At 33.6% G+C, this 60,948-nt stretch overlaps 1 protein-coding gene across 1 annotated transcript; it reads right to left on the bottom strand.

Annotated features, from left to right (window-relative positions):
• Nucleotides 1-22,613: 22,613 nt before the first annotated feature.
• On the bottom strand, nt 22,614-28,709 carry LOC115959499 (metal tolerance protein 4-like). Its single transcript, XM_031077917.1, has 7 exons — nt 28,378-28,709; nt 27,478-27,650; nt 26,700-26,898; nt 24,457-24,635; nt 24,208-24,358; nt 23,333-23,463; nt 22,614-22,877 (listed from the first exon to the last, which is right to left on the bottom strand). Exons 1-7 carry the CDS (start codon nt 28,580-28,582, stop codon nt 22,698-22,700), a joined length of 1,218 nt encoding a protein of 405 aa, XP_030933777.1. The 5' UTR covers nt 28,583-28,709; the 3' UTR covers nt 22,614-22,697.
• Nucleotides 28,710-60,948: the final 32,239 nt, after the last annotated feature.

Below are 60,948 nucleotides of genomic sequence, written 5' to 3'. Positions count from 1 at the left end.
TGCTAGTGGTTTGGTTAAAGGATCGACCAAGTTCCTTTCAGACCTCACAAAGTCCAATGACATAACATCATTATCAATAAGCTGCCTCAGCCTCAATTGGATATGTTGACTTTTCCCATTTCACAAAGTGTATGGTAATTATCAAACGTGTAGCAATCATGATATTCAGGTCAATTTTACGTCATCCATTACTTTTTCCTCAAATAAAATAAAAATAGACTATAATTACATATCTAGTTATCTACTCATCCACATCCTATGTAATGATCATGATTTTTTTTTTATATATAAAACATATTTATTTAAGTTTAAACTCCAAATTACATCCTCCAACTTTAACTATTTTCAAATTAGTCATTTAAGTTTCATACTTTTTTTTTTTCAATCTTTAACTTAAATATGTTACCAATTAAGTCATTCCATCAATACTGTCCATTCTTGCTTAGTTTAATATTATCCAATATGGATTGGATGGAAGGAATACAATGAAAACAAATGAAAGTTAAAGGAATGAAATGAAAAATAGTGAAACTTAAAGTACCGAATTAAAAACAAGTCAAAGTTAGAGGTGTAATTTGTAATTTAGCCTTCATTTAATTAGTATTAATTAAGGAAAAGTCAAGTAGAGACCTTTTAGAGTAGAAAATACCTATTAATTAAAATTTGTTTAAGGAAATTTAATCAAACCTAAAATAAAATTATTTAATGTTAGGTTGCCTTATTTGAAAAGATAGTATATTCTAATTAGGTATAACTATCAATGGAGACATCAAGGATTCCAATCTTCCATTCTCCATTATAACTATCGACATAAAATAAAAATAAAAAAACAAAAAACTTCAAAATGTGTGTTACTATTAGAAGACTTTAATGCTAATAATGTTGCAATGGGTCTTTGGTTAGTGTTCTTGAAATAAATTTAGACTTGTAAAGTAATGGCCACATGGTCCCACTATCGACGAGTGTGACTTTTGAACTATATAATTGTATAATCATATATAACTACTCTTTTCAAGTCATTAATTCTTTAAATTCATTAAACTTGAAAACCTATGTTACTGGGGAATATACTTTAAAACTTGTGCCAAGATTTTCGAAGCTCAATTAGTTGACACCTCCTAGTAGGGGTGGGAATTTGTGTTTGCAGGTCGAGTTTGTTTCATGTCGAGTCATGAATATTCAGCTATATGAGTTGACCTGAACCCGTCCTATTTAATAAATATGTCAGGAATCTTCAACCCGAACACAATATGTTTATTAAAAAGGTTGACCTAACATGACACGTTTAACTCGTTTAATTAATAAGTCATATAAAGTCAATATAAATGACTTGTTTAATAATCTATTTGATTAATAGGTCATACCTAACCTATATAATTTTTATCAATTCCCATATATCTAAAATTAAAATACAATTACAACTATAAATATAGTAATAAACATATAAAAACAACCATAAATTAAGCATAATATCAAAATAACTAATAATTTTATAAGTTAAACGAGTCAAACAAATCAGACGAGTTTGCATGTTGAACATGAACACGACCCATTTATTAAACAGGTTAGCCATGTCAACCCGAATATGACCCAAACCTGTTTAGCCTCAACCCATGACCTGTTACCTCTTTTTGTGTGTGTGTGTGTGTGCGCGCGCGCGCCTTGGACGTTCCCTTTCTTTCTTTTTTCTTTTCTTTTCTTTTTCTTTTTTTGATTTCCTAGGCTGTGTGGGCATGTTGCCTCTTTTTTTTTTCTTTTCTTTCTTGGACGTTCCTTTTTTTGTCTTTTTTATATTTTCCAGGTTGTGGGTGTGATAGTTTTTTTTTTTTTTCTTCCTTTTTTTTGCTTAACTGGACATGAATTTTTTTGGGGACATGATTTTTATTTTTAATAAATTGGGTGATTGCTTTTTTTTTTTTTGGTTGTTTGTCACTTTTTTGTTTTAATTGGCCATCATTTTTTAACAAGGGTGTATGAGTAAATTTATACAAAGTCACTTTTTTCATCCCTCCACTTTTCCACTCCCAACCAAACAAAAAAAAAAAAAAGAGAAATTAAAATATTTTCTATCCTCCCACTTTTTCATCCTCCCACCATTTTCTATCTTCAAACTTTTCCATCCCTCCAACCAAACGGACCCTAAATTTTTATTGATCAGATGAAGAGTTAGTGGCTCATTATTGTGTATGGTTATTTTGTACTTAATAAAATATAAAATACTCATTAGTTGTTCATTTTTGGTAAATGTATTTTAGTCATAAAAATATTTAGCTGCCAGTCCAATGGTTTGTTGGATATGGATATGCCTAATAAATTAATTTACTCCATTGTTCAGTTTGGCGAATCAAGTGATATTTTTAAGAGGAAATAGTAACACTAAACGTACAACTTTCATATGGGTCTTAAATTGTAAATTCCACTTTAGAAAAAGAAAATAACTTTTTAAACTTTAAGGAAGAAAAACAAACTCTGTGCAAAATTGAAGGATGAAAAAAATATTTAGCTTTCAATATTTCTTGCAAAACTTTAAGATAAATTATACTAGAATGAAATTGCAAAACTAATCCGTTTGGTTGGGGTGGAGGATGGAAAATAAAGGAAAGAAAACTGGAATGAAAGAGCACTACTCTTTCTATATACCCCAAATTCATTCAACCATGAAAGCTCATGCTAGTTAATAGACAAAGATCCCAAAGACTTGGTGAAATGCACGCAGGTTGAATGAAAGATATCTGTCATCAATTTGTATGCTGGAAAACAAAATAATACTATTCTTCCTATAAGGCAAGAAAAGTTTAATTAGTAACTTTATCTCTTAAAATTTTGTGTGGGAGAAAATAATCGAGACTCTTTTTAAGTCATTGAAATGCCAGATACCTTTAATCATGAAAACAAGTGGCACCATTAGAAGTCTTTAATCTTGTTAACATCTCATTGAGTCTTTGGTTGTTGTTCAAAACTTCCAAAGTCTTTTGGTTATTGTTTGAAACTTTCAAAAACTTGGAGGGTTATAATCTTAAAATGTTGGACCATATAATAATTGTTTGATGCAGATTGCATAATTGCAGACTATGGCAATTATCAAATGTGTAGCAATCATGATATCTAGGTTTGTTTTATGTCATTCATTACTTTTTCCGCAAATAAAATAAAAATAAAAATGGGCTATAATTACATATCTAGTTATCTACTCATCAATATCCCATGTAATGATCAAGAAATTTTATTTGAGTTTAAACTCCAAATTACATCCTCCAACTTGAACTTATTTTCAATTTAGTCATTTAAGTTTCATTCGTTTTTTCAATCTTAAACTTAAATATGTTTTTAGTTTAGTGATTCCATCAATGTTGTCCAATTTTGCTATTAGCTTAATATTGTCCAATGTGGATTGGATGGAAGGAATACAATGAAAACAAATGAAAGTTAAGGGACTGAAATGAAAAAGAGTGAAACCTAAAAAATTGAATTAAAAACAAGTCAAAGTTAGTGGTGTAATTTGTAATTTAACATTCGTTTAATAAGTATTAATAAATAAATAGTCAATTACAGAACTTTTAGAGTAGAATATACTTATTAATTAAAATTTGTTCATGGAAATTTAATCAAACCTAAATAAAAAATTATTTATTGTTAGGTTGCTTTATTTGAAAGGATACTATATTCTAATTAGATATAACTATCAATGGAGACATCAAGGATTCCAAAATACTTTGTTATAACTATCAAATTATCCAAAATACTTCAAAACATGTGGTTTTGTTAAAAGACTTTAATCCTAATTACATTAAATGAGTCTTTGGTTAGTGTTTAGAAATTCAATTTAGACTTGGAAAGTAATGGCATCATGGTCCAGCTATTAACTTGCATGACTTTTGGACTATATAATTGTTTGCCAAAGTTCAGGGGTGTTTTGGCCAGTGATTAAAAGTTCAGGGGGTGTATGGGCATTTTTCCCTACTTTTTCTTTTGAACCCATTAAGTGGCAACTCAAATGAATTTTTAATCAGATTACATATTTAATAATCATGTGATTTGTTTAAATGATTTAATGAGTATATGATTTAATACCCGTAGATGATTTTTAAAACAGTCATGTAATGAGATAAAAGAAATTCCTACAACCAAAGAAACTTTATCTTACTCCTCCAAAAAAAAAGGGAAATCTTGAATCTTATCATTTTCTCCCATTTGTTTCCCTAATTTTTTTTTTTTTAGTTATAACTAGTTAAAGTCTCATATATGTTGTTCGGTTTTGTTCATGAAGTTATAAAATATATAATTTATTTGAGAAACAAAACACAAAGCTCTACGCGTAGCATGCGCAGCTACTATTTGTTATTTTTCTTACTATTATTATTATTAATTTTTTGAGAAGAATCTTACGTACTAATATTTTGAATATATATAACCATTTTTGAATCTAGAATTAGGATGTTTTCCCTCACTATTATTATAGTAAAGCATAACAGTATGATTATATATAAAATTAGTCTATATGGTAAAAAAGTATACCATATTATCATAGTACAGGTAAAGAAATTAAAATATTGCCTCCACAATGTAAGATGACATAATTAACTCTTTGTAATCCATCATGTTTAGCGTTAGAAGGCCTAAAAATTAGTTCAAAAGGCACAACCCATGAATTCTTGAAATATATATTATGCATAAAGAACAAATAGATAATACAAATAATAGGGTATAATCGTGATGAAGCTCCTACTTTAAAGCAATATAAACTCCTATAAACTTATGGTGTGCAACGAATACTTTCTTAGGTGATTCCAATACAAAGATAATACTTCCTCAATTCTATTGAAAACCCATGTAAAACTTCTTCCTCTGTATTTTTCATAAAAACAGATGATGAGTGTCTTTAATCTCATTCAAGGATTTTTTTTGTGCTCTCCAAATTACACTATGTAACCTAAAAAAAAAAAGTGTATTGGAAATACAAAAACAGAAAGGGCAATTTAAGGGGAAAAAAAAAAATATATGTATATATATATATATTTTTTTTTTTTATTCTTCATTTTTTTGCATAGTCCCTACTATGTGTAATGGGTTTTACATGTTATGATTAGGGTTTTTTTTTTGGCTAAATGTGAGTAGTTTTATGTTTCTCCTTTGTAGTTAAGTTTTTTTATTTTTTTTTTAGAAACTCAATAAATTTTTATTCAGTGTGTATTTTTGAAAATTTCAAGATTGAATTATATTTTTTTCTACCTTTCGTGTCTATAAAATTTTATGATGATCATATAAAAATGTCTCATCTATAACATGTTCAACTTTTTAAAATTATGCATAAAAGATGAGTTTATAAAAAAAAAAGTAAATAAATAAATAAATAAATAACATATGATTAACACAAAATTTGATACACAAGAATGAAAACGTATAATTAATCTATAGGTTGAGTTTTTAAAATATTAATTAAATGAAAAAAATTTTGAGTTTTGTAACTTGATCCTTGTACATACACAATAGATTGAGTTGACAAACAAACGATTGATCCAAAACATCACTTTTTTCACAATCAAATAGGCATTCCCATTGACACTAATCACAGCATGCATGCACCTCAGCAAGTCGAGAAAAAAAAAAGTGAAATGTTATGTAAAAGTGTAAAAGACAAACAAAACAAATTCTCACGTTTTCCTAAATAGCAATGAGTGAAGTTTCTTCTATTGTATGTACGTTTCTGTGCAATGCACAAATTATATACATACATGCATACACCATTTTCTTTTTGTTCTTTCCCTGCATTTTGTTGATAAACCAAACACAGAGAGAGAGAGAGAGAGAGAGACCTTTGGTTAAGCCGGAGATTGTGGAATGAACAAGGCTGAAGGTTTCAGACTCAGGGTCGAGATCACCAGAGCGAAGCTTATCAGGCAACCTTAACACGAACTCTTTCTTCAATGACTTCACCGAGTACGACCTCCGACTCAGCCTCCCACCTCCTCTACCGTTTTGACTCGCCCCCAGAATCGGCGTTTTCAGATCCGTATCCTCCATCTTTCTCTCTCTGTCTCTGTCTCTGTGTCTCTCTATCTCTCTCTATCTATGTCAGTGTCTCTGTGTCTCTCTGTTCTAATTTTTGCTGTTTCTGTGTCTCTTTGTTCATGTATCTTCTAAGTTCTATCTCTCACTCCCATGTCTTACCATATATACACAAAACAAATATAATAAGTATCTAAGCTGGACAACAGTTCTAGAAAGTGAGTAAAGAGGCCTAAACTATAAACAGATTTTGTACGACTATATATATATATATATATATATATATATGGGGTTATGTTAACGGGCACCATAAGGTGCCCGTTAACAATACAATTTTTGACAGCTTTTCAGATTTTTGGGCAGCTTTTGGCAATTCTTTTTTCTTTTGGCAATTGATGAGATCCTTAAGAATCTGACAAGAATTAGCTGATTTCAAGGACAGCCAACCTCCAAGAATGGTGGAAAGTAGAGAAGGAACGAGAAAGAGAGAAAGCAGAGAAACAGAGCAATAAAGGAATAAGGGAAAACAGACTGTGTGTTATTTCTTATGCCTCATCAATACAATCCCACCTCTTATGTACAGAATTCCAATGTAACTAATCAACTCCCTAATCCATGATTACATCACATTAATCAATGCCTAAACAGTAAGTGAGTAACTAACTAACTAACTAACTACCCATAACTCCCTGCTCTAATTGCCTAACTAACTGACTATTCCTGAAGTAGCCCACGCACCACACAGCAGCAACACACGCACCCCAGTGCACACCTCAATGCACACAGCTGTACATCACACAACACACCAGCTGCCTTAACAGGTGCCTCAGTATTTTAGCCTTGTATCAATACTTCCCTCCTCAAAGCACCTTGCCCACAAGGTGAGGAAACTTCTGTTGGAGCTCACTTAAATCTTCCCAGGTAGCATCATCAGAAGTACACCTCTTGAACTTCCAACCACTGGTCAAAACACCCTCTGAACTTTTATTTTGGCCAATTTACTCCATAAATTATACACATTTGCCAAATCAATACATCTGTTAGTTTGGTGTCAAAAAACTAACAGAATATGTGAGATGCACTTGTTCCTTAAAAACTAACTAAACCACATATAGACCTAACCCAAAAATTAAACTAAACCAAGTATTTCTACTGGATAAATTCACATATGGAAATTTAAAAAATAATAATAATAATAAAAAGGTTCTTTATGGATCTAAATAGCAATTTGCTTTCAAGTGGACCCTATAATCCCTTAACCCAAATCCGCCCATATATCGATCCTAGCTATACCATCAATGGCACTAAAATTACTCCAAGTCCAGGAGAATAAGTTAAGCTTTTTACAACCATTAGTATTTGTTTATTGCAATCATCCTCGTACTACTGCATCACTGGCAAGTGTTGCTTCCAAAACACAGCTTAATAATTAAAGCCTCGAACACAGTTTCTTGACGTTATTATAGTAGTGAAATGATAGCTTTAACAACTGTTCTTAAAAGCGGCCAGGATATGAGGATCAGTACGTACTACGTACCACACAGTCTGAGCAGAGAGAAACGATAACTACGTAAGAAAGTGGGAAAAAATACCAGGTGGGGGGCTGGTGAACAGCACGGCAGAACCACCAAGGCACCGCCGGTACTAGGCCGGCGAGATAATGGAGAGACGCTCTGCGGTGGCTCTGGTTCTACCACCTCTCTCTCTCTCTCTCTTCTCTGCCGGTCAGACCTCTAGTCTCTCCCCTCTCTCTTCTTTCTACCGTGTGTGGTTTTCTTTCTATCTTTGTGTTTTAGTTAGTTTTTAAGGAACACAGTCATCTCATCTATTCTCTTAGTTTTTTTAACACCAAACTAACAGATTTTTTTTTTTTTTTAAGGAAAACAAACAGATGTATTGATTTGGCAAATGTGTATAGTTTATGGAATAAATTGACCAAAATAAAAGTTCAGGCGTGTTTTGGCCGGTGGTTAAAAGTTCAAGGGATGTATGAGTATTTTTCCCTACTTTTTCTTTTGAACCCATTAAGTGGCAACTCAAATGAATTTTTAATCAGATTACATATTTAATAATCATGTGATTTGTTTAAATGATTTAATGAGTATATGATTTAATACACGTAGATGATTTTAAAAACTCTCATCTAATGAGATAAAGGAGATTCCTACAACCAAAGAAGTTTTATTTTACTCCTCCAAAAAAAAAAAAAAAAAAAAAAAAAAACAAAGGAAATCTTGAATCTTATCATTTTCTCCCATTTGTTTCCCTAAATTTTTTTTTTTCTTTGTTATAACTAGTTAAATTCTCATATATATGTTGTACCGTTTTGTTCATGAAGTTATAAAATATATAATTTATTTGAGAAACAAAACACAAAGCTCTACACGTAGCATATGCTATAGCCGCGTTTAAAAAAAGTATGGCCATAAACCCCTCAAGCCTATAGTCACGGGGTTTAGGCCACTTTTGTAAACGCAGCCTAAAAAAACGCGACTATAGGCCAAATCATCCTATAGCCATGTTTTTCTAAGCTATAGCCACATTTTAAAAACGTGGCCATAAAACGTTTTTTTTGTAGTGCATGTGCAGCTACTATTTGTTATTTTCCTTACTATTATTATTATTAATTTTTTAGAAGAATCTTACATACTATTATTTTGAATATATATAACCATTTTTGAATCTAGAATTAGGCTAGGGGTAATTATTTCTTACTATTATTTTGAATTGGATGTTTTCCCTCGCTATTATTAAAGTAAAGCATAACAATATGATTAAATATAAAATTAGTCTACATAGTAAAAAAAGTATACCATATTATCGTTATACAGGTAAAGAAATTTAAATATTGCCTCCACAATGTTAGATGACATAATTAACTCTTTGTAAATAATCCATCATGTTTAGCGTTAGAAGGCCTAAAAATTAATTCAAAAGGCACAATCCATGAATTCTTGAAACATATATTATACATAAAGTGCAAATAGATAATACAAATAATAGGGTATAATCGTGATGAAGCTCCAATTTTAAAGCAATATAAAGTATAAACTCCTATAACCTTATGGTGTGCAAGGAATACTTTCTTAGGTGATTCCAATACACAGATAATACTTCCTCCAATTCTATTGAAAACCCATGTAAAACTTCTTCCTCAGCATCTATATCTATATATATAATAGCAGAAGCTGAGAGAAAGTGGAATCCTAGAATTAAGGATGTGCTGACAAGTAGGAAAAGTGACCCTCTAAAATTCAGACACGTTTAAATTAAAAAGCGAGACATTATATTGTTTGGCAATCCTACACACCGTTTAAAAAGCCTCTTATTATAAATATCAAAAAATTAACCAGTTAAAATTGTGCACCAAGATAGAAATAGAGAGGAGCAATGAGGGCATGGAGAGTAACAGAGGAAGAGAGAGGCGATGAAATCAAAAAGCTTCAAAAAACGATTTTGCAGACCCAAAACATGAGGTAATGTGCAAAATAGTTGTGCAAAAGAATTGTATATAGTTAGTTAGACAACGTTTGAAACAATAAAGGAAACTAGCATCTCGAGTTTTAGAAACTCGAGATCCATATTAGAAATCGAGTCCAAAAAATGTCCACATAGTTCTCGAGTCTTTAAGACTCGAGTTTTATGCAAAAAAATTTCACCTATAGTGGCGTTTTTAAGCCTTACAGTGACGTTTTAAAGCCCTATAGCGGCGTTTTCCTAAAAAAATTTTAAGTACAGGTTTAGGGAGTCCTATAGTGGCGTTTTTAAGCCCTATAGTGACGTTTTATAGCCCTATAGTGGCGTTTTTATTCAATTTATGGAAATCGAGTCTTTAAAACTCGATTTTTAACTCGATTTTTCCACTTAAAACTAATCCATTTACAAATCGAGACTTAAAAACTCGAGTTTTATCTTGAAACTCAAGTTTTAGGCCTTGTTTGGTTTTAAAAAAATGGTCACTCATCACTCATCACTCAGTTTTCATCACTTACCACTAATCACTCCTCACTCATCATTATCACTCAAAAATATCCCAATTTCTGATGACTCTATTTGTGGCTTGTTTGGGTGAAATATCTGAGTAAGTTTTGAAACTCCATCACTCATCTTTATGTCAACTAACTGGGTCCCACAAATATTAATTAAAAATCTCTCTACAGAACGGTCATAACTCTTACCCACAAATAGTTTTTTTCTCCCAGCTGCCCCCTTCCCAAATTATTTTCTCTTCCTCCAGAGCCGTCGCCCTCCCCAAATATTTTTATTATATTTCCTCTTCCCCAGCGCCATCCTCCCTCTACAGATCTTCGAGTTCCGCTACCGCATCATGATGCACACTCTCCTCCAGACCGATCTCCGCTTCGGCGTCATTTTATCCGACTCCGTCACCGGCGCCGCTGAGAGAGCAGCAAGCTTTGCCTGAGCTCAAAGACACGGCATTTGACGCGCCGCCGAGAGAGCGTGGTCCTGGGAGACGAACTGGATGAAAGCGACTCCGCGGCTTTGGCGGGTGACGCAGTCTTTGAGGACGGTGACGCGAGCGATTTTGCCGAAGGTGGAGAAGAGAGTGTGGAGGTCGGAGTTGGTGAGGGTGTAGTCTAGGTTTGATTGGTAGAGCGTTGATTTTGATGGGGCTAGCCCTTTAGACCCACCTTTGGTTTTGGCGGCTCTGTTATCGTTGGTGTTGGGGTTTTGTTGGGGTTTTGAGGTTGTGGTAGATGCTGGGTTTGAAGAAGAGGAAGAAGGGTAGCGATAATAGAAGGTGTCGTCTTCATCTTCGCTACTATCGGTTTGGTTCTTCCGATATAATAAATGGAGAGGGAGAGAGATTTATTGCACCTGGGAGATAATATCGCACCTGGGAAAGGGAGAGTAACAGGGAAGCAAGCTCCAACGGTCAGATAAATGGGACAAGTCACTGGTTGAATGGGCCCCACCGAGACAGCTTATTACAAAACTGACACTGAGTCATGGGTGATGAGTCTTGAAAACAAGGAAATTGTGTTTTCATTTTTGCTCTTCATCACTCAGTTTTTTGAGTGATTGGATGACCAAAACCGGGTGACCAAATATGAGTGATGGTATCCAAACAAAAAATTTTCTGTGGGTCCCACAAATTTTGGATGATGAGTGATGAAAACAAAATCATATCACTCAAAACTCACTCATCCAAAGAACACCTTAGACACTCGAGATGCTAGTTTTCATCTTTCTCTTCAAATATAACAATTAACTAAAATTTTTAATATTTATTATTATTTAGGGTGCGTTTGAATTGACTTCAAACTGATTCCGGAAATGGTTTTCCGGAAAATTCGGTGTTTGGTTGTTACTTCAAATTCGGTCAAACTGAAAAGCATTTTCAGTTGACCGAAAATGAGAGCCAAAACAACGGAAAATCATTTCCGTTTTCATTTTCACTTCAAATGATTTCCGCCCTTGGAAAATAGAAGAGAGAGAGAGAGAGAAAGAGCAAGAAGATCACCGACGTCGGAGCAAGAAGATCACATCGGAGCAAGACGATCGCACTGCTCCGATCGTTCAAACCCACCCTCGTCGAACCCAGTCACCGATCATCGAGATCGTCTCACCATTTCCGGACCACGCGCAAAGAGAGAGACAGAGAGAGTAGAGAGATCGTCGCACCGCGAACCCACTCGCACCGACGAACCCCGACGAACCCACTCGCACCGACGAACCCCGACGAACCCACTCGCACCGCGAACCCACTCGCACCGATGAACTCCGACGAACCCACTCGCACCGACGAACCCACTCGCACCGATTCGTTCTCGTTCTCGTTTGAAATTTTTGTGATTTTGATTTTTTACTTTCTCTCTTTGATCTCTGATTTTGTTGTTGTTGTTGTGGTGGCGTGGGTGTTGGTGTTTTGGTGGTTTTACTGTTGTGTGGTGGTGGGTTTTGTGGGGGTGATGGTGGAAAATAGCATTTTCAGAGTGTTACCAAACACATGAAATTATTTTCTAGAAAATTTTCATAACACAACCAAACACACGAAAATATTTTCCTTTCTAGAAAATAGCATTTCCGGAAAATAAATATTTTCCGGAAAATATTTTACATCTTCCCAAACACAGCCTTAGAAAAAAAATTCCCCAAAACATCGTTTACCGCAAAACAAAACCCAATTCTCTTCTAAAAACTGAAATTAAAACCAATAACTCCTCTGTCTTCTCAGAAAGATTGCTACATGGAGAAAGGAGAAAGAGAGATCGACAAAAAAGAGAGACAGAGAAATAGAGAGGCAGGGATAGAGAGAAGGGCGCCGCTCAGATCTCCTGCCATCACTGTAAGGGCGCCTTCCGTTTTTCCTACTATACAGAGATGAGAAGGAGACAAACATTGAGAGAACTACCACTGGTAAGCTTTTCGTCTTTTTCATTCTTTCTTAATCTGGGTATGGGTATGAAATATGAATTAGTTTTGAGAAATTTGGTTGGATTGATTTTTATTTGGGTATTGGGTAACATTAGGTTTTGATTTGATTTTTTGAAATTTGGGTTTTATATGATTTAGGTTAAAAACGGTTAAAATTAAATATGAACGAAAGGTCAATTGAGGAATTGAGAGATATGGAGATAGAGAGAGACAGATACAGATACAGAGAAATAGAGAGACAGAGATAGAGAGAGAAATAGATACAGTTCGGTAAAGGTTTTTTATTTTTTTTCTTCTTTTTCTTAGATCTGGGTAGAAGACAATATTTCAATTCCCTTTTGTTATTTCACGTGACATACCCCCTGACCAACATAATTATTCATGCAATTGCATTTTTTAAACTTTAAAGTTTGATCAACTATATTAAGGGTTTGCACTAAACACCATTTAAAGGAATAAGAGAGATTTGTTTTCTTATTAAGTTCTTGCTTTAAAATTGGTTTTGATCAACGGTCACAATCATAACTAGAGAAGAAGAAGAGAAAGGCGGTGGAGCAAACGCAGGCAAAGAAAGGAAAATATTTTTTTATTTTTTCAAATCCACAATTCTTATAATATTGCCAACAGGTATAACCCCAAAAAATTGAAAAACAAAATTGTTGGATATTGTTGTGTTTTGCTATATAAAATTATGAATGAAATAATTAATTTGTAAATGTCAGTTTTAAAATATTTTTATGTATTTCTCTTTTATTTAATAAAACTCAATTACTGGATATGTAAATTCAAGTGCTATTTGGGAAGATAGGAAGTAGTTTGTTTCTCTTAATATTTCCCAAGTTTTTTCTTTCTTAATTTTTGAAATTTAAATATGCTTGATTAATTTTTTTTCCTCCTATAATTGATGCTTTGATTTTAGTATTTTTTCTGTTTATTTCGTATTAATTTTTCAATCTACCTAGAGAGGTTTAATTAATTTTTGGTTGGTTAGAGTGCTTGGTAGACCCCATAGCATATGCTGCTAAACATGTTGAAATTCTTCTTCTCCTTTATTATATGAGACATTTGGTAATTTTTCCTATTTGTTTGTACGACTGATTTTTCTATCTGTGTATAGAACAGAAAGTAGAAAAGGTGAAGAGAGAATCAAAAGCATGTCCAACAAAGGATGTAATTTCACCATGATTGGTTGGAGATTTGGAATTGACGGAATACCCCTTCACTTTCTTTAAAACAATCTATCACTAACACAGGTTGTATTTCTTCTTCACCTTTCTTATATGAGACACTTTGTACTTCTTTCTATTTGTTTTTAGGACTTCCATTGCTTCTGTTAAATACCTCTTCACACTGATCTTATTTTAAAATAATTTTTTATGCCATTTTGTAGTGTATATTGCCATGAACAACATGAAGATTAGTTTTCTGGTGCTTATTAATTATATGTTACTGAATCACACTAATACAGAATACTTCTTTGGTCTTTAAATAGTGACATGCATTGATCTCACAACTGATATGGTTTATGTATATTTTTTATCTTAAATTTTTTTTACAAAGATTGTTTTATCTTAATTGATTGCACCTTGAATTTTACATATGATGTGATTGTTAGATTACCAAAATCTTCAATTTTTTTCATTTTTTTCTCTTGGAATATTTGGATTCATTTTTTTAGGGTACTCCAGACTTATAATTCAAAGGTTATGATATTTAGATTGTTTTAATAGTTGGACTTCTAATTAATCTCTTATCCTATTGTCTTCAATTAGGTTTGTTGTCAATTTAGGGATTTCATTGAAATAAGGGAAACAACCTAGAAGATCAAATTCTAATTGAATTGTTATTAGGAATTTTCAGTTTTGGGGTTTTGTTCCTTTGCTTTCATGAATTTCAGTTTCATATTTTGTTTTGTTCCTGTTTTTTTGGCTTGCTATCTGGGTCATTAGAGAAGAAGACGGGTTATTAGATAAGAAGAGAAAGGTAGTGGAACAAACACAGGCCAAGAAGGGAAACGGTTTTTATGGTGATTGTTGGACGTGCCCAACAACATGGTTTTTATGGTATAACGTGGACTGATTTTTTAACAACTTAAACCGTTTCACGCCACTTAATAAAACCCCTGAATTGCCACACCCTTAATCAAAGCAAAGGTACCAATTTCTTTTCCTAATATTCTCTTTGTTTATGATTTGCTATCAATTTAGGAATTTGGATTCATATCCCTTTTCCTCTCTATTTGTTAAAATCAGGGAAAACCATACATGAGTTTAATGTTCTCTTACCTATTCTAGGTTTTTTTTTTTTTTTGGTGTGTGTGTTGTTTTGTAAGAGGGTGTGAAATTGTGGGATTTTGAAATCTGATAGTATAACTTTCTTTATACTAAGTTTATTACTTTGTAGATTTTAGTTGATATTTTGAAAAAGACTTTTAAGACTTTATTTTGTTGTTTTTGATGTTGGGTTTTAATGGGTTTAGGTTGTGAAATCTGAAGGTATAATAGTTCTAAAGTTTTTTTTTTTTTTTTTTTTTGTTTGTTTCAAATTTCAATTACGTTTGTTAGTTTACTTTGCTAATTGTAGATTACTTTTGATATTTAAATACCATGAAATTTCAATAAGTTGAGGAGAGAAGTAGAGAATCTGTCATGTAGCCGAAACTGGTACAGGTGAAGGTTTTTTTTTTTTTAATTATTATTCGTTTTTAAATTACACCATAACTACATATTTATGTATTTGAGTTAGATTTGGATTTGGCTACAGTAATTGGATTTATTTTGTTCCTTATATTCCTTATGATTCTTGAAGATTACAAACGTCTCCAATACTGTAGCTATTTAATCAAAAGCCTCTCTAATATGTGAGATTATAATATAATCTCAAGTATTTGTTCTGCTATGACCCAATAACAGAGACAATGTCATGAATACTCTGCTTATCTATGTAAGGAGGTCAGTTTTTCTTTGATTTTTTGGGTATTTTCTAATTATTTTTGAGAGATTGTTCTACATATGATTGTGTGGATTGGATTTCTATGTGGGTTATGTACTGTGTAAGTCTTTCTTTCTTGGGAAATTTCAGTTCCTTTTTTTTTTCTTTAAAACTTCTTTCTGCGATTTATTAGTTTTGAAAGATTAAGTTTTGAACACAAGCAATGAGTTTTCCATTTTAAAATAATATTTAATTTTGACCAAAATTTTGAACCAAACAGAATTTGTACTGCTATATTTAGTCTGAGAAAATAGTGTTATAACTTATAATTTAATATATTGGAAACAAAATTTAGAGTTATGTGTGTTTTATGAGGAAAAATGGCATTAATTTTGAAATGATGCATTTCTTTTTAGCGTATACGTAACAAATTGGTTCATTCACTATGGTACGGTTAAGTTTTTTGATATAAGTTTTGATGATTACTCTCCGGAGGAGGATCAAGGCCTAGACTACAAAACTGTATGATCTAAACAGTGCTAAATTTTTTAGTAGACAATTTGCTGGTTTAAGAGAGTTCGGCTAGAGCTGTAAGATAAGGAGAAATTGAATTATGTGTGACAGTAACACTGCTACCTGTTAGTCATTTCAATATGACTTCAGAGACTAATATGTTACTGTCACAATTTGCTGATTTAAGAGGGTTTGGTAGGACCTAATGGTCATATCCAATATGACCTCACTGTCTAATATTTACTTTTTTGGGTGGCTTTTAGGGATCATTATAATTTTTCTGAAAAATCCAGCATGAAACCATGTAGCTCTATGGTTTGGCCATTGGAAAGTAATGATAACTTTGTAGAATACATAGTAGAGCATATCTTTGTGGCATGTGTATATAGAGTTTAGAGCATCTCTTTTGTTAGATTTATTACAATACAGTGATGCAGTGGTGTTGGTGGTGAATATTGATCATGCAAATATAGATATTAGCTTACTGGTAGAAGTGCATGCATCTTAACATTCACTTGATTAGGACCCGCTACAAATTAGTATTGTTCTTTAATTTGTTCTCTATAGCATGCAGTTAATTCCTTTATTTCTAGATTCCTTCACGTCATACTTTCAGAATTAGATAATGACATTTGATCCAGTACAGAATAAATGTTAGATTGTATGAATAACCACAGTAAGGAAGTCTATATTGCATGAGGTTAATGTTCTTTCCAATGACTACCTTATTAGCAGCAAATTACTACAGCTATTACATTGTTTAGTTAAACCAAATTTTCTTTGGCTGAAATTATTAAATTACCTAAAGATTATAATATATGCCAGTTATAAATGGCCATTATATTTTGCTGCTGCATTCATTAATTTTGTTAATGCTTTAAATGATCAAAGATTATAATATATTACAAATTATTGAAGGTGGCTTTAACTTTCACTCATATATGTTTGAGGTCTGTTACCATTCTACAACACTCTCTTATTTGTATTTTTGGAATTAATCCTTCCCCAAGTCAATTGTTGGATTAATTACTTATCATAAAACTTTGTCGTTTAGCATTTGATATCAATACTGTGCTTGCAACATGTTTTTTTTTTTTTTTTTTGATTAAAAAGATATGTAACTAAAATCTTTCTTAAATATTCAGTGATTTTTCATTCACAATAAATGTCCAAATAAATTGAAAGCTAATATCAAGAATCAGGTTAGGGGGGAAAGGATATTTATTACTTTGTTGCTACTTGCTGGTTCTTTTAGTTTTCAAAATTTGTGGTGAATGTGAGAGCATGTTTATTTCAGGTGGGGATTTCATTTGGTGTAGCAGTTGCTACTGCAATAAAGGTGGTAAAAGAAGGCTCAATGATAGAAAACTCATTGTTGTAAGTCTTATTCCATTCAAATTAATATGGAATCTCTATTGCATGTTTTTGTATTATGATAGTTAGCTTAAGTTATTTTAATCAAGCTGCACTTCAAAATCAGTTTAAATATAAGATGACTTCTTTTTATATTCCTACTGATGGTAACATAGATTTTCAAAACTTTTTCGATCTACTCTTGGAAATTTCTGAAACTGAAAAGTTAAACCCAAATAGGATGGTGAAGAAAGTGTTAATGTTTAGCAATATGGGATTCCAGTAGAAAGGGGATAAGATATTTCTGAAGATTGTGTTTTGGATTGCTAAATGTGGTTTCATCTCTGGAGGATTTAGTTAAGTCAGTTCCAAAGCCAGAGGAGTTGATGGAGTTAGAAATTTTAGGAGAAGATTACCATGATCTAATTATATTTAATTGTATGTACATTTTTTGTATGTACCCTTGGTCTGTCTGATTGGAAGCCTTTTATTCTGGTTTTTGTTGGGTTTGAAAGGTGGTTTGGTTTGGTAACAGACACATTGTTAATTGGCTTATAGTATGCATCTTCGAGTTTGATAGGCTTCATATTTTGGATGATGTATGTCAGATTGTTGGGCTCTTCTACTTTAATGAAGATTTGGAATTTTTTTGGGGAGAATTCTAAAAAAAATTAAGTATCTGCAATATTTCATTATGCAACATTGATGCTTGATAATTTGCAGTTGGTTCATTGTGATAACTTTTTTTTCTCCCTCCAATCATTCTCTTATCAATTTTTTTTTTCTTCCTCAGGTCAAAGCTGATTGATTGTGTTATGTGGAATCTACAACTGTATAGGAACCTTGCTCTTCTATAGTTTTAGAGTTAAGATGAGGACAACTTCCATGTGCTTTTCCATCTTGCAAGTTCCTAGATGTAGAATCCCCACCTTAGCTACTTTTTGGAGGGAAAGCTTCCACAATTTGAGTAGAACTGACAAAATCAGTTCTAGCTTTAGCCTACTTGGTTCTAATATCTATGGGCTTGAGAGAGGTTACAATAGAAAATGGACTCGAAGTCCTATATTTACAAAAAAGTGATACATTTAGTGTTAATAAGACAGAGATTAGTCAATTCCACAATACTGAATATTGTAAATCATAAGATTCACTTCCTATAGATTATTGAAATAAAACAAAATATATATATGACTACCTTCAAAAGAATAATTTACGGTATGATTATTTTTATTGTGTATGTCTTAGTGTTTTGGATTTGAGTACTTATAGATGATTTACTTTTATTTGACAAATTTTCTCTATATCATTGCAGCTTTTACGGGATTGTGAGCTTTTTCTTTTTCTTTTTTTGTTTTGCAATTGAAATTTAGGGTCAAGATTAAGATTCGATGTTGTTTTTGTGGGTTATGACTTATGAATTGGTTTGGTTTTAGAATTTGAGATTCCCATCTACTATTGATTATGCATTTTATTTGTTGCAGGTGGAATTTTGTTTTGTTTATATATTGTGGCTTGATTATGCACTACAGCTTTTTCTTTTTTCTTTTGCGATTAAAAAGTTGGATTCAATGTCCCTTTTAAGGGTTATATATTGGTTTGGTTTTAAAATTTGAGATTCCAATGTACTATTGATTATGCATTATTATTTGACTAATATTTTTTTGTAGCCATTTTTTTCTTTTAAACTTTTTGGTGTAAAATTCTCTAAATCTCATGGTTTAATTCATTGTGGTTCCTAAGAATGGTAGATTTGGTATTTGAAATTGTCTTGCAAGTTTTAGATCAGTGTGATTCATTGTGGTTCCTAGGAATAGCAGATTTGCTATTTGAAATTGCCATGTAAGTTTTAATTGCTTAAAGTTAGATTCTTTTTTTTAGTCTCTCATAATAGGGAAGTACACACGAGTGATTTGAAGAAACTAATTTTTTAAAATTTTAGGGGATATTGGACACTATATACTTAAATATACTACATTATTTAAGTTTGAATATATGTGGTAGAAATATGATAACTAAGTTTATGTGGGATGCAAAGTTCGTTAATATGTAAAACGATCCCGCGCATTGCGCGGATTAAACACTAGTTTTTCATAAAAATAGATGATGAGTGTCTTTAATCTCATTCAAGGATTTTTTTTTGTGCTCTCCAAATTACACTATGTAACCTAAAAAAAAGTGTATTGGAAATACAGAAACAGAAAGGGCATTTTAAGGAAAAATAGTTTTTTTTTTTTTTTATTCTTCATTTTTTGCATAATCCCTACCATGTGTAATGGGTTTTACATGTTATGATTAGGGTTTTTTTTTTTTTGGGTTAAATGTGAGCAGTTTTATGTTTCTCCTTTGTAGTTAAGTATTTTTTTTTTTTTTTTTTTTCTAGAAACTCAATAAATTTTTATTCAGTGTGTATTTTTGAAAATTTCAAGATTGAACTATATTTTATTCTTCTACCCTTCGTGTCTATAAAATTTTACGATGATCAAATAAATATGTCTCATCTATAACATGTTCAAATTTTTAAAAGTATGCATAAAAAATAAGTTTGTAAAAAGAAAAAAAAAAGTAAATAACATATGATTAACACAAAATTTAATGCACATGTTAAGGAGAATGAAAACATATAATTAATCTAATCTAAAGGTTGAGTTTTTAAAATATTAATTAAATGAAAAATTTTTGAGTTGTGTAACTTGATCTTTGTATATACACAATAGATTGCGTTGACAAACAAACGATTGGTCCAAAACTTCACTTTTTTCACATTCAAATAGGCATTCCCATTGACACCAATCAGCATGCATGCACCTCAGCAAGTCGAGAAAAAAAAAAGAGAAATGTTATGTGAAAGTGTAAAAGACAAACAAAAGTAAACAAACAAATTCTCACATTTTCCTAAAGAGCAATGAGTGAAGTTTCTTCTGTCGTATGTACGTATCTGTGCAATGTACAAATTATATACATACATGCATACACCATTTTCTTTTTGTTCTTTTCCTGCATTTTGTTGATAAACCAAACACAGAAAGAGAGAGTGAGAGACCTTTGGTTAAGCCGGAGATTGTGGAATGATCAAGGCCGAAGGTTTCAGACTCAGGGTCGAGATCAGTAGAGCGAAGCTTATCAGGCAACCTTAACACGAACTCTTTCTTCAATGACTTCACCGAGTACGACCTCCGACTCAGCCTCCCACCTCCTCTACCGTTTTGACTCGCCCCCAGAATCGGCGTTTTCAGATCCGTATCCTCCATCTCTCTCTCTGTCTCTGTCTCTGTCTCTGTCTCTGTGTCTCTCTCTATCTCTCTATCTTTGTCTGTGTCTCCGTGTCTCTCTGTTCTAATTTTTGCTGTTTCTGTCTCTTTGTTCATGTGTCTTCTAAGGTCTATCTCTCACTCCCATGTCTTACCATATATACACAAAACAAATATAATAAGTATCTAAGTTGGACAACAGTTCTAGAAAGTAAAGAGGCCTAAACTATAAACAGATTTTGTACGACAAAATATATATATATATATATATATATATATATGGGGTTATGTTAATGGGCATCTTATGTTTGTACGACAATATATATATATATATATATATATATATGGGGTTATGTTAACGGGTACCATAAGGTGCCCGTTAACAACACAATTTTTGACAGCTTTTCAGATTTTTGGGCAGCTTTTGGCATTTCTTTTTTCTTTTGGGAATTGATGAGATCCTTAAGAATCTGACAAGAATTAGCTGATTTCAAGGACAGCCAACCTCCAAGAATGGTGGAAAGTAGAGAAGGAACGAGAAAGAGAGAAAACAGAGAAACAGAGCAATAAAGGAATAAGGGAAAATAAACAGTGTGTTATTTCTTATGCCTCATCAATACAATCCCACCTCTTATGTACAGAATTCCAATGTAACTAATCAACTCCCTAATCCATGATTACATTACATTAATCAATGCCTAAACAGTAAGTGAATAACTAACTAACTACCCATAACTCCCTAATCCAATGTAACTATCCATAACGCACCCCAGTGCACACCTCAGTGCACACAGCTGTACATCACACAGCACACCAGCTGCCTTGACGGGTGCCTCGGTATTTTAGCCTTGTATCAATACTTCCCTCCTCAAAGCACCTTGCCCACAAGGTGAGGAAACCTGCTGAGATTGGAGTAACCTGCTGCCCCAACTTAGCCTTGAGACAAGAGACATGAAAAACAGGATGAATCAAGGAATCAGATGGTAAAGCCAGTTTATAAGCCACTTCTCCAACCCTTTGCAACACTTGGAAGGGGCCATAGAACTTGGGAGACAGCTTAACAAGAACATTAGGCTTCAAGGACCTTTGCCTAAAAGGCTGCAGTCTCAAATACACCCAATCACCCTCTGAAAAACTCCTCTCAACTCTATGCTTATCTGCCTGAACCTTCATTCTCTCTTGAGCCTGTAATAAGTTTTGCTTAAGTAGTGACATATATGGCATTTCCCATATATGTATATATATATATGGCATTTTTTGCCAAACAGCATGAATTTTGGAAATATTTAAGTAAAAAACATCATGTCAAACTTATTTAGTTATCTAGCATGTTATATGGACTTCTGAGTTCTTTCCAAAACTTCTCATTCAAACCACAAAAATTGTTAAACTGTTATAAGTGAGAACACTAGTGAATCTCTCCAGAAAGTTCTTTGGAGTACTAGAATTTCAGTGGTTGTGGACAAGTTTATTTGTGAATGGAGTTCTATAGAAGGATTCCAAAGTTTTAGAAGTCACTAAAATGGGAAGCAAACACATCGTTTGTTGAGATTGCATAGAGAGTCTAGGCTATAAAAGTTTGATAAGTTCTGAATGTTGTAACTTTTTCTTCTATAATGAATTTCCTATAGGGTTGGATACCTGGAGTAGATTTTCCTCCAAGGAGTTCACCAAAGATTTTCCACTTCATCATCAAATTAGATTGTGTTTTTCATTGCTTTTAGATTTTGGTGATATTAACTGTGATTATGCAATCTAACAATTTGCTAACACTACAACTAATATAAAAAATAAAAAATAAAAAATAAAAAAAATAGTAACAATTAATTAATTTATCAGTAGCTTAAGTTATTAGAGTCTAAATTAAGTTTTTTCACATTTTAATTGTGAACGACAAAAAAAGCTTCTTACATAATAATTGCCTTTGTGCTTCAACATAAAGAAAAAGCATTTGAAACCCAATGGAGACCATAAATCATAATTGCACTAGCATGTCACAAGGGGAACTATTAAAGCATTATTGATAGGGAATGAACAAGAAAAGTGAGCTGCTTAGGTGAAGAGACAACTATTTTCTCGGGCTAACACAATTCAGCTGGACCACATCTCATGAATCATGACCCTCCCTTAGCTTAGGGGCCAAACTCACTCATAAAATAAAAATAATCAAGGTGAACAATTTAACTCCACAATGTCAAAAGATTATAACACATCTTCCATGTCAGAGTTGTCTGAGCTATTCAAAATTCAAGTCAAATTGTTGGGTAGTCTGTTGAGTACAGAGTGCTCTGGCTTGTGATCACATTCATAATCAAGGTGAACAAATGCCCGCTCAACTTCCGGAAGTTTCTCTAGCTTCTCCTGCAAGGTCTCTCCGATGGTATGTGCTTCTTTTAGGGGTAGCTCTTCTGGGAGTTCAATGTCAACCTGTTTCAACAATAGAATAAAGATCATTACTTTGCTAGATATTCAAAACTAGGATACTTAGAAGAGTCTAATGTAACTCTGCAAAAATTTCATCTGCATAGCATAATAAAATTTAAAAGAAAATCTCCCACAAAATATTTAGGTGCCGTTTGGATTCATGTAGCTGCGTTTTTCCTTTTTTTTTTTTTTTTTTTTTTTCCCTCACTCTGCAAAAATTTCATCTGCATAGCATAATAAAATTTAAAAGAAAATCTCAATTTCAGCAACAATAAGTTCAATCCAAACAGACCCTTAATTTGCAATTTCTTCAATGGCATCTCAAAGGGAAGGAAGGATCACAGTTTTGATGTCTTATTGTAGACTCAAAACTTTTTTTTTTAAATGAAATAAAAGATTTAAGTTGTAATCGAAAGCTCGCCACTATTTATTTTTACTCAGAAGTTTACATGACTCACCTCTACAAAATAGAGAACACCAAATGTGTAGGCACGGACAGTGTCAATACGCTTGACTTGAGGGTGCCTCATGACAAGATATGTTAGTTTCTGCAAGACTTCAGGAGGTGCAGACTGTCCCACGAGAGAAACTGCATCAAGATATGCAGCTTAAAATAGTTCTAAATATGAATATTACAGCCATGTAAAGTACATAAAGCGTAGCCAAGCACAAATTAGAATTTATCAATAGTAAATTTTGTAGGACGCATGCATTGGGATAAGGAAGTAGGCACTGTATTTATAACTTCAATTTCTGCAGAAAATAGATATTTTTCCTCCTTTTCCAAACATTTATTGTTTAGTTCTGGTACCAACCAGTATCCTGAATGCTACGTCCTTGATAAATTAAATATGAAACCAGAATTTATTTTGATATTCTTCTCTTCGTTTCTTCATTTTTCTGGGAGGTAAAACTAAAACCTTTTGAAGCATAAATGATTCGGATAAAAGAATATCCTTCTTCAACCAAACTAATATATAAAGAAAGCACAGATAAAAATAAAATTAACAGAAATCAATCAACATAAAGAGCCCAAATAGCAATCTCTGAAAGCACTGGAATTTAAAAAGCCTCCAACTTCAACAACTATTGTGATGAATAGTGAGAAATTCTTTAAAAGAACAAACATCCAAAGGAAGCATAACCTTTAATCTTGTAGGGATAATATGAAAGGAAGTGGTGGGTGAATAGTAGTGGACACAGAAGTAAAACTTTGACAGAAAACTTAAATGATTTTAGAGATGAACTTCCTTTTTATTCTTTTTGTTTGTTTGTCAGAATCATGCAAAAGATTGTGAGATCAAACAGAATGAAAATGAGGTTGAAGGAGTGCCTGCATTTTCAAATACAGTTTGAGACCAATTTATCATTGTGTACAATGCAAGGATGATGGCACCAGTGGGGTCAATCCACCAGAAAAATTTATCGGCAAGAAGAGCTGCAGCTAATCCAACCACATTAGTTACCACATCAAAAAAGTGATCCTGCACATTGGCATCATTTCAAGAAGTTATGCAGCTGATAGCTAGAAGGATAATACATATGACAGAAGCTTAAGAATATAAAAGTAGAGATAGGAAACCTTTGCATATGCACGGACAATATCATTTTTTGAGCTTTTACAGTATATCCAGAGGGCAAGTTTTACTACAGTAGCAGATATCATGATTGTGCACGTCCATATCAATTCACTTTTGGACAGTTTTTCAGTAGGATCATCTTCAATTAGTTCTTCTGCAGCCAGAAGCAACACCTGAAAGCCTGTAAGAAAAATGGAACAGTGTAACAATCCCAACCTTATCAAAAGGAATCTATTCCATATTCAGAGAAGAAAACCCCTAATAGTTTCATCAGGGTGTTTTTTTTGAAAAGCATCAAGATTTTTGAATAAGTTGAGACAGAATATTATGACATTAGATGCAAATCTTTTCCAAGTTACAATTGTTGAATGTAAGAAGAAGCCTGTGAGAAACCCCAAGGTCAGATTATCTTCTGCAAAGAAATTAAGCAATATTCTGAGGTTATGAACACAACTGAATACATAATTCTTCTTGATACTACGTAGTCTAGCAAGTAATTAATCAATAGAGCGTAGTAGTTGCAATTAATTATTCTTTGAGAAATCTGATTTAGACCCTTATGTGTTCTAAAAGGTCTGATACCAATAGGAAAAAAAAATAAAAAATTCTGATTTCAACCCCAAACACTTCTACAATGTATTAATCTGATTAGTTCAACAAGTTAAGTGTATTCCCAACAGATAATCCAACATGCAATTCAGCCACAATAATCAATCACCAAATCTAAAGACAGTAATAATAAAAGGCAGTAAAAAGGCGCACAGATTTATTAATGAAGTGGAAAGCCAATAAAAAATCTATATGTTATAAATCTTGTTATTATAGATTATTATGTATTGTATATGATAGATGAGCACTTTACTTCAATCTAGCCTGCGCCTGAGCTTTGCGCTTTACACTTAGTTTCAGAGAGGCCTGTGCACTTGGCACTTTTACCAACACGATATAATGTATGGGTCATAAAGCAATGGTCTCTCCTTCCTTTATTATGAGAAGGGAACTTCTAAATTATCTTTTGCTTAAGAGCAGTTACCCACTGAAACTTGAAGCAGGTGCTGTCCTTAAACATAGCAATTCACAGAGCTTCTTCATAAGCAGCAGGGAAATGTGACAGGTACATCCACTAACTATATGAAAGTTCTAGTTAAACCCATCTGGAATTATATTAAGCTCAAGCCCCAAGCAGTCTCCAGAAAAATGACAAGAATGACCAAAATAACCTTTTCTGGATGCCTAATTGCTCAGCCATTATATCCCCAGGCACTTAGATGTAAATTACAACATCATGTCAGATCACGTGTCCAAACAAGAACAAATATCAGAACATTTTAAAAGCACTCTGCCTACCTCAAACTTCAAGTGAACATTGTATGTTTTATGCATGTTTAAACTGCACGAGGAAGCTCTTATTCTTAATCAATCACTAAGGTATGAGTAAGCCACACTTTTCAGGAATAAGTTCCTAAAGTGTCTTTCATAAGTTCTAATCTAAATCATGCTTCACATGTATTCAAAAATGTATCAACAAACTTGCTAGTATTAAATAATGTATTTGGTTTCTAACTGTTTAGGTATTTCAATATTGTTGTGACAAGAAAGAAGACAGTTTCTTATATCAACCACAGCAGTAATTACTGATACGGGTTGCTTTAGAAAGCTTTATGTATTCTAATTAACTATCCAGAAACCATTCATTAGAAGAATACCAAAAAAAAAAATCCCTGTATTTTCTTTTACTTTTGTGTACAATATTTCACCAATGTATTTGTAAACATTTTTTATATTTCACCAATTAGGAGTACAATATTTCAAGTTCCTATTTCTTTATTCTTAACAAGAAAAGCCAATTATTAAACATCGATTATGTGGCCTATGCTAGAAAGTTGATGTGATCTGGTCCAACTATGCAGAAACCATTCATTAGAAGAATATGAAAACTAGTTCCCTGTTTTTTCTTTTACTTTGTATACAATATTTCAATAAATTAGGAGTATTTGTAAACATTTTTGATCATTTATATAACATACGATCAAGTTCCTATATTTTTAAACTATCAACAAGAAAAGCCAATTGTTAAAAATCAATTACATTGCATTTACTTCGCTTTATATGTCTTCAATGAAATGTAATTCGATAATTGGATAGGTTCAATTAACAAACAAGTTCACCATAAAAAAAGGTAGTCAACAATGACATGACAGAAAACCAATGGAAACCTAAGGCAGGTGAAGGTACTGCAACATACCAAGTGTAGCCATGACAGCAGCAAAGATAATTATGCCTACCGGCTGCACCCTCAACTTTCCAATAGGATATTTGTAGATATTTATGTTCTTCATTGCCAGGTGAGTGAACCAAAGAATGCCACCGGCCATGAGATCAAGTAAAGAATCTAGTGTTGATGCGGCAATGGCCAAAGATCCACTCTTTATTGTGGCATAGACCTGCACATTGTAATGCATATTGTTATTCTGGGAGTTTGTATATGAGCAATGGGTTATATATATATTGATAACATAGGGAACCTTACTAAAGAAGATCCCTTTGGACTTGCCTCTAGCCAGTAAGATATTATATAAAATGGTGATTCAGGGGTGTCTGGATACATGTTAATCAATTTAATACTTTTGTCATATAAAATGAATTATTTTAAGTGCTTTTAACTCGAAGTATATATATTCTTCCAGAATATTGTTTGGTTAGATTACATTATTTTACAAGCTCCACCTTTGAGCTTTATCAGAAATAAAACTTGGATTTCCCAGAGCTTTTAACAGTTTTTTAAAAAATAGGGGTTTTTTCTTTATCAAACTCAACTGAAAACATATATCCAGTAAAACATGAACAAAAATGAAAGCCCGTCTTATTTATATATGCCTCAAAGTTTTAAAACACACCATCCAGGTCAGAAGCCCGTCTTATTTATATATGCCTCAAAGTTTTAAAACACACCATCCAGGTCAGAGACACCTTCTTGGAGTCTGGTAGACCATGAAAATAAAAAAGTTATATATCTACATCACCTTAAATGCCAGAAGTATTATATTTGCATAATTAGATATCATCATTGCTCTTTCCTGTCGAACATCTTCTTTAGCCTGTCCATCCTCATCAATACCGTTAGATGTCACCAACAAATCGACTTCTTCAAAGGAATTCATGGTATCGATTTGTCTTTCATAGTACTCCCTTTCTCCTGAAGACAATGCATTCATTCATTATAAGAAAAGGAAGAAATTTTTAATTTCACTCATGACTTTATATTCATAATCTCATTTCTTCTTGTTCCCCAATTTAAATGAAACTTTAAATTCTTCTCCTAGCCACTTCCTAGGCCTACAGTACAATACATATATATATATGTGTATGTCTGCGAATTTAAAAACATATGAATGAAAATATATCTCATCTATAACATGTTTAAATTTCCAAATTTTTATATTTTAAAATTATGCATTTTTTATGAGTTTATAAAGGAATAGCAAATAACATCTTATTAACGCAAAATTTGTTACACACGAATGAAAACAGATAATCTAAAGGATGAATTTTTTTAAAATGTTACTTAAATGAAAAGTTATTGAGTTGGGTAACTTGATCCTTATATATACACAATTGATTGAGTTAACAAGCTATGATTGATCCAAAACATCACCTTTTTTTTTCACATTGAAATAGGCCTAACATTGACACCAATCACAGCATACACCTCAGCTAGTTGAGAGAGAAAAAAAATGTGAAATGTTGTGTAAAAGAGTAAGAGACAAACAAAACAAGACATATTCTCACGTTTTCAAGTTAAAAGCAATGAGTTAAGTTTGTTCTATCCTATGTACTTGCCTGTATATATTATATGAACCCATTTATTTTCCTGTATTTTTTTCTGATAAACCAAACACAGAGACAGAGACAGAGACAGAGACCTTTGGTTAAGCCGGAGGCTTTGGAAAGGTCAAGGTCGAATATATCATCAGACTCAGGGTCAATACCAGAGCGAAGCTTATCAGGCAACCTTGACACGAACTCGCTCCTCAGCGAGTTCACCGAGTACCTCCGACTCATTCTCCTCCCTATTCCACCACTTCTACTCGGCCCCAGAATCGGCGTTTTCAGATCCGTACCCTCCATATCTCTCTGTGTTCTTATTTTTGCTCTGTCTTTGTCCCTCTGTGTTCATGTGTCTTCTTCTAAGTTCTATCATCTTCATCTCTCACTCCACTCACACGTCTTGTCTTGTAATAATATCTCATAGTACTAGGAATAGTGGTGCTAACTAAGACAACATTTCTGTTTTTTTTGTTTTTTTTGAAACCAGTCGTCAACACTTTTAGAAAGTAAAAAAGGGCCTAGACTTTATATCAGATTTGGTACGGACTGTCTCTAAATTTTAATTTGCTATTCCTCTAATACGTACTCAATAATAAGTAAATATAAAAAGAATTAGAAAACGTACTCCAAAGTAGGCAAAGTAGGTAATGATGGCAAGTACTTTTTTTTTTTTTTTTTTACTCGAATTGGCAAGTACTTGTACTGCCAGAGTGTACCTGATTATTATAAAATTATGTTTTAAATTTTTTTTTTTTTGGAGAAGTTTACAACTTTATTGTTTTTTTTTTCCGGAGAAAGTACAACCTTTGTATCTAATAAGGGTCCGATTAATGTGTGTCCTTAGGGCACATATTAAGTTTTCTGTTTTTGGAAACATTTTCTCGGAAATTGAAAAAGTTATCATTATTTTTTCAATTATTGAGAAAATTTTTTCCAAAAATGAAAATTAATGTGTGCCCTATCATTATTTTTTCAATTATTGAGAAAATTTTTTCCAAAAATGAAAATTAAGGACACACATTAATAAAATCCAATAAAGTATAATATTAATAATAGAAATAGTAATGGTTATCGGTATAAAACAAAAAACAAAACAAAAAGCTTGTTTGGTACCGACATCAAAAAAAAAAAACTATATATATATATATATATATATATCTTGTTTGGTACCGACATCAAGATCTCTTTACGGAACAGTGTTTTGTGCGTCTGTCTTTTGGATCGCGTCTCTTTACGAACATATGTGATATCTTGTTGTTTGGATTGCGCGTCTACACCTAGCGTTTTGCTATTTTTTTTTATTTTTCAAGCTGTCTATGTTGACTTTCAAAGACAAAATTTAAGTACTGTACATGTACTGTTTATGTATTTAAAAATATTAAAAATGAGTCTCACAGTACTATTCACACATTTAAAAATTATTTTGTTACAGTATTTTCAGTTTTCAGTTACAACAAAAATAAGTCCAATCCAAACAGACTATATTTGTGAGAGATGAGCTTCTTAAGACAGATGCAGTATATATTTTCCTCTTTACCAAGAGATATGGCCTGTATGAGAAGTGCTCATTCGTTTAATAGATTTAGGCTGTGTTTGGTTGCTGTAAAACGTTTTCCGGAAAATACATATTTTCCGGAAATGCTAATTTCCGGAAAAGGAAAATGTTTCCATGTGTTTGGTTACATTTTAAAAAATTTTCCGGAAAATATTTTCTAGTGTTTGGAAAAGAAGAAGGAAAACACAAATCTAGAAAAAATCATCAACGATCGCGATCTCGCCGGCGCGATCTCGCGATCAACGGCGACGGCGCGATCTCGCGATCGACGCTTTGCGAGATCGCGCCGTCAATCGCGATCAACGGCGCGGGCAAGATCGCAATCGACGCGTCGCGAGATCGCGATCTCGCTACGGCGCGATCTCGCGAAGGCGAGATCGCGATCGACGCTTCGTGAGATCGCGTCGTCGATCGCGATCTCGGTCGAAGGCGAGATCGCGATCAACTGCGCGATCTCGCGAAGGTGAGATCGCGCCGTCAATCGCGATCTTCGCGGCGTCGGACTGGAGCTCGCGAGATCGGCGCCGCCTGGAGCTCGGAGTCCGCTGGCGATCATCGGACTGACTGGAATGTTCTTCTCCTCTCTCGCGCGCGCGCGCTCTCTCTCTCTCTCTCTCTTTTTCCGGAAATGCTTTGAAGTGAAAATGAAGGCAGAAATGAATTTCCGTGGTCAAAGGGAGAATTCGTGGTCAACTGGAAATCATTTTCCGGAAAATAATGTTTTCCGTGACAGCCAAACGCATGCATTTTCCGGAAAATCATTTCCGGAATCACTTTGAAGTTGATTCAAACGTAGCCTTAGAGGGTGACCAAAAGTTAAGAGACTACTTCTATATAAAAAATAAAAAACAAATCAAAAAAGAAGAAGAAGCAATATGTTCACTCCTATTAGTTTACAAATTTGTTGATTATATTAATAATTTTAAATGCTGAGATGAATATTATAAAGTAAACTTGAAATTTTTGTTGGCACTATGGCTGGGTTTGGATAGCGGCAGATAGCGTGTTTGCATTTTTTTGTGTGGATCCGTGCACTATTTATGAGACCCGCAAGTATTTTTTTTTCAGTAAAAACAATTTTAAAATTGAGTCTTACGACACTATTCACACATTTAAAAATTATTTTGCTATAATGTTTTCAGTTTTCAGTTTTCAGTAATAAATAGTATGCCAGTATCCAAACAGACCCTAAGTAATTTTTTTTTTAATACCAAATTGGCACTAAGTAATCTTAATTAAGGAGTTTTTTTTTTTTTTTTTTTGAGAAGATTAATTAAGGAATTGATTGTAAAGATTTATAATTTACAATTAACCCATTTTGTATGGAGTATGTGCGTCAATTTTGTCTACAATGTGTATATAAAAAAATTTCATCTCAATTCTGTATAGTAATAAATGAGAACAATTAAATCTTATATAAAAAATCAAGATGAATTGCACATCCACCATAAGATCTTATGTCCCATTTTTTTTTCTTTTTTTCTTTTTTCTTTTTTTGTTCAGAAAGTTATGTCACACTTATTATTGGTTGATGTTACTGACCTTCCTAATGAATGGTCCTCTTCGTTGTTTTCAACAAAATAAAAGAAATGTTCCATCAAAAAAACAAAATACAAGAAATGAGACCAACCACAAGTATTACTTGGTTCAGTTCATAAATGCCATTAATGGTGGAATATAAACAACATGATATGGTGGGCAGCCTACAAATGCGAGCATAATACATTGGGCATAGTTTATTAATACTTCTACTCAAATAAATGCAAAATAGTAATTTTATTTTCCCTCTTTCTTTTCAATATCCAAATGGAAGTTCAGGGGTGTTTTCTTTATTTTCTAGACAAGTTGTAGGCTCCATATAGAAAAAAATTATTAAGTACTTCCGGAATATCATAAATTGGAAAATTATTAGGTACTTTCGGAGTATCATAAATGCATATTCTCTCCTCTCACATGAATGGTGGGTCCCACCATGAATTTAATTAACGGGATCCACTATTCATGTGAGAGGAGAGAGTATGCATTTATGGTACTCCAAGAGTACACAATAATTTCCCATCATAAATTCATGGTAAGACCCATCATTTATGTGAGATGAGGGAGTACACATTTATGGTACTCCGAGAGTACACAATAATTTCCCCCATATAGATCGTGAAAATAGTTAAGGATTTGAAATTGTAAAATGTATATATCTATATATATATATATATATATATATATATATAGAGAGAGAGAGAGAGAGAGAGAGAGAGAGAGAGAGAGAGAAAAACTAAGAGAAAATCTAATTAGAATTCAAATTGGAATTCAATTAGAGTCTAACTTTGCACCACGTGTTCCATCTAATCTAAGTTTTAAAATTTTTGCGCCAAGTTGGCTAGTTAATTCAGTGTAAAAATTGGAATTCAATTAAAGTTTAATTTTGCGCGACGTGTCTTATCTAATGTAAGTTTTTTAATTTTTGTGCCAAGTGATTTAATTCAATGTAAAAAACAATGAGTTAAATATATATATAACCAATGCTTAGAGAAATTTTAATTAGAATCAAAATTGAATTTTGCTTTTGTTAGCTTTCCATACAAATTAAATTGTTTAGATTTTTGTTTTTATTTTTTCTCTGAACTAATGAGTATATTTTTTATATTGTTTCTATTCAGATATTTTGTATGTCTGGTCGAACTAATATCTATATGTTTTATAACTCAAGCTAGCATCAATAGCACCACTACAATTCATCATTCACACGAGTTACATACTAGTTGCATATAAAGTTACATTGTCTTCAACTATTTTAATTACATAGTTTTCCTTTAAACTAATTTATAAAAAATAAAAAAACCATGACAATTATAATATTAATCCATGTATAATTTGAATTGCATGGTCTATTTCAAGATATCTTACTTGCTTAAATTACTTAATAAGTCATGCAAATAAAATATACATGCATGAACATTTGATTGTAATGTAATGGGTTAGAAGACATTTATACAAATCCGTTTTGAGGGAAATTTTGTCCAAAATTTAATTGTGGGGTACAGTAATTTAAATAAGGTAATTGCACCACGTGTCATACCCATGGCCAAGGGGGCCATCATCGTGCTGAGGAGGTCACACCCTCAGACAGTAAGGCCACGTCAGTGGCACGTTACCAGAAGAGGTCATACGGTAGATAAAGAGCTTTGACGAAAGGGTTAGCCCTGACATGACTGAAGGGATGGTGGCTGCCACCACATTTACTGCATCCCACCAAACCTCCTAGCTGCATTTATGTGGAGAAGACCCCTGAACAGTACTGTCATGGCTATCGCAACTCACAAAGGGTTTGGGAATGTGTCTGATAGGACAAGCACTCAAGTAATGGCTTGGACGATCAACAAATGGAGGGTCAAGATCATCTAAAGGGAGATATATAATGTAAAAGACCCTCCAGGAAAAGGGGATCAGAAAATCTGTAGAGAAAATACTGTAGCAACAAGAACTGAAATTGCATCCCATTTTAAAAGAAATATACATAAGGACCACTCTCCTCGGATTTTGCCGAGGAAGGTTTTCTTTGCACAAAGCTTGTTTTTCTTTTCTTTCTTGCTATCTTTGATTCACTGTGCGTTTTGTTTGATCCATTAAAGCCTAGCTTTTAAGCCCACTATCTAAAAATTCATTGTATTGCGCTCTTTGGGCCTTAATCCATTCCTCTTTTGGGCTTAGGAACCAAAACCTACCCTTACATTAATAATTCATTATTTTTATATATTCTATTCTCTAATTCATGTTAAGTGAATCTAAGGTAACCAAAATAATGCCGACTAATTAATTTTACTAGTAAAAACCATCTCATAATCCAACTAGGATCGAATGCATTAAGACATGACACAACCTCAAAGCATAATACAGTGTGGGATCATTAGCATGACCTAACCAACAAAATGCAATCACAAGAAAATGTTCATCAGAGCATCATAAGGTGAAAAAAATGTTAGTTTATTTTTAATAAACTGAATCAATTATATTTTAAGGAAATTCTTCCAATTTATTATGTGACAACTCAAACAAATATGCATGTGCTTAATAGTTTTGTAATTTGTTAAAATAATTTAATAAAACAAATGATTTAAATACTGTGGGGGGTAAAAGACAAGTAGGCCCATGTCAATGACTACATTAGGCCGAAGGCCAAGCCCAAGGGAAAAATCCCTCCTCGGTCGCGGGGAGGAAAAACCCCTCCTCGACCATGAGGAGAACCCTCCTCAGCACGGTGTAGCCGAGGATGAAGGAGGCAACCTGCCACTAGTGGTGACACTCCCTATCACTCCCACGGAGCAGGAAAAGTATTAAAGCAGAAAAGGACAATGAAAGTGTCTAAAGGAAAGGCTGTCATTATTGCATTCAGTGCCTTGTGCCTGACACGACTATACTTCTCTGTCCTTACAACCACTCATAACAACTAGAAGGAAGGGCTGATGGGACAAATACCTACCCTAGGGACCCCATTCAGGAGGAAGAAAACTACTATAAAAAGGGAATAAAGAGAGACAGAGAAGGCGGGGCGAAAACCCCCCAACACACTAGAGGCCCCAGAAAAGGGCTCCTCAGATCAGGTCGAGGATCAGTCCTCTCAGATGAACTCAGCCCATCTCAACGTAACGTAAAGAACGCCGTAATGATCGCTGTCCATACTCTAAAGCCTAGCTCTTTGGCCCACTCTCTACAAATTCATTGTATCAGGTTCACTAGTTTAAGGTCCCATGCATGTTAGGCTTGGCATGAAAAACGTGACCCTACAATTGGCGCCGTTTGTTGGGAGAGCTTGTGCGTTGGCGAATATGATGGTTAGTCATGGTTAAGCTATAAGAATCCCTCGAGAGGACAGTTTTGGCAGTGGTGCGAGCTACGTGAAAGCCCCCCATCATTTCCAGGAACACACCACCATCATCATAGCTCAGCCTCCGTTTTGGGTCACGCTTCGAAATGATTCATTAGGAGGGGAGGATCGCTAGACAGCGCAGTTCAAGGGGCTTCGAACGTTAGATATGCACCCCCATGCACTTGTCAAGGGGCTAACTCTTGAGACCCCTAATATTCCAATCCGCTGAATCCCCTACAGACAGGGGAGCCGAGGGCTAAACTGGAATCTCTCTAAGTGCTAGACAGAACCAAGGTCTTGCATGGTCCTCGAACTCAAACCTATGGGGAAACTAGATACTCCAAGAGTCTAGGTGCTAGACAGAACCAAGGTCTTGCATGGTCCTCGGAGTCAAACCTATGGGGAAACTAGACACTCCAAGAGCCTATGTGCTAGACAGAACCAAGGTCTTGCACGGTCCTCGGACTCCAACCTATGGGGAAACTAGACATTCCAAGAGCCTAAGTGCTAGACAGAACCAAGGTCTTGCACGGTCCTCGGACTCCAACCTATGGGGAAACTAGACACTCCAAGAGCCTAAGTGCTAAACAGAACCAAGGCCTTGCACGGTCCTCGGACTCAAACCTATGGGGAAACTAGACACTCCAAGATCTTAAGTGCTAGATAGAACCAAGGTCTTGCATGATCCTCGGACTCAAACCTATGGGGAAACTAGACACTCCAAGAGCCTAAGTGCTAGACAGAACCAATGTCTTGCATGGTCCTCGAACTCCAACCTTTGGGGAAACTAGACACTCCAAGAGCCTAAGTGCTAGACAGAACCAAGGTCTTGCATGGTCCTCGAACTCCAACCTATGGGGAAACTAGACACTCCAAGAGTCTAAGTGCTAGACAGAACCAAGGTCTTGCATGGTCCTCGGACTCCAACCTATAGGGAAACTAGACACTCCAAGAGCCTAAGTGCTAGACAGAACCAAGGTCTTGCATGGTCCTTAGACTCAAACCTATGGGGAAACTAGACACTCCAAGAGCCTAAGTGCTAGACAGAACCAAGGTCTTGCATGGTCCTCAGACTCAAAACTGTGGGGAAACTAGACACTCTCAAAATCTAAGTGCTAGACAGAATGGAGGTCCCGTGCGATCCTCGGATCCCCGGCTCTATGGAAACTAACACACAAGGGTACCTTTCCAAGTGTTTAGGCCAAGTATAGTCATGCATCGATCCTAAGTACTGTTCGAAAGAAAAAGACACTAGCACATCCATTCACAAAATAATTATTGCAAAAAAGAAAGAATACACAAAATGAGATAAAGTCATCTTCTATTAGATAAAGAAGTAGTACAACATACAAAAAAGGAGCTTAGACAAGTCTATACCAAAAGCTAACTATAGAAACAAAAAAGAAAAAGGGGAATACACAGGAACGATAGATACTTCAATTTTGGTCTAGCAGCTACTAAGCAATTCTGGATGGCTCCAGTGATGGAAGAGAAGAAGAAGCAGAGGCACCTGGTTCATAACCTTGCTCTAGCAGTGACTAAGCAAGTCTGGATGGCACCAGTGATGGAAGAGAGGAAGAAGTAAGGATGCCAAATCCCCATACCTGCTCTAGCAGCAATCGAGCAAGTATCGTCCTAGCAACAATCGAGCAAGCACAGATGGTACCGGTGATGGGAAATCTTAGTGCTATTGCACCAAAAATCTGATGCGACCTCCACCTGTTTCGGATTTTGGCTGAAAAAAGAAGAGGCTCCTTTCTTGCCTTATTGAGGAGAAGAAATGTCTTGAGTCTTTGTCTCCCTTGCCCTGACCGGGCCATTCTAAATCTTGAAGATACCCAAGGCCTCTGAAGAGGGTGTAGTTCCTTCACCCACGCCCTAACCTTGACCATTTCACCTCCTAAAGCTCGGTCACACTGGTAATGGGGACTTTGGGAACAATTGGAGAGTTAGGAATCTGAAAAGCTCAAAGGGTCTGCAAAAAAAGGGAATGACCTCTCACCGTGCTTCTTATATGGGAGGCAAACCTGGTGGCAATCAATTCACCCAAATCTCCAAAAAGGAATTACAAGCAAAATAATTCTCGCTCAATTTCCAAAGTGGTCTACAACCGTTGAATTTATGTCGTCTCGTGAAGGGACCCTCATTAAAGCACGCCTCGTATACCGAAGTGACAGGGACGCGGCATGGATAGATTAAAAGAATGTCTCACAGTCGGGAACATGCCTTGGGCAAACGAAGAGGCTCTAGCCTTTAGTGGAGGGCCTGACGTGGCAAGCCGAAACAGAGGCCCAATATCACCAAAACCCTCCTTTCTGCCCGAGGAGCCAGACAGCAGGATTTTAAGGGGCTATTGTGGGGGGTAAAAGACCAGTAGGCCCATGTCGATGACTACATTAGGCCGAAGGCCCAACCCAAGGGAAAAATTCCTCCTCAGTCGTGGGGAGGAAAAGCCCCTCCTCGGCCATGGGGAGAACCCTTCTAGGCACGGTGTAACCGAGGATGAAGGAGGCAACCTGCCACTAGTGGTAACACTCCCTATCACCCCATGGAGCAGGAAAAGTACTAAAGTAGAAAAGGACAACGAAAATGTTTAAAGGAAAGGCTGTTATTATTGCATTCAGTACCTTGTGCCTGACACGGCCATACTTCTCTGTCCTTACAACCACTCCCAACAACTGGAAGGAATGGCTGATGGGACAAGTACCTACCCTAAGGACCCCATTCAGGAGGAAGAAAACTACTATAAAAAGGGAGTAAAGAGAGACAGAGAGGGCGGGGCGAAAACCCCCCAACACACCAGAGGCCCCAGAAAAGGGCTCCTCAAACCGAGTCGAGGATCAGTCTTCTCAGATGAACCCAGCCCATCTCAACGTAACGTAAAGAACGCCGTAACGACTGCTGTCCATACTCTAAAGTCTAGCTCTTTGGCCCACTCTCTACAAATTCATTATATTGGGTTCACTGGTTTAAAGTCCCATGCATGTTGGGCTTGGCATGAAAAACGTGACCTTACAAATACAGAGTTAAAAATCCAATTTGATGGGAAGTTTTGTCCTAAATAATGGCTTGTGCAGTATATTAACCCTATTTATATATCACAGTTCTTGCATCCATATATATATATATATATATATATATATATAATTCTTACAAAAAGAATATATAAAAACTTTATTTTAAATCCCAAGATTAAGAGATATTTCAAAGCCAAATAATATGTGGATATATAAAATTGCATTCTTTAATAACTTATTCTTTTATTGCATAATTTTTGTATTTTTGATAATATAGTAGTTAATTGGAAGATGAGTTATTAAAAGTTTAAATTTGAATATTTTATTTGGAAACATCAGAAGATGTCAACCAATTAAACTATAACATCAAAACTATTAATTTTTATTTTTTTAATAACCTATTAAGATGACAAATTTGTAACTATTGAATTAGTCTCTTGAGGGCTTTTCTCAAAATAAAGCTCGAGGGGTTTGCGGACCCATGTTTCCAAGAGTGGGAAGGGGGTGCATTATTTAATTAAGTAAATATTTCTAATCAATTTTTTTGTGTGTATATATATATATATATATATATATATATGTGTGTGTGTGTGTGTGTGTAATTTGTGATTAAAAAAAATTACCACATGATCATAAAACTATAGAATAAAGAAAAAAAAATATTATTGGGGGGATCCCAGTCACGGTGGGAAAGACATGGACTAGGGTTTATTGTTTTTTTTTTTTTTCAATAAACCATGATTAAACATTAACTTAAGAATTCACAAGTCTATTACAACGCAAATTAGCCTTGTCAAAAGCTAATATAGCCTCCACCACAGGCGGTGGGTTACAAAAAGTAGCAAAACTATACAATGGCTGGGCTCCTAGTTTAGCCAATGCATCAGCGCATTGGTTTGCTTCCCGAAAAGCATGAATCACGACCAGGGTTTATTGTCAAAGCTCTGTCATGTGTTTCTACCCTTTCACAGAATTGATTGAGCCATAAAATATTGCAACTTGCAAGGACAGTAGTGGCCTAGTAGGACACACCTTTCTTTTTCTTTTTTCTTTTTTTGAAATCAGGAAAGTAGGACAATATATAATATCTTGCTTTTTGCTCCATCATAGAATTCGTCCCAAGACCTGTTGTTGTGGGTGTGTGTTACAAATACTTTTATTATTATTTATTCTCTAACCGTTAGGAATTTACAAGTAAAATAGTTGTTGGCAATTATGAGAAAAATAGTCATTGGGCAATAATGGATAATATAACCGTTGGGCTTTTATGGGTATTAGTTACCAATAACTATATGTTATTATTGTCATGAATAGCCCATATAATACTCATCATCACACCCTTTTTTATAAGTCATTTTTTTACTACTCTATATTTAGATATACACAATTCCAATATGTCTCTTCCACATATTTTTTTACAATTTATATTTGTTCTAAGGAAAGGCAATAAAGGGTTGTTTTTGAACCATCGTGAGTGGAAGTGTGTCCATCACAAAGGTTGACGCTATAGTCTAATCTTGAAGAGTTGTTTGGCCAAGAGAACCAGTCGCACCAAGTTTTACTCCAGGTGGCACAAATCAACCTTTATAGACAATGCTTTCGCAGCATGATTCTATAACATTGTGAAATCGTTCTAAACTCCTTTTTATTTTATGTTCTTGCTAATTATTTGATATATTAATTTTGTATCAAAACTTATTTATTCACTAACATATTTCCAACAAGACCAACAGATAAAAAGGCATGTCAGTGCACCACACGATATATATGCTGACTGCAGTGGCGGAACTAGGAATTTATATTTGGGGGGCTTCTATATAAAATTTTTTTTTTTTTTTTTTGTGTATGAAATGTAAAATAGTATTGTGCAATACTTCATAACTGAATATGTATAAACAAAAGTGTATTTAATTAAAATTAAACAATCATCCAAATGTCAATACATAAAAAAATATAATAAACAACAACTAAATATATGTGTATATATTGTTCATAATATATTGATTATTATAATAATAAATAATATATTATAAGGAATTTAAAAAAGAAAGCAATGAAAAGAAAAATTGAAAAAATTAAAACAAAGAAAATACAAATACCTGGAAAGTGTTAAAAACTTATGGGCTAGTCGGTCTCAGGGGCATAGATAGAGCACTACACACTACAGAAGCACGAAAGCTTCATAAATTGAGTCACAAATTGAGGGTCCCACGGTAATGAGTCACAGACAATGACAATGACAAAGGGACAAAATTGAGTCACTCTTTCTTGTCTAAATTGAACACATAGTACACTACACTACTGCATAACTTTTACTTTTAAATAAAGGGATGAAAAGCAAAGAACTAAAATCTGAAAAGATTAAAAAAATATATATATAATAATAATAATAATAATAATAATAATAATAAATAAAAGAAGAAGGCAAAAGCAATGGCGAGAAGAAGGCAAAGAGAAAGAATTGAAAGTCTGAAAGAAGAAAAAGAAAAAGAATGCAAAGGCCAAGTCCTCAACAGAGACAGAGAGAGCGAGAGAGAGAGACAGAGAGAGTCACCTATGTAAGAAAGATTGTTTCTACAAGACTACAATTGTGTGGCCGTGTGGGAGAGACAAAGTTTCAGACTTTTCAATTTTTCTACTACGTGCAAGTAAGCCCAAGATGTGTTGGGATGAAAATTAGAATTTTTTTTCCCTTTTATTTGTTGAGGTAATTGTTAAAATACCTATGTATTCATTTTAAAGATGTTGAATGTGTAATTATTGCAATTTGTTGACATGTATTTGTGGATCGTATTTTATTTAAAAGAAAATTGTGTTTATTTTTAGACTTTCTTAAATATATATGTGTATTATCAGGTATGAGAGGGCCAAAATGATAAGGCTATTTAAGAATTTTCAAATTATTTAGGATATTTCCAATAAAAATTTTTAATTTTTTTCAAAAATTTTGGGCCCCTCGGTCCTCAAGTGGCTCTACCACTACAGGCTAATTGAAAACAACAAAAATTTTTTTAATAAAATGATTGAAAATTACAAGGGATGTGGTCCACGTGGGGTTAAGGTCGAAGGGTGACTCCAATTCTAACCCCCAATTATAAAAGCTTATTATTATTATTAGAAGTGATATTAAGAAAAAAGGACAGAATTTTTTTGAATCGGTTTGGATATTTAAAATAAATAAATAATTCTAGAACCATAAAAATTACATAAAATATTTCACAATTGCTTATGTGACATGTTGTTAATGGAAAAAAAAATCACAAAAAACAAGAAGTTATTAATGAAAAATATTAATGGAAAATAATTAAGTGATACTCATTGTGGACTCAAATAAAAATTAATAAAAACTTGTCAAGTCAACTGTTGTAAAAATTATTCTTAGTAACATTACTTTTTCTTTTGAACTAACTAGGTGACAACTCAAATATATTTTTATTTATACTTTTAATCACATTACATATTTATTAATCATGTGACTTGTTTAAATATGATTTAATGAATATGTGATTTAATACACGTAGATGATTTTAAAAACGGTCATGTAATTAGATAAAGGAGATTCCTACAACCAAAGAAACTTTATCTTACTCCTCCAAAAGAAAAAAAGGGAAATCTTGAATCTTATCATTTTCACCCAATTGTTTCCCTAAAATTTTGTTTTAGTTATAACTAGTTAAAGTCTCTTATATTGTACGGTTTTGTTAATGAATTTATAAAATATATAATTTATTTGAGAAACAAAACACAAAGCTCTACGTGTAGCATGGGCAGCTACTATTTGGTATTTTTCTTACTATTATTATTATTAATTTTTGAGAAGAATCTTACGTACTATTATTTTGAATATATATAACCATTTTATATTTTGAATCTTGGATTAGGCTAGATGTAATTATTTCTTACTATTATTTTGAATTAGGATGTTTTTCCTCATTATTATTATATAGTAAAGCATAACAATATGATTAAATATAAAATTAGTCTATATATATAGTAATTAAAAAAGTATATCATATTATCATAATACAGGTAATGAGATTAAAGTATTGCCTCCACAATGTTAGATGACATAATTAACTCTTTGTAAATAATCCATCACGTTTAGAGTTAGAAGGCCTAAAAATTAATTCAAAAGGCACAACCCATGAATTCTTGAAACATATATTATACATAATGTACAAATAGATAATACAAATAATAGGGTATAATCATGATGAAGCTCATACTTTAAAGCAATATAAAGTATAAACTCCTATGACCTTATGGTGTGCAAAGAATACTTTCTTAGTTGATTCCAATACACAGATACTACTTCCTCCAATTCTATTGAAAATCCATGTAAAACTTCTTCTTCAATCTTTTTCTTAAAAACAAATGTGGGTGTCTTTAATCTCATTCAGTGATTTTTTGTGCTCACCAAATTACAATATGCAACCTAAAAAAAAGAAAAAAGAAGATACAATTGGAAATACAAAAGCGCTGAAAGGGCAGTTTAAGGAAAAATAGTTTTTTTTTTTTTTTTTTTCTTCATGTTGTGCATAATCCCTACTTTGTGTAATGGGTTTTACATGTTATGATCAGGGTTTTTTTTTTGGGTGCTAAATGTGAGTAGTTTTGCGTTTCTCCTTTGAAGTTAAGCTTCTTTTTTTTTTATTTTTAGAAACTTAATAAATTTTTATTCAATGTGTATATTTGAAAAATTCAAGATTGAATTACATTTTATTCTTATATCTTTCGTGTCTCTAAAATTTCAAAATGATATATCATATAAATATATCTCATTTATAACATATTCAAAATTTTTAATTTTAAAATTATGCATAAAATATAAGTTTATAAATAATAAAAAATAGTAAATGATATATGATATATGATTAAAGCAAAATTTGATGCACAAGAATGAAAACATATAGTTTTTTTTTTTTTTTTTTGATGAATGAATGAAAACATATAATTAATCTAAAGGTTGAATTTTTAAAATATTAGTTAAATGAAAAGTTTTTGAGTTGTGTAACTTCATCCTTATATATACACAATTGATTGAGTTGACAAACAAATGATTGATCCAAAACATCACTTTTTTCACATTGACACCAATCACAGCTTGCATGCACCTCAGCAAAAATTGAGGAAAAAAAATGTGAAATGTTATGTAAAAGTGTAAAAGACAAACAAAACAGAACAAATTCTCACGTTTTCCTTAATAGCAATGAGTGAAGTTTGTTCTATCGTATGTACGTTTCTGTGCAATGTACAGATTATATACCTACATATATACACCATTTTCTTTTTGTTCTTTTCCTGCCTTTTGTTGATAAACCAAACACACACACACACACACAGAGACCTTTGGTTAAGTCGGAGATTGTGGAAAGATCAGGGCCGAAAGTTTCAAACTCAGGGTCGAGATCACCAGCAGAGCGAAGCTTATCAGGCAACCTTAACACGAACTCTCTCTTCAAATTCAATGACTTCACCGAGTACGACCTCCGACTCAGCCTCTCCCCTCCTCTACCTTTTTGACTCGCCCCCAGAATCAGCGTTTTCAGATCCGTATCCTCCATCTCTCTCTCTCTCTCTGTGTCTCTGTGTTTCTCTGTTCTTATTTTTGCTGTGTCTGTGTCTCTTTGTTCATGTGTCTTCTTACTTCCTTTTTTTTTTTTTTTTTTTTTTTTTTTTTCTGAAACAACCAACTGGAATATCATTGCCAAACAGAAAAGGGAGTACAACAAAGCAAAAGAGAAAAGCTCAACACAGTACAAACTAAACACATTCTTCCTGGACAACGTGAACCACCATAGGAGGACAAACTCCCTTCCAAACATGAGACTCTTCCTCTTGCCTTGCATACTGCGCAAGCTCATGAGCTGCCCTGTTGTAATCTCTTTTCACATGTTTGATTTTCCAGAAAGGAGAAAGCAAACTAAGAATTCCCTGATACACATGACCAAGACAGCCATTTGTTTTAGCTGCTATGACACTATTAATGGCTGTTAAGGCGTCAGATTCCAAGATGATTTGAGTTAGCTTTTGCTCTTTTGCAAGAATTAAACCGCACTCCATAGCCAGCGCTTCAACTTCCTCCACCGAGTATTGTCCCTGAAGTTATTTACAGCAAGCAACTTGAACAGTACTGGTTGCATCTCTTATAACAACTCCCACACTTGAGTTCCTTTCATTTTCAGACGTTGCACCATCAACATTGATCTTGAAAACTCCTGGAGGAGGCGCTGTCCACTTCTCTTCTGTCCAAGCCAAATGCTGAGAGCAAGCTATTGAGGCACCCTTGAATTCTAGAATATATCTTCTAGCAAAATTTCAAATATGATCAGGAAACTGACTTGAGGACTCGTGCACTATTTTATTCCTGTTATACCAAATTGCCCATGCAACTCTAAAGAAAATCTCCAAGTGTTGTGACGTACCAGAATCAAAAATTTGCATTGCAATATCTATAACATCCATATTACATTCAGCAAATCAACAGGACCATCCACCCAACATCTCCACACTCTCTTAGCCACTTCACACTTAACAAGAACATAGAGAATTGATTCAGGCTCCTTCCCACAAGCCGGACAAATTTCACATAGAGCATTCATACACATTTTCCAAGCAAAGATACGCACCTTGGGAGGGATGTTTAAGTTCCATAGTTTCTTCCAAAGAGGACTCCTAGGATCACCCGAAGAGCATTCACCTTCCTCCATTGTATCCAGAACCCCAACAGCAATATAATAAGCACTTTTTACACTAAAATCTCCCTTTTTATTACCCACCCATATGATTTGGTCATCTGGAAGGTTATGGCTTAGGGGAATATTTAGAATAGTCCTTGCTTCAAAAGGCAAAAACAAAGAACTTACTACATCACCTTTCCATCACCTTTCCACCTCCTCGTGTCTCTATCAAACAGCACCGAGACCCTAGGATAATCATCAAAGGGCTTTGGGGGGGAGATTACTTTGTACGTTGTTGGAGTAGGCAGCCACTTATCCTCCCAAATATGAATCCTATTATCATTGCCAACACAGCACCAGGTACCTCTCTTCACAACTTCCAACCCATTGAAGATGCTTGTCCAAGTATAGGAAGGGCTGGATCCAAGATTTGCTCTAGAAATATCACCCTGCGGATAATATCTCACTTTGTAGATTTGGGCCACCTCCTCGTGTCTTCTTACTTCTATCTCTCACTCACATGTCTTCCCATATATACACAAAACAAATATAATAAATATCTAAGTTGGACAACAATTCTAGAAAGTAAAGAGGCCTAACTATAATCAAATTTTGTACGATTATGATTAACTAATTAATTTATATATGTATATAATATATATATATATATATAATATATAAATTCTAATACGTATTGTTTATTTGCTACCAAAATTTAACTTTTCTATTGCCTTGGAAAGGAGAGGTTAAACATAAAATAATACTAAGGTTGCGTTGCTATTGGCTCAAAAAGTCAGTTTTTTTTTTATTATTTTGCTTATTTTTGTTACTATTTATAGGTTTATTATACTTTTTGGCATTATTTATAAGTCTCACTTGCACTATTTCAACTACCTTTTAGTTTTATCTATAATACATTCAGAAAAAAGAAAAAAAAAAAATCAGTTTCAGACTTTTAACTAAATAAGCTATTCCAAGTCTATAATACTGTCAGAGTAGTAGGTAAGTAGGTAACAATGGCAAGTACTTGTACTGCCAGAGTGAACTAAACCTAATTATTATAAAAATTTATGTTTGGAAAAAAAATATTATTATGTGCTTGTTATAGTATTAAAAGACTTTAGAACTGTGTACCTAAAATTCTACATTACTTGTTAGAGCATGGAGCTATTTTTTTAGCTATTTGACACCACAAAATGCCACTTTATCTATTTTACCTTCCTACTTTACAAAACATCCAATATGTTCTTTTTTTTTTTTACCTCTTCATTTAAATATTATTTCTTTGTTATTTTTTTATTCTTTCTCTTTTCTTTCATCTCTCTCTTTCCCTATCTCTCTCTCTCTTTCTTTGAAGGAAGAACAACCATGAACAAACCCACAAACCCAGCAAACCAATAGCCATCACCAGCCACCGCCAAGCCTATAACCACCATTGCCACCCATAACCCCCACAAATTGGAACTTCCGACCAAAACCAAACCACAAACTCACAACCCCCACATCACAACCATCAACCCAACCTAGCCAAAGCCACCCACTACCATAATCACAACCAAACCACCAGAACTCTGATTTAAAAAATAAAATAACATCACCACAAACCCACCTCAAAAACCACCACATACAAATAGCCACAAAACCAAGCAACCCACCACCTCTGCAACCCAACATTACTGCTACAAACACCAAAATCTCACCCACTACCGCCACAATCAAATCCAACCAAATAGAATAGCTCCAAAATCTCACTCACTACCGCCAATTAATCTTCTATATCTCTATCTTTTGGGTCAAAACTCAAAAATGGGGGGGGGGGGGGGGGGGGGGGGGGGGTTTCTTTGGTGGTATAGAGCTTTGTGGGTTTTGCTAGATCAACCAAAGGAGAGGGAGAAGACATGGTGAGGTGAAGAAAGAGAAGAAAGAGAAAAAAGTGAGGAGAGGAAGAAGGACACGGTGAGGTGATGAAAGAGAAATTAAAGTGAGAGAGAGAAAAAATAGTTTTTATTTAAAATATTGGGAGGAGAATAAAATATTAATATATGGGTTTACCTTTGAGCTACAGTTCATAGCCAAAAATAGTTGTGCACTGTAGCTAAGAAGCTAAATTTTTTAGCTATAACTCCACCATTGTAGCCCCATTTTTGTGATTGGTGGTGCTAAAAATAGCAATATAGTTTTTTAGCACCACCAATGCTAATGCTCTTAGGACTTTAGAATTTTGGCCAAAATGGCTAAATACTGTTTACCAAAATATATATCAATCTACTACTGTTTCGGAAATATTTAAGGATCTACCACTTTTGAATACTCGAGTTTTCCATAGTACTCGAGTTTCATGAACTATTGAAAAAACTTTTTACAAATTTTAGGGATGAAAAAAGAACTTTTTAAAGTTTAAGGACCAAAAAAAACTTTTGTCATAGTTTAGGGGCTAAAATAGTATTTTACCGATAAATAAAAATGAAGAAGTAATATGTCCATAGTGCCCATTAGTTTACAAATTTCTTGGTTATATTAATGAATTTTAAATGATGAGATGAATATTATAAAGTAATCTTAGTTAAACTTTCATCACAATCTATATCATATACTATATATAATAGCAAAAGCCTTTTCCTGCAATTGAGGTATTGCCATGTAGGAAAAATGCCCATCTAAAATTCAGACACATTTAAGTATAAATTATATTGTTTGATAATGTTACAACACCGTTTAAAAGCGATAAATTATAATGTTTCACTACGTTAAAACACTATTTGGGAGCCCTCTTGGCATAAAAGGAAACTAACCGCTTAAAAAAAAAAAAAAAACAAAAGGAGGCAAAGCGGTAAACACTGCATCGATTGGGCACCGTACATTTTTTTTTTCTCCATTTTTTAGATTTGTGTATGAAATGTTACTTTTGATTAAGTTTTTTTTTTTTTTGGATAGGTTTAGATTTGATTCGTTTTTGTTTTGGGTTTTTGGATTCTCTGTCAAAATGTTTTTTTTTTTTTTCTCAATTTTAAATATGATTTAATCTTTTAAAAGACTTGATTTTGGTTTAGGGTTACGTTTTTGGTCCAGCACCACCCATCTCCGGCTCCATTCAACCACAACCTCAACGTACGCACAACAATTTGCCTCTCCCTCTTTTATTTTCTTCTCATAAAACCAAAACCCAATGCATCAAACTTCTAATCCACTTCTTCCTCCAACAACGTCTCCATCTACTCCTCCTTCTCCTTACCTCTCCGGATGGCGTCCACTCACCAAGTTGAGTTTTTCATTAGTTTTGAGTGAACTTCTGGCTTTATGGGTTTAGTATTTAATTGGGTTTTATGAGTTTTGTGTGTTTGTAGTGGAAATTTGAGGTTTTTAATTCATAGATTTACTGAGATGTATAGTGAATTATTTAATAGTTTGATTAGCTTAATTTTTACTTTAAATAACTGAAAAATTATGCTTATCACCTTAAATAACCCCTAAATCCTAGATCTCTACGGATGGAGAAAGAAGGTTCAGTGAGGACATGGGGATTTTTACATACTAATATTGCCAATGACCAAATTTTCTCGAATTTGTCCTCCAAATATTGCTCTAATGCATTCCTTACAAGGTTCTCATAGCATAAAAGTATTTAGTATATATTCTATCTTTCTATACATTGATCTGTTGGTATGGTTGTCACTCATGCACAACCCGTGGTTGAAGTTATAAGCATGGAGAATGGTGTTGTGTGCTATAGTGTTGAGTTTTATTGTGATGATGATGTGAAATATTGATCTCCAATCTCACCCGTTATAGTCTTAATGTCCTCTGTTTTATTTTTCTCCTCTTTACAGTGGACCTCTGAGGGCTTACATTGAAGGTTTGCATTTATTTTCATCTTTTCTCATCAGGTCCTTTTTTGTTTTTGTGTGTGTGGGCCATGCTTGCGTGCAAATTTGAGTAATAAAATTGCTCAACATAATTTCATCGTGTGGTAATCTTAGTTTTAAAATATAGTCAACAAGTTGCAAGTTACAAGATATTAGAAATATTTCTAATTGCTCCAGTATTTCTACAAAGTGAAAATTTGTATCTTATTCTAAGTTGCATGTTTAAGAGTGATTTGAGAGGGCAAAGAGTATTTGATCTCAACCAGTTCTGATTGTGTTTGTTTTGTTTGTGAAGTTAATCTAGGTATATTAGATCGTGCTCCACTTATTTATTTGGGTGAGTTGAAGCATCCTTTCCAAGTTTGACTAAATGGTTGGTTGTCTCTGCCAAAGGTGGGTTGATTCCATTGAGTACTTTTATTTTTCTAATGCATCAAAGGAAGAATGAAATACAAAGCAAATCAAGTCAGGAAAAAAAAAAAAACTAATAATGCATATTTAATGTCATAGAATCATCATCAAATTTTGGAAAACGATAGGTTGCCAATGGAGAGACACAGAGAGAGAGAGAGAGAGAGAGAGATGGTATAGAAAAAAACCAATGCAAAGTAATAAAGAGTAGATTAAAAAAAAAAAAAAAAAAACAACAACAACAACAAAAAACAGACAAACAAACAAACATCAATTAATAACCGTTATTTGGAAAATAAATAGGTGGTCAAGAGGAGTAAGAAATAAAATAGAGATGACTATACAGAGGACATCGAAAACTTTATAGTGCAATAAAATCAACCATTACATTCACTTAATTAAATCAATAATCAACAATTAAATATAATAATACAAAATTTAAACTTAAAACTAATCAAACTCCAACTAGGGAAATTATATATATGTACATATATAATCATAATCTTCATACACCATGATTTAAAAAAAAAATTAATAAATAGTTCTACCTCTTATTTAATGTCTATGTTATAAAAATCATCAACCAATAAATAATGATAATGGTAAAAAAAACGTTATAGACAAGATTACGAAAAATATGATAAAAATATATATATATATATATATTTTTTAAAAAAACTCTTTATAAAGTCGAGGAACTAAAATAATATTTAATTTAAAAAATTATCATGTGCAACGCGTGAGTTTGTGACTAGTACTTTATAAAAAAGAAAGAAAATGAAGTGTATCAAGTTACAATCGGTGAACAATAGATTTTTATTCACAGAGCATTGTTGAGGACCCTACAAATAAGAAGACATCTTGGCAAAATTCCCTTCTTAAATCACTGTAATAATAAGACTTGTGTAGTCATGCTAAAAGTAGATGTGGAAAATGTGAAGTCGTCTAAGAGAGCTAGGAATTTCTGTCATTTCCCAGTTGTCATTTGAAACTCATTGTCTGTCAATTAGTGAAGGTGAATTTGGTCTTTGGATTGCCTATTGTACCTTGAAATCTATTTGCTTGCAATACAAGAACCCATAACTTTGGAAGAGTTCCCAACCAATGTGGAAAGATGCCACTAATCTTATTATTACCAAGATCAAGCACTTCCAAGTGTCTACAATTAACCAATGATTGTGGCAAAGGCCCTTCCAATTGATTTCCATTCAAATTAAGACTTCTTAAGTTGTTTCCCTTTGCAAATGTTTCTAGGATGGTGCCATAAAATTTATTATTGCATAGATCCAACACCGAGAGACTATCACTGAAGTTTCCTAGACACGATGAAATCATGTCACTCAAGTTATTATGAGACAGATCAAGGACTTTAAGGGAACAAATATTACAAATCAATGAAGGGATCATTCCACTTAAATTGTTCCTTGAGATTGGAAATGCCTATCGGAGGTACTAGAAGTGGTCCTTGGAGTGCGTTGGAATGAAGATTAAGATATCCCAATTTTTTCCATGGAAGTTGGTCTATACTTGTCAAGAGGTTGTTTGATAGATTCAAATATCTCAAAGAATTCTTCCCCACATCAAACAGCCAAGTTGGTGTATTGCCTTTGATTTGGTTGTGGGAAAGGTCTAACTTTTCTAAATTTTCAAGGTTTGTTAAAAAGCTTGGAAATTCCCTAAAGTTGCAACATGACAAATATAATTCATAAAGTCTGGGTAAGGTACAGTTAACATTACTGAAAGTGTTAACTGATAGAAGAGGGTTGTGTGAAAGATCAGCAGTTTGAAGGTTTTTGAGCTTTGCGAACATTTTTGAATCCATAGTGCTTCTTAAATTGTTGAAGGAGACATTTATATGATAAAGGCTCACAAGTTTAGAGATCGATACTGGAAGAGGGCCTTGTAGTTTGTTATTACTCAAGTCAAGATACCTAACAGAATTATATTGAAATTCATCAATATGCCCAGTGAGTTGGTTATTATCCAAACATAAATTATGCAAATGTGGTATGGAATACAACCAAGATGGAATTGAGCCATTCAATAAGTTATGAGATAAACACAAAGATTGTAGCTTGGAAGGAATGTAATTGACTGACTGACAATTGGAAGAATTATTTGAAGGTGAAAGTTCAATAAAATTTGTAGAAACATCAGAAAGTTGACCAATGAAATTGTTGAACGAGAGATCTAAGAAACTGAGCCTTTCAAATTTTAGGAAAAACCATGGTATCTGGCCACTAAAGTTATTGTGTGAGAGATCCAAAAAGGTGATTTGTGTAAGGTTAGGAAGAAGTGTTGGATATGACCTTCTGAAATTGCACTTGCTAATGTACAATTTTCCCAAGGATTTCAAATTGTTGATTAGAATGGGTAAGTCGATTGGGAATCCAGTTTCAGAGAGACCCAAGACCTTAAGGGGACTACTCCAATTATAGTTTGGAAGAGAACCAATAAGGTTGTGGTTGTAACATAAATCAAGAAAATGAAGGTTTGGGAGATGGAATATATGATATGGGAATCTCTCTCTTAATTGACAATCATAAAGGCTAAGAGATGTCAAAGAAGAAGACAAATTCATGAAAGAATATGGTGAAACCAAAGACATCTCAATAGTAACTAAAGAAAGCTCACTTAGCTTGGTTTGGTTCTGAATAAGCCTTTGCAAAGTTTTCTCGTCGAGTTTCATGTTGCCATTCCAAGAGAGATCAAGTGAAACCAGTTTGGATAGATAAGAAATTTCGTATGGAACTTCACCGGTTAAGTTGCATGCTGTGAGATTAAGATGCGTCATGTTTGTAAACCAACCAAACTTAGGAGACAATTTAGAGCTACTGAAGCCATTGTAAGAAAGGTTAAGGGTCCGTTTGGATACAGCTGAAAACTGAAAACTGAAACTGAAAACTGAAAAACACTGTAGCAAAATAATTTTTAAATGTGTAAATAGTACCGTGGGACCCATTTTTAATATTTTTTTCTGAATAAAGTGATTGTGGGTCCCATGAACAGTGCTCAAACAGTGTATGAACAGTAAAATTTGTCTCTGCACAGTAAAATTTGTCTCCCGCACAGTGTATGAACAGTACTTTTACTGTTCATTCACTGGAAAAAAAAAAAAAAAAAAAAAAAAAATCTTAAACGCAAACGTGCGTTTGGGAAGCGCAAAACGCGCTTCCCAAACGCACTCTTCGTCTCTGAAGATGTTGAAGAGAGAAAAGGCTGCTATTGGAATGGATGGTACCTTGAAGTTGACTGCAACTAACATCGATGCCAATGACATGACCAGCCTTGTCATCATATGTGATCCCATTCCCTGTACAACAATTTGTACCATTTATCCAGGAATTTGTCTTGGCATATGATTGAATTCCATGATATAAATCACAATGAAATGAAATTGAATTGTCATGGGGAAGTGAAAATGAGTTCTTGAATTGGAGCAAAGCAGAGCTCTGTTCTGAATGGCATATTGGCATCGATAAAGAAGGTGAAAAAGAAGGTAAAGACGAGGAGCAAGTAACATGAGAAAGCAAGAGCAAGAAAAGAAGAAAATGGACCTGGTATAGCCATAAGAAGCGTCCCATATTTCTTTCAATAAGATACAATAAGGAGACATTTTTGGTGTTAGAAAGAGATAAAAATGGAGACATATTTATATCATTATGCCGGAGGCCATGCCCATGATTGCCGGCCAAAATAGTAAAGAGTAATGTTAGGCATGATTAAAGACTTTGGTCACCGTTGAATGCTATGTTTCCATTATGGAAAATAGTTAAGTTTTGACATGAATACTATATATTTAGAGGATGAAATTCTTAATTTCACGTTACACTCCATTAATTTTAGTTTATAATGTCTTTTTTTTTTTCATCAAATGCTTTATAAAAAGGAAACAAAATGAAGTGTATCAATTTACAATCGGTGAACAAAATTTTTTTATTCACAGAGCATTGTCGAGGACCCTACAAATAAGAAGACATATTGGCAAAATTTCCTTCTTAGACGGCTAGGAATTTCTGTCATTTCCCAGTTGTCATTTGTGATTGAAAAGAGCTGTCCATGTTTCTGCACCCATTATTTGCTAGATCTCGCCCAAAATAAACACTTATGCATGATGAGTTTGGATCCACTCATATTGATATTCATACCCAGTAAAGAGAGTCAAGACTCAAGAAACTACTTTTCTTTTGAACTTTTTCTTTTTCATTATATTTTATTTTGATTTTTTTTATTATTTTAAGTTTTGTCGTCAAATAAGTTTAGGAAAGCAAAATTTTATATACGATTACTGAAATAAAGTGTTTGTAATTAACTTTAAGAAAAGAAAAGTAACGTCAATGATAAGTCTATTTTAAAGTGATAATGTTCGAGTTACAACCTATTACAAGAGTTGTCGTGAAATTTCTTCTTAAATCATCGTAATTGTGAGTGCTAGACTCAATGCGAAGTCAAGCTCTTAGTGGCTTTGTGAATTCTTCATCATTGCTCAGCTGTCATACACTCATGACTCATTTGTGTTTTGCTCAATTGACACAGCACAAGTCTTTTGTCCCAACATGTGAGAAATGTATTCTATGAATTTGAAAAGACGCTCATTGAAACTATCCATTGACTAGTCGTCTAATAAGTAATGATAAATTGATAGAACATGTGCAATGCACGGAAATGTTTTACTTTTGAGACTTACAAATTCTTATCAGGAAAGAGAAAGATACCAGAAAAGTTCAAACTCAAAAAACAAAAAACAGCATAAAGAGCAAAGAAAAACCACATATGTATGCATTTAAGCTAATAAATAATAAGATAGAGATAGTATGAAGGGTTAGTAAGGGAGTAATTAAGGACTTGATCAAGTGTTATTGCCTAATATGTATGCCTAAGAGAATTAAGGTTGCAGTAATACATTTAGGTGAGTTTTGCCTTCTGCTCATTTCCACATCTACAGATCTTTTACAAATAAAAAGATATGTTTCTCTCAATAGTGGACTTGTTCAAGGAATCTTCACAAATAAAAAGATATGTGAGTGTGGTTAGTTTAGGATTTGTTTGTTAGAGTTTAAAATATTAGTTTATTTCTAATAACTATATAAAAAGAGTAAATAGCTCTATTTACATTACAAATTTGGTTTGGTCAATTTGGTGTGGCAAAACTCACCAATTTTGCTTGAGCTAGCCTTTTATATATATATATATATATATATATATATATAATATTTCTATGCTCTAACACTGTGTTATACTTAGTTACTTACACTATAGATTGTCCTGATATTTTCACAATTGTTAGGATGTTACTTCCTTATAGTTCAAAATAAAATTTTAAAATAAAAAAAGATTGGGACCAATCACAATTAAAAATAAAAGGTGTTGTCAAAACATTGTGATATCTCCTGATTCTTTAATACTTTTTGAAAGCCATTGCACGTTCAAGTAATGACTTCTTCATCAAATTGTAACACAAATTAAAGTCATACAAGAGCAATTCATGCAATGGTGTAGTTTCTTAATTAATTTAAGATTTTATAAAATCATTTTAGTCTACCACACAAATAGGTAGGTTCTCGTGCATAGCACGTGTTAGCTACTAGTTAATAGTATTCTCAACCTAAACTTATATTTTGGCCATGCTTAAGTAGGTACACCAAATTGGACCGAAGTGATCTGAAATGGACCAAATAGACCTAAATGGATCGACTGGACCAAATTTGACCGAATAGACCTAAGTGGACCATATGGACCAAATAGAACTGAACAGACCTAACTGGACTGAATTAGCCAAATTGGACCGAATAGACCTAGGTGGACCGTATGGACCAAATTCAACCGAATAGATCGAAGTGGACTAAATGGACCATATGGATTGGATTGGACCGTATGGACCGAGTTGGACTGAATGGACTGATCTGGACCGAATAGATCTAACTGGACCGAATTGGCCAACTGGACCATATGGACCAAAGTGGACCGAACAGACCTAACTGGACTAAATTGGCCAAATCGGACTGAACAAACCTAGGTGGACCAAATGGACCAAATTGGAACAAATGGATCTAATGGATCGAATGGACCAAATTCGACCTAATTGACCTAAGTGGGGGACCGTATGGACCAAATTGGACCGAATATACCTAAATGGATCAATTGGACCAAATAGGACTGAATAGACATAAGTGGACCGTATGGACCGAATAGACCTAACTGGACTAAATTAGCCAAATTGGACCGAATAAACTTAGGTGGACCATATTAACCAAATTGGACTGAATAGATCGAAGTGGACTGAATGGACTGTATGGACTGCACAGGACCGAATTGACCAAAGTAGACCTACTGGACCGAATAGACCTAACTGGACCAAATTGGCCAAACTGGACCAAATAGACCTAGGTTGACTGTATGGACCAAATTGGACTGAATAGAACGAAGTGGACTAAATGGACCATATGGATTGAACAGGACCGAATTGACCAAAGTAGACTGAATGGACCCAATGGGATTGAATTGATCGAACTAACCAAATTGGACCAAAATTGACCAAAGTGGACTGAAGTAGACCGAATCGAACCAAATTGATGAAGTGGACCGAATGTTGATCTATTATTAACATAGCCAAGATTATGTTTTGATATAAATTCAAACACTTACTTCCAAAATAATCAAGTATTAACTCAAAAACAAAAATCAAACCAAAACTATAAGAGAGAAAAATATGCTACTTGTATAAGAGAGTGTAATTAAAGAGTGTGTGTGTGTGTGTGTGTGTGTGTGTGTGTGTGTGTGTGTCTTTAGCACTTAGTTTGTTTCTCAAAAAAAAAAAAAAAAAATACAACACCAAAACGTATGAACCCAAAATAGTGTTAAAAATCACAATGATTCATCAATATAAAGAAGAGCTGTAAGAAAGAATAAACAAAATGAAGAGAGAGAGAGAATAATAAGAAATTTATAGAAAATAATATGAGAAAAAAAAGTAAAAATAAAAATATTGTAATAAACACTAAATCATCTAAGTCATGCTATGTTATGTAATAAAATAAAATTATATTCTTATATACTATCTTCATATATAATGCAATAGGATAATATTTATAAAATCAAAGAGAAGAAAAAAGATAACAACTTAAAAACATAACTTAATCACATCAACCCAAAGTAGAGTTTAAAATAATACAAAAACTTATCAACTTAAAGTACAGATGCAAGAAAAATAATTAAAAATCCACCAAAAAAATAAAAAAATAAAATAAAAATTTGAGAGAGAGAAATAATCTTATGTGTGTGGGAAATTATGTATAAAATGAAATTGAAAATTGTAAATTTATAGCAAGAGGGGGATATGAAAAGCCAAAAATAAATGAAGATAAAGGGATCAAAGAAAAGTGATATAAAGATAGATAGAAGTAGGAAGATAAAAAGATAAAAGGTAGAGGAAAAGTTGGTGAAAGTATAACATTAAGTTGGGAAATTAATAAGAGAAAAAAAAAGTTTAAAAAGAAGAAAAGAGAGAACATTGAAAATGGGTGGATGATGTGGCCGCTGATGTGGCTCAACAGGGAGAGGGTATATTGTGTTTCCGTTGCCTGCTTCCTCTCACTCAGGTAGAGGAAAAGTTGGTGAAAGTATAACAATAAGTTGGGAAATTAATAAGAGAAAAAAAAAAGTTTAAAAAGAAGAAAAGAGAGAACGTTGAAAATGGGTGGATGATGTGGCTGCTGATGTGACTCAACAGGGAGAGGGTATATTGTGTTTCCATTGCATGCTTCCTCTCCCTCATGTGAGGGAGAGGAAGCATGCAATGGAAACAGGGTAGATTTTCTCCTCAACAGGAGCGTAGCAACAATAAATACTACGCTTCAACTTTTAGATACATATAGATGATTGATATTATTCTTTTATGAAATAGTCCATATTCTTCTAACTATTGTTATTATGCATTATATTTTCCTAATTTCTTTTGGTATAATTAAAATTTTATGTTTTAAAGTTATTGTTCAAATTCTCATTCTCTCTTAAGGAGATTATTATGTTAACCAAAACTTATCATATAATTAAAATTTTTATTATTTAAATAATTAATAGTACTCTCAACCCAAACTTGTATTTTGCCATGCTTAAGTAGGTACGCCAAATTGGACCAAAGTGATTTGAAATGGACCAAATTGGACTGAATAGACCTAGGTGGACCGTATGGACCAAATTGGATTGAATATATCGAAGTGGATTGAATGGACCATATGGACCGGATTGGACCGAATTGACCAAAGTAGACCAAATAGACAGAATTTGATTTAATGGACCGAACTGGACGGAATTTACCTAACTGGACCGAATTGGACAAGGTAAACCAAATGGACCAAATTGGACCGAATAGACCTAGGTGGACTGTATGGACCAAATTGGACCAAATAGATCGAAGTGGACTGAATGGACCATATGGACCGGATTGGAACGAATGGAACGAACAGGACCGAATTGACCAAAGTAGACCAAATGGACCAAATTGGAACAAAAGGACTGAAGTAACCAAAGTAGACCGAATTGGATTGAATAGACCTAACTGGACCAAATTGGCCAAGTGGACCGTATGGAGCGAATTGGACCGATAGACCTAACTGGACTGAATTGGCCAAATTGGACTGAATAGACCTAGGTTGACCGTATAGACCAAATTAGACTGAATAGACCGAAGTGGACTAAATAGACCGTATGGACAAAATTGGACCAAATGGACTAAACAAGACAGAATTGACCAAAGTAGATCGAATGGACCGAATGGGATTGAATGGACCGAACTACACCTAATAGACCGAATTGGACTAAATTGACCAAAGTAGACTGAATGGACTTAATTAAATTGAACTGAATTGAAGTAGACTGAATTGGACCAAAATTGACCAAATTGGACCGAAGTAGACTAAATTGGACCAAAATTGACCAAAGTGGACTGAAGTAGACCGAATTGATGAAGTGGGCCGATGCCAATCTGTTATTAGCATAGCCAAGATTTTGTTTTGATTTTTTTTTTTTTTTTTTTTTAGAATTAATTCTGTTTTGATATAAATTCAGATTCTTATTTCCAAAATAATCAAGTATTAACTCAAACAAAAATCAAACCAAAACTATAAGAGAGAAATATGCTACTTGTAATGGGAAACTAAAAAATACAACACCAAAACATATGAACCCAAAATAGAATTTTAAAAATCACAATGATTCATCAATATAAAGAAAAGTTGTAAGAAAGAATATAAAAGAGAGAGAGAGAGAGAGAATAACCACGTTTCAAGAGAAAATGTGAGAGAATAATAAGAAATTCATAGAAAATAATATGAGAAGAAAAAAAATAAAAATAAAAATATATTGTAATAAACAACAAATTATCCAAGTCATGTTATGTTATGTAATAAAATAACATTATATTCTTATAATATCTATGAAATCAAAGAGAAAAAAAAAGATAATAACTTAAATACATAACTTAATCACATCAACCCAAAGTAGAGTTTCAAATAATACAAAAAATTATCAACTTAAAGTAGAGATGTAAGAAAAATAATAAAAAATCCACCAAAAAATAATAATAAAAATTTGAGAGAGAGACAATTTTATGCGTGTGGGAAAACTACGTATAGAATGAAATTGAAAATTTAAATTTATAGTAAGAGGGGGAATAAGAAAAGCCAAAAATAAAAGAAGATAAAGGGATTGAGAAAAAGTGATATTATGATAGATAATAGTGGGGAGATGAAAAAATAAAAGGAAGGGGAAAAGTTGGTGAAAATATGACATTAAGTTGGGAAATTAATAAGAGGAAAAAAAAAAGTTAAAAGAAAAAAAGAAAAAAAGAGAGAGAACGTTGGAAATGAGTGGATGAGGTGGCTCAACAGAAGCATAGAAACGATAAATGTTATGTTTCAGCTTTTAGATATATATAGATGTATAGATTGGGAGACTGACATTATTATTGGTTGGTGATTCAATCTAGTTGTTTTTAAGGAAATAGTAGTTAATTCTATTAGAGGTTGGGCTCTCTTAAGGTTTGTTAGCCCAATAATTTTGTTGGGGTGCATATTTTTTGGAACATTAGGTTATGTTTGGTAATAGTTTTTATTTTCTATTTTCAAAAACTTGTTTTGGGGAACATAAAGAAAAAATAATTTTCTCGTATTTTTGAAATCAAAAACATGTTTGGTTAGTTGAAATTAAAACAATAGTTTTTTGAAAAAAAAAATAGAAAATACTAAAATATGTTGTTACCTAGATTTGAACTCTAAAGTTAACTCATTAAATAAGATAGATTCATTAAATTAAATACGTGTTTTCATTGACTATATAAAATTAGAAACTAAAAACAATCTTTTGAATGTTTTCAATTTCCTTCACAAATTGAGTTTTGAGAACAGTTTTTGTTTTCTGTCCATTTTGGGTTGCCAAACAAGCTTTTTAGTCTCAAAAATAGAAAATTGTTTTTGGAAACAGAAAATAAGAGGAAAAAACAGTTACCAAACATACCCTTAGAGTTTTATGTTAAATCGTTTGGTGTTTGGAATTTTCATATAAATTTTGGAGGCACGTGATTTGTAGTTCGTATTTTTTGTATATGTGTTATAGAGCATTGACTTATATTGTGAAGAGATCAATATGTTTATTTATTTTATCATATGGAAAAATAAAATCCCCTATAGTTTCTCTTGAAGGTTTGGTTTCGCATGCTTTGAACCCTTTTGGGTTTAGGATGTGACAAAAAATCTTTAGGATCTTAAGGTTTCTAGAGCATGGAAGCAATAGGTTGTAGAAATCTAAAGGAGACCATTAGCACATGTTCAGGATGTGCCAAAATGAAGCAACTATAGACCGTAGGAATTTGAAAGAGGCTAACATATGTCTGGGGTGTGCTTATATACAGCTGAAGATCAATGTCACTCATTGTCTTGCATTGAATATTGTTGAAATACAATGGATCTTAGGAATAAATGATGTATATGAAAAATAATATGAGAATATTAGAAATTAGTATTTACAGGTATGCATAATGCCAACTACAAAGCCGAGCCTTAAAGTTGAATTAATTACTACACAAATACTGCTCTTCAAGTTCTTCCTCTATTAACTTTCAAAGGTGATCTACTCACAATTGCCAGGCATGACAAACAACACATTTAGCACCAAAGCAAGAGAATACACCCTAACATCCATACCTTGATTTTTGAGATATACAGACTCACATTCTGCAGTAGCTTATTTCCAAATCCTCCACCAGCTCCTTCAAGCAGATGTCCTAATCAAAATTAGCATAAAATGCTATAAATCCCGCATGAATTAAATTTAGCCACAAGATTTAGGTGAAGCTGATTTAAGCCCTCACATATTGATGGAAGAGAAATGTGTTAGAAAGATATAAGACCATTAATGAGAATTCTAATTGACTAGGTTCTTAGCTGCCAGATGGTTGTGCCCCATGTAGCACCTTGGATTGATGAATGATGGCCAATTAAGGATTCCTGACATTTGTTCAATATAAGTATACAAGGTCATAGAGAACTGTGGAATAATTTATAAGTATAAAAGGCCAAAGAGAACTGTGGAAGAAGTTACAACTGAAAGATTTAAATACTAAAGAACAAACTTTATAGTACCATTAATAGCCAAAGAGGTTTCAGACTTTCTGCTTCATCCCCAACCAACACATCTTTTCTTAACCTTTTTGGACTAGGTTCAAACAGTATGCTTGCTGCTCAATACAGGGCTGGCTTGTAATGGGCAAATCCCACTCCCATACTCCATCAAAACCTTCCCTACAAGTTCAAAATCTTCTCTTGTCAAAAACACCAAATATCATTCCCATGTAGTGTTAAAGATTTTATAAACTAGCAGGATGTTAAGTACTATAGAATTTGAGTACTAGCCAGGTGTTATAGACAAGCTCATAAGTTCATTGTAGTTAGGCACAAAGAAACAGTGATAGGATTGTGAATGTTCAAATAGCGTATAAAACACTATGAACGTTTAGACCCCCAATTAACAAAATACCAATTCAAGCTTAATATCAAACAATTAATGTGCGGAATATGAACATAAACTTAATACAGAATTGATAAACAATCTAAACCAAAATAAAATCACATCCACAGCAGAAACTAAATGGCAAAGATTAAAGGAAGAGAGATGCAAACACAAGGACAACACAACGATGTGTTATCGAAGAGGAAACCGAAGCCCTTGGCGTAAAACCTATCCGCCGCCCTCCAAGCGGTAAATAATCCACTAAAGAATGTA

This window comes from Quercus lobata, chromosome 9, assembly GCF_001633185.2.
Source record: "Quercus lobata isolate SW786 chromosome 9, ValleyOak3.0 Primary Assembly, whole genome shotgun sequence".
Taxonomy (NCBI): domain Eukaryota; kingdom Viridiplantae; phylum Streptophyta; class Magnoliopsida; order Fagales; family Fagaceae; genus Quercus; species Quercus lobata.
Note: the sequence above shows the minus strand (reverse complement) of the source record. Positions and strands in the feature narration are given on the sequence as shown.

Excerpts from the sequence above, each read along its gene's own strand:
- LOC115959499 (XM_031077917.1), bottom strand. The coding sequence starts at position 28,582 with ATGGAGGGTACGGATCTGAAAACGCCGATTCTGGGGCCGAGTAGAAGT. Across the intron at positions 24,636-26,699 it reads TGCTGTCATGGCTACACTTG|GCTTTCAGGTGTTGCTTCTG; the intron begins GTATGTTGCAGT and ends TTTTTCTTACAG. Across the intron at positions 22,878-23,332 it reads GTGTTCTCTATTTTGTAGAG|GTTGACATTGAACTCCCAGA; the intron begins GTGAGTCATGTA and ends TTGTTGAAACAG.